The sequence below is a fragment of the Helianthus annuus genome, chromosome 15 (assembly GCF_002127325.2).
Source record: "Helianthus annuus cultivar XRQ/B chromosome 15, HanXRQr2.0-SUNRISE, whole genome shotgun sequence".
Taxonomy (NCBI): domain Eukaryota; kingdom Viridiplantae; phylum Streptophyta; class Magnoliopsida; order Asterales; family Asteraceae; genus Helianthus; species Helianthus annuus.
Genome location: NC_035447.2, coordinates 6756024 through 6828112, shown reverse-complemented (window position 1 = coordinate 6828112; position 72089 = coordinate 6756024). Strand labels below are relative to the sequence as shown.

The following is a 72089-nucleotide window of genomic DNA, read 5'->3' as shown; positions in this document are numbered from 1 at the left end:
CTTACATTGAAGTATCCTTAAAGGATCCCGGTGATATCAGTGATCCTTACTCTGGTAATATGCTTATCCTAGAAACTATTGCATTTTCTTACTTTTTACCTAAGGATAAGGATCATGTATCCTTCATCCTCTACTCACGAAACATTTGAGTTATGATAAGTTCAGGTATCTTCAGCATATTGTCAAAGATCTTCAAAAGCACCGCAGATCCTTGGGTCCAACCCCAGTTATCCTTGGGATTATCCCCAGTTTCCGCCAGCAGCGCACGATGATCCTGATATAGTTCACGTCTTTGGGACCAGTACCCACTTCCGGGGCTGACAACCTCATCGTACTGGCTATATTTAGGATCCTACGTATAATGGTAGACGTACCATACATCCGTTCCTAAGGTTTCTAACGTTTTCACGTTAGCTAAGGTTTTGACATTTTCATGTCACTAAGTTTGGATAGTCGCCAGAAAGGGCCATACTCCAGTTTACATACGATCCTTTGGGCTTGTCCCCAGTTATCCTTTGGGCTTGTCCCCAGTTATCCTTTGGGCTTGTCCCCAGTGATCCTCCGGGATCATCCTCAGTTATCCTTTGGGCATGCCCCCAGCTACTAATTTATCTCCTACATTGGCTTAGTCCCAAGATATGTTCCATTTTTCAGGTTCTCGAAGTTAAACAAATAAGGATCCTTAATCCTTATCATCCATTAAAGTTTTACTTGTGGTTATCCCGATTAAAGGTTAGGATCCTAACCTGGATCCTCAGGTATGATCCTTAACTATTTTTAATTTCATTATTCATTTGAAAAACCTTTAGACCTTGACAACTAAACCTATGATCCTTAAAATAAACTACCTTGAAAATTTTCGATTATAGGATATTTGATCCAGGATCATATCCTATATTTCTCGAACATGGTTTGCTTAATTATTGCTATTGGAAACTAAAAAGATAAACAAAGGATAACAACACAGGATAAGCCAGAAAGATTAAGGTTATATTATTAGCAAAAGGATCTTTAACCCTTGCAAAAAGTTGTCAAAATTGCCAACCCACGTTTCTACCAGCAAAACGTGGCCCGTCCACATGGGTTGGCAAAGGGTGTCCATTGTCTATGCGGTCTTAGCAGGTACAGGAAAGTAAAAGCGGCAGGATCACAAAGGCTTCATCCCCCAAACAGAGGATCCCTCCACCTTTTGTAATCCTACCTATTGTTCAAAGGATTCAGGATCCTTAACCCTAAGAAACTATTGTTCAGAGATTACAGACCATAATTGTTTCAAACCATCAACAACCCCAACAAACCACTACCAAACCTAAAAAATTGGGCTCCGGCCTAGTCAACAATATCCATCATCGCCCAATCATGCAGCCTACACCTTCGCTGCTCCGACACCACCAGCATCTCCACCCTGATCCTTTTCAGCATCACCGCCTTCCAGCATGGGGATATCCTCAGCCTCATCCTCGTCCTCCAGGTCCGCCAGCCTTGCCTTCTAACCTTCAACGTCCCACGAGCTTTTGTCAAAGGCAGGATCCTGAGCCTCCTCAGCCATCTGAAGTTGTATCTTGTACATAGCAATTGCCGCGGAGACCTTGGCATCTTAGGTGATCTCCTGCTTCTCGTTATCCATATCGGTCAACCTCTGAGCAGCCTCATCCTTCGTGGCCCGGAGTTCCTTCTCAAGATCTGCTATCTTGAGATCCTTAAGCACGCCCATTTGTTGAAGGTCGGCAATCTGGCTCTCTTGATCCTCAACATGGCCAAGATAGGTCTCGATCTCGGCAAGTTTCTGCAAAGAGGGAAATAAGGTAAGTTCAGAACCGGATGATCCTCAAAGAAACAGGATACACAAACAGGATATTCGAAACGGATGACCAACAGGGGCAGTGATCCTTACCTCATTCACGTAGTCAAGGAATTGCTGACGGAGGAGGGGAAATCCTTGGAGATCTTCAGAGGTTTTCCTCTTTTTTCCCTTGCCCCGGATAGATGCCTTGGGGGCTGAAACTGAAGGACTGGCAGCAGGAGCCTTCTTCCTCGAAGACTTGACGTTGGTGAGATCATCTATCCCAAATTTAGAAGCAGATTTGACAGACCTGGCAGACTTTCCAGCACCTACACAATCAAAAAACAAGATAAGTTGCTTTATTAATCAAACAATCCTACATATAATTTATTTTCTATGAGGATACTTACTTGACATAGTGGCAGATGCAGAGGATACTTCTTGAGAATCTTGGACGGTGACTTGGAAACTTCTAACTTCAGGATTAAGCTTTTTAAAAGCTAGGACTCTCTCTTTTGCAGCAGGGCTTAATTTCAGATGAGCAATGGATATAGCTGCACAAGAAATAAAAAGAGATATTAGTGATCCTCATTATATGAGACAGGGCTGATAGTGATCCTTAGAGGATCCTCTATCCTACCATGAGTGGCCCATTCCTTGGGCAGATCCCTCCCATCCGGGATGGAATCCCTTCTCACAAAGAAGAAACGACGCTTCCAATTTGCGTCATTTTTGGTAACTTTCATAACAGGGTGATCCTCCCCGTCCTTCCGTTTCAACAAATATCGATGAGAACCAAACGTGGTAAGATCATAGAGCGCGGCCAGCTCTGCCATCCCTAAATCAATCCCCTCCTGCTCGATGATCCTCTCGAAGGTATACAAGACCCTCCAGATCATCGGCATAGCTTGGATATAAGATATGCCGGTCAGAGAAAAGAAAGATTGGGTGAAGGCCGGAAAAGGATACGAATATCCTATGGTAAATGGAGTTGCAGGAAAGATCACCCAGGTGTCTGAAACAAAGTCACTCAAAGCAGTGGATGTGAAGGATTTGAAAACAGCATCCGCCGGAAAACAATGACGAATCCTATCTACATGAGCATCGGTAAAGCAACATCTCTCCGTAGGAGAATCCTTAATGATCCCTTGGCTTTTCAGGGGACTGCTCTTCTCGTGATCCTTATGGGGAGAGTTTCGTAGCAACATTCTCACAGCAGAAAAACAGAGCAAGAGAAGGGAGAATGAAAAGAGAAGAAAAGAGAATACCTGATCGATCTTCGGCAGTGATTATAAAGGGAAGATATCTCGAATTTAAATGCAGAGTGATCCCAACCCTATCTCCTATTTATAATCATGATTTGCAGGGATTGTCACATCTATGACGTAATGATCGCAACGGCTAGTTCGATATTAACGGCTAGTTATTCGGAGTTACCCGTTGGAGATAAGATCAAAATACAACTCATTAATTTACAATAAACTCCTTATATTTTGGGGGCAATTGTTAGGGCTGGATTTTTATTATAGGTGATCCTTACACGTGATCCTAACCAGTGATCCTTGTTTCTTTGGCAGACAGTGATCCTCAGCAGGACTTCAGGATCAGGATCATGGACCATCAAAGGATCCTCATGCTAACGGTCACCTTCACTTAATGCAATGTTATTTTGCAGGAATATCTAGCAGGATACGCTCCTAGTATCATGATCAAGGGACGCGTCTTCACAATTATGGCAGGAGCATAATCAGAGATAGACGTTGCACAGGATATGGAAACATGGCTTGATTTATGGGCGGCAATTTAGGCTAGATTGTCTTTTATTTCTAAAGGGGTAATGAGCTGATAATTAGTCCTTTTACCTAAAATAGGTCACCTACACTTGTATAAATACCACTCTCCATCATTTGGAAGAGGGGACACGACATACAACGCAACTCTCACACACTTAGACACCAAAAGCAATAGTGATCCTTGTACTCAGCTCATTATCATCCAAAGTTGTAACCATTTTGTTCTTATATTGAAGTTTGGTGATCGGTAGTTGCCATCACCCGAGGTTTTTTGTGCTGGAGATCATATATTGATCAAGGGCTTTTTCCTCGTACAAATCATTGTGTCTTTGCATCTTTATCACAGAAGTGATCCTTTACTTTCATAATTAACCAAGCATCATACCCCGTTTACATAAAGTTTGGTTACATTATCCTTGTGTGATTTTTGACCAAAACAGAAACCACACTGGGGGCAGGGCATTATTCTCAAGGATCCTTAGAACAGGATACTACTGGCCAACCATGAAAAGGGATGCTGTAGAATATGCTAGGAAATGTGATCCTTGTCAAAGACACAGCAATATCCTTCATCAACCACCTGAACTGCTACACCCTATACCATCCTCTTGGCCATTCATGAGATGGGGAATGGATATAGTGGGCAAGCTTCCTAAAGCACCTGGTGGAAAAGTATTTATGCTTGCTATGACTGACTATTTTTCTAAGTGGATAGAAGCTGAAGCCTTCGCCCAAGTCAGAGAAAAGGAAGTCATATCCTTCATCAAAAGAAATATTATAACTAGATTTGGCATTCCCTCTGAAATTGTATGTGATAATGGCTCCCAATTCATTGGAAGCAGAACCACTAACTTTTGTGACAGTTGGGGAATCAAGATGATAACATCAACACCAGTTCATCCACAAGCCAATGGTCAAGCAGAATCATCCAACAAGATCATCATCAACAATCTGAAGAAGAAGCTAGGATCCAAGAAGGGGAAATGGGCAGAAGAGTTACCTTATGTGCTATGGGCTGATAGAACAACTCCCAAGAATGCCACTGGTCAAACACCTTTCTCTTTAGTATTTGGGGCAGAGGCAGTGATCCCAACAGAAATGGTGATCCCAACTGCTAGAACATGTACTCGTGATCCTGAAGAAAATGCTACAATTCTAGCTCAGGATTTGGATACTATTGAGGAAATCAGTGATCTAGCTAGGATAAGGATGGCAAGCTACCAACAAAGAATGGCTGGTGCCTACAACAAAAATGTCAGATTAAGGAAATTTCAAGTCGGAGATATGGTGCTGAGAAAAGCATTTCAAAATACTATCAATCCTGCTGACGGAAAGTTAGCACCAAAATGGGAAGGTCCCTACTTGATTGAAGCTGAAGCAGGAAAGGGGGCATACAGGTTGCTAACCATGGAAGGAAACTTGTTGCCAAGAGCCTGGAATGCTGTTCACTTAAAGAAATATTTCATGTGAACATGATCCTCCGTGCACGTGATCCTTACATTGAAGTATCCTTAAAGGATCCCGGTGATATCAGTGATCCTTACTCTGGTAATATGCTTATCCTAGAAACTATTGCATTTTCTTACTTTTTACCTAAGGATAAGGATCATGTATCCTTCATCCTCTACTCACGAAACATTTGAGTTATGATAAGTTCAGGTATCTTCAGCATATCGTCAAAGATCTTCAAAAGCACCGCAGATCCTTGGGTCCAACCCCAGTTATCCTTGGGATTATCCCCAGTTTCCGCCAGCAGCGCACGACGATCCTGATATAGTTCACGTCTTTGGGACCAGTACCCACTTCCGGGGCTGACAACCTCATCGTACTGGCTATATTTAGGATCCTACGTATAATGGTAGACGTACCATACATCCGTTCCTAAGGTTTCTAACGTTTTCACGTTAGCTAAGGTTTTGACATTTTCATGTCACTAAGTTTGGATAGTCGCCAGAAAGGGCCATACTCCAGTTTACATACGATCCTTTGGGCTTGTCCCCAGTTATCCTTTGGGCTTGTCCCCAGTTATCCTTTGGGCTTGTCCCCAGTGATCCTCCGGGATCATCCTCAGTTATCCTTTGGGCATGCCCCCAGCTACTAATTTATCTCCTACATTGGCTTAGTCCCAAGATATGTTCCATTTTTCAGGTTCTCGAAGTTAAACAAATAAGGATCCTTAATCCTTATCATCCATTAAAGTTTTACTTGTGGTTATCCCGATTAAAGGTTAGGATCCTAACCTGGATCCTCAGGTATGATCCTTAACTATTTTTAATTTCATTATTCATTTGAAAAACCTTTAGACCTTGACAACTGAACCTATGATCCTTAAAATAAACTACCTTGAAAATTTTCGATTATAGGATATTTGATCCAGGATCATATATTATGGTTTGCTTAATTATTGCTATTGGAAACTAAAAAGATAAACAAAGGATAACAACACAGGATAAGCCAGAAAGATTAAGGTTATATTATTAGCAAAAGGATCTTTAACCCTTGCAAAAAGTTGTCAAAATTGCCAACCCACGTTTCTACCAGCAAAACGTGGCCCGTCCACATGGGTTGGCAAAGGGTGTCCATTGTCTATGCGGTCTTAGCAGGTACAGGAAAGTAAAAGCGGCAGGATCACAAAGGCTTCATCCCCCAAACAGAGGATCCCTCCACCTTTTGTAATCCTACCTATTGTTCAAAGGATTCAGGATCCTTAACCCTAAGAAACTATTGTTCAGAGATTACAGACCATAATTGTTTCAAACCATCAACAACCCCAACAAACCACTACCAAACCTAAAAAATTGGGCTCCGGCCTAGTCAACAATATCCATCATCGCCCAATCATGCAGCCTACACCTTCGCTGCTCCGACACCACCAGCATCTCCACCCTGATCCTTTTCAGCATCACCGCCTTCCAGCATGGGGATATCCTCAGCCTCATCCTCGTCCTCCAGGTCCGCCAGCCTTGCCTTCCAACCTTCAACGTCCCACGAGCTTTTGTCAAAGGCAGGATCCTGAGCCTCCTCAGCCATCTGAAGTTGTATCTTGTACATAGCAATTGCCGCGGAGACCTTGGCATCTTGGGTGATCTCCTGCTTCTCGTTATCCATATCGGTCAACCTCTGAGCAGCCTCATCCTTCGTGGCCCGGAGTTCCTTCTCAAGATCTGCTATCTTGAGATCCTTAAGCACGCCCATTTGTTGAAGGTCGGCAATCTGGCCCTCTTGATCCTCAACATGGCCAAGATAGGTCTCGATCTCGGCAAGTTTCTGCAAAGAGGGAAATAAGGTAAGTTCAGAACCGGATGATCCTCAAAGAAACAGGATACACAAACAGGATATTCGAAATGGATGACCAACAGGGCAAGTGATCCTTACCTCATTCACGTAGTCAAGGAATTGCTGACGGAGGAGGGGAAATCCTTGGAGATCTTCAGAGGTTTTCCTCTTTTTTCCCTTGCCCCGGATAGATGCCTTGGGGGCTGAAACTGAAGGACTGGCAGCAGGAGCCTTCTTCCTCGAAGACTTGACGTTGGTGAGATCATCTATCCCAAATTTAGAAGCAGATTTGACAGACCTGGCAGACTTTCCAGCACCTACACAATCAAAAAACAAGATAAGTTGCTTTATTAATCAAACAATCCTACATATAATTTATTTTCTATGAGGATACTTACTTGACATAGTGGCAGATGCAGAGGATACTTCTTGAGAATCTTGGACGGTGACTTGGAAACTTCTAACTTCAGGATTAAGCTTTTTAAAAGCTAGGACTCTCTCTTTTGCAGCAGGGCTTAATTTCAGATGAGCAATGGATATAGCTGCACAAGAAATAAAAAGAGATATTAGTGATCCTCATTATATGAGACAGGGCTGATAGTGATCCTTAGAGGATCCTCTATCCTACCATGAGTGGCCCATTCCTTGGGTAGATCCCTCCCATCCGGGATGGAATCCCTCCTAACAAAGAAAAAGCGACGCTTCCAGTTTGTATCATTCTTAGTGACCTTGAGGACAGGATGATCCTCCCCGGCTTTCCGTTTCAACAAATACCGGTGAGAACCAAATGTGGTGAGATCATACAAATCGGCCAACTCCGCCATTCCCAGATCAATCCCTTCCTGCTCAATGATCCTCTCGAAGGTATACAGAACCCTCCAGATCATCGGCATAGCTTGGATGTAAGAAATGCCGGTTAAGGAAAAGAAAGACTGGGTAAAGTCTGGAAAAGGATATGAAAACCCTATCGTGAACGGAGTAGCAGGGAAAGCCACCCAAACATCTGAAACAAAGTCGCTCAAAGCTGTAGGAACAAAGGATTTGAAAACAGTATTCGCTGGAAAGCAATGACGAATTCTGTCTACGTGAGCGTTAGTAAAGCAACATCGCTCCGTAGGGGAATCCTTGATAATCCCCTGGCCTTTTAGGGGACTATCCTTCTTGGAATCCTTGTGTGGGGAATTCCGGAGCAACATATTTGTGACGGAACAGAAACAGAGACGGAGCAGAAAAAACAGAGCAAAGAGTAGGAAGAAAGGAAAGAGAGAAGAAGAGGATACCTGATCAGTCTTCGGTAGCGATTATAAAGGGAAGATATCTCGAATTTAAATGCAGAGTGATCCTAACCCTATCTCCTATTTATAATCATGATTTGCAGGGATTGTCACATCTATGACGTAATGATCGCAACGGCTAGTTCAATATTAACGGCTAGTTATTCGGAGTTGCCCGTTGGAGATAAGATCAAAACAAAATATAACTCGTCAATTTACAATAAACTCCTTATATTTTGGGGGCAATTGTTAGGGCTGGATTTTTATTATAGGTGATCCTTACACGTGATCCTAACCAGTGATCCTTGTTTCTTTGGCAGGCAGTGATCCTCAGCAGGACTTCAGGATCAGGATCATGGGACATTATAGGATCCTCATACTAACGATCATCTTCGCTTAATGCAATGTTATTTTTGCAGGAATATCTAGCAGGATACGCTCTAAGCATCATGATCAAGGGACGCGTCTTCACAATTATGGCAAGAGCTTAATCGGAGATAGACGTTGCACAGGATATGGAAACATGGCTTGATTTATGGGCGGCAATTTAGGCTAGATTGTCTTTTATTTCCAAAGGGGTAATGAGCTGATAATTAGTCCTTTTACCTAAAATAGGTCACCTACACTTGTATAAATACCACTCTCCATCATTTGGAAGGGGACACGACATACAACGCAACTCTCACACACTTAGACACCCGAAACAATAGTGATCCTTGTACTCAGCTCATTATCATCCAAAGTTGTAACTATTTTGTTCTTATATTGAAGTTTGGTGATCGGTAGTTGCCATCACCCGAGGTTTTTTATGCCGGAGATCATATATTGATCAAGGGCTTTTTCCTCGTATAAATCATTGTGTCTTTGCATCTTTATCACAGAAGTGATCCTTTACTTTCATAATTAACCAAGCATCATACCCCGTTTACATAAAGTTTGGTTATATTATCCTTGTGTGATTTTTGACCAAAACAGTTGCAGATGCCTTAAGTCGTAAGTACCATGAGAAACAGAAACGAGTCCGTGCTCTGAGGTTAAATCTACAAGTAGATTTAATAGCACAAATAAAAGAAGTTCAGAAAACAGCAATCAAAGATGATGCTGAAGGAATGAAAGGTTACCTAAAAGAACTAGAACAAGGAAATGATGGAATTTGGAAATTCCATAAGAAACGAATTTGGGTACCTAAGCAAGGAGAGTTAAGAAATAAGATTTTAGAAGAAGCTCATAAATCTAGGTATACCATGCACCCAGGAAACAATAAAATGTACCAAGATTTAAGGAATAATTTCTGGTGGATAGGAATGAAAAAGGATATAGCCGAATACGTATCCAAGTGCTTAACTTGTTCACAAGTTAAAGCTGAACATCAGAAACCTTCAGGACTACTACAACAGTTAGAAATGCCTGTATGGAAATGGGAACTCATAACAATGGATTTTGTTACCAAGTTACCCAGAACCAGAAAAGGTAATGATGCTATTTGGCTAATTGTCGATCGATTAACCAAGTCAGCTCATTTCCTACCAATGAAAGAAACCTTTAGCATGGAAAGGTTAGCACAACTGTATGTGGACGAAGTAGTATCCCTACATGGAGTCCCGCTCTCCATTGTATCGGATAGAGATAGTCGTTTTACATCTCATTTCTGGACAAGTTTTCAGAGAGCAATGGGAACTCGACTAAATCTAAGTACTGCTTATCATCCACAAACAGACGGACAAAGTGAAAGGACAATACAAACTCTAGAAGACATGCTCCGAGCATATGTAATTGACTTTGGTGGTAATTGGGATAGCCATTTGCCATTAATTGAATTCTCCTATAACAATAGTTATCATTCAAGCATCGAAGCTGCACCATTCGAAGCACTGTATGGACGCAAGTGCAGAACCCCAGTATGTTGGACAGAAATAGGAGAAAGTCAATTATCAGGTCCTGAAATTGTACAAGAAACTACTGACAAGATAACTCAGATCAAGGAAAGACTGAAAACAGCTCGAGATCGTCAGAAGAACTATGCGGACAATCGTCGCAAGCCTTTAGAATTCCAAGTAGGAGATAAAGTACTTTTAAAAGTTTCTCCTTGGAAAGGAGTAGTACGATTCGGTAAGAAAGGAAAGCTGAGTCCCAGATACGTAGGACCATTTCCAATAAGCCAATGAATAGGACCAGTTGCTTATCGTTTACAACTACCAGAAGAATTAGCTGGAGTACATGATGTATTTCATGTATCCAATCTCAAGAAATGTCTATCAGATGAGTCCCTGGTAGTACCTCTTCAAGAAGTAGAGGTGAACGAAAAGTTGAAGTTTATAGAGAAACCACTACAGATCGAAGATAGAAAAGTCAAGTTTCTCAAGCACAAAAGACTGGTGTTGGTCAAAGTCAAATGGAATTCAAGAAGAGGACCAGAATACACTTGGGAACTGGAATCAGAAATGAAGCGCAAATATCCTCATTTATTCCAATAAATCTCGAGGACGAGATTTTTCTTAAGGTGGGGAGGATGTAACAACTGTCACTAAAATCCATAATTAGGATGGTAATTAGGTAATAAGGAAACCCTAATTGAGAAACCCAAGTGATCCCGCATAAACCCTAAAATTTTCGTAACAATCGGAAGTAGGATCAGGGCCCCTAAAACTCAGGGGGGGTTAAACCCTAGTGACGTTTATCCTCTAAACTTGCTGGAGAAGTAAAATTTCGTTTGATTAACAACTCATCCAAGCTACTGGGACACGAACCTACCCTACCCTAAATTGTTACCCGTCGCGCCACGCGACAGGACCAGGTTTCCCTTTCGCGACACGCGAGGGAACACATTTTTCAGATATAAATAGGGGGCAGTGGCACTTGAATTTTGGTGTTACTTCGACGTCCAAACTCACCTTATGCACTGAGTTATAGTCGAAACAGATTCACAACACACACGATTATCGAAACGCTGCCACAATTAGGGTAATAACTCGATCGCTATTACGATTCAACGTCCGATCGATTATAACTATCCAACGATAGTCCAGGTGCTGCTCAATTGAGCTTGTACTTTGATTATTCGTCGTGATTTCGACTTGAATATTAGAGTGCTGTTCGAATTCGGACTATGCTCTGTTATTCGTTGTCAATCCGATTGAATTATCGAGTATTGCACTGATTAATCGTTGTGAAGGTTTAATCTCGTGAATTGACGTAATTGCTGTATTAGTTACTAACCTGCCTGTGTGTGCATTGTGTTAAATTAGGTTTAATCAAGGCTAATCAGTAGGCTTATCTATTTGCTCGTTAATCTGAAAAGTGAGTCATTCTTCTTTTTAAACTGTTTTCTCACAGTTTGTGAGTAAGTATTACAATACCTCAAATTATTTTCAAGGTTATAATTACAGGGATTAAGTCTTTGTAATCACCAAATTACAGCTGGTATGTGGGGTATTGTGCACATTACTATTTTTTATCACTCTAGGTGAGTGAGTATCACTCTATGTGAGTGAACCGTCACTATTGGGGCGACGGGACCCAATAGTGGTATGACCACAGTCACAGATCCGGTCGAGTGACAAATACCCATTCTTGATAATTGGTTGAGAGAAACATTGTAATCGCTCTTAATACTGTAAATTAATAACTAACGGGTCGTTTTAGAAAACAGAATGATTCACTCGGTATTTTCCCCGCTGACAAAACCTTTTTCAAACATGTTTCAGGTGATCTGTGTGATCCAGGAAAAGTGCAGTAAAGCACTACAAGCTCAGAGAAGTGGCTCAGTGTGAATAAATAAATAAAACATGTTTTGGCAAATAATGATTTCTGTGTGAAATCAACTGATTGTAATTATGGGAATTTATCCCTAAAACTTTGTATAATATATTAAACGAGCAATTTTTACGGTGAAAAGATCCTGTAATAAAAGACTTCCGCTGCCGCATAAATTAAATACCACAGGTGTCACCGGGAACTGCCTCACGGCCCCCGACTCCGTCCAGGGTGGGTCGGGGAGCCGTGACACCCCTAACCTCTACGATGGGCATGTACTAGATCTTCACGGTTTGAACTCCCATTGCACTACAAATTCAACCCTTCATTGCTATGAATTTTACGAAACTGTCAAACTCTTCCTTAATATGCACTCGTTGCATATTAATCACAAACAAGACAACAACCACCTGTTGCATTGCCTTCGAGTTTCTAAACGAATACCTCAACCCCTTTTTGTTTCGTTTCTTCTGTGCTACACTCCAGTGGCGGAACTAGCCCATTAAATCAGGGGTATCCCAATTTTTTTTTATCGTGCAATCATACAATATAAAAAAACGACAATAAATAAATAAAACAAAACAAATACCTAACTAATTGGGCCACAATTCCAATCATATTATTAACAGTGCCAGAACCAGAAATTTTTAACCGGAGGATCAATAAATATATATATATATATATATATATATATATATATATATATATATATATATATATATATATATATATATATATATGTGTGTGTGTGTGTGTGTGTGTGTGTGTGTATGTATGTGTGTGTGTGTATAGTTAACTATTTATGTAAGTCTACTAAATAAAATAAAAGAATAAATAAAATAAAAACTAGTTATATTTTTTAAACTAAATTTATTAAACTCACAACTAAAAATAAATAATAAGTAAAAACGTTAGTAAATAAAAGAGCTATTTAAACTATTATTAAATTATATATAGCTAATTATTTATGTAGGACTACTAAATTAAATAAAATTATATATAATTAATTATTTATGTAAGCCTACTAAATTAAATTAAATAAAATAAAAGCTGGTTGTAATTTGTAAGCTAAATTAATAAATTAATTAAACTAACAACGAAAAATAAATAATAAGTAATAACCTTAGTAAATGAAACACTATTTAAATTTAAACTATTATTAAATTTGACAAGAAATGTCAGTACGTCATTGACTATAGTAGCTTCTCTCTCTTATTGGACATGGCTAATTACAAAAGTACCCCTCACTTACTAATATACTTACCATCTTACCAATTATCTTCCTCACCTCACATCACTTGCTTACCCTGCAACTCCGGCAAAGATAGAATGAAATTCTGATGAACCCAATTTGGGTTGTTTAGGGGTATTCTTGTATTGTTTTTGGGTTGGTTAGGGGTATCCTTGTATTATTTTTAGGGTATCTTGATATTAAATCGAAAAAAATAAAGAAAAATATACTACGAATACGCACTTGAGCCGTAGCCCGTGCTACGGCTACTAAAGCTTTGGGTCCGCCCCTGCTACACTCGTTGGTTTTTCTGCCCAGATGTCGATATGATTTCCCTCCTTAGCTGGAGTATTTGACAAATGACCGACTTCGGCGGGATAAAACTCTTGTTAGGTGTTTCAAGTGCAACGAGCTCGAGTATTTTTTTGAACGAAAGTCCAAAGTGGGAGAAAAATGAAGACAATGACAATTTGAATCAAGAAAAACATGGTGACCCAACTTTTTTTTGAAGATCGGTGTGAACTTCAACGATTAAGGGGTTGATTGGAAAAAAAACATATAGATCGTGTGGCATGTATATATATAAGACCATGTGTTATGGCTAATAGTAGAAATAAAATTGAAAAGCACGCTACATAGCCGCTCATAGGCGGAAGTGTGATCACACTCCCTATCATCTGAAGGGTGTTATGGTTAGTGAAACATGAAAGGTAAGTTGTTTGTTTTAACCTTTCATTGCATTTTGTTAAATACTTTTAAACAATTGTTTAACATATGAGATGTCAATCCAAATACGTGTCAAAACCGCTTGCGATACCAAAATTATTATTTTAACACAACTTTATTTTCATTAAAATTTATATCGAAATATTAAGAAAAAAGTCGCCCAGATGATTTGATTTCATTGGCTCATTATCTATACTATATAATAAAAGAAACCAATATGGGGACACATGTCATTCATTGGAGCCATCTATTTTTTTAGTTTTCTCACCTTTATCTCCTACCTAATTATAGATATTTAATATTTAATATTAATTAAAAGATAATTATAAAATTAAATTTAATATAAATTTAAACAATTCGTATAAGAGATAATATAATCTCTTGAAATATTTATTAGATTTCAAAATTATTTATCTTGAAATTAACAAAATACGTACACTAAATATAAATTAATATAAATGTAACTTTTTTCATTATTTATATATAAGAGTAAGTTATAATTTTGGCCCCTGTGATTATATCACTTTTACCCTTTTAGCCTAAAAAGAAATTTTTTAACATTTGAGCTCCTAACTTTTTTTTTTCTAACACTTTTGGCTCCCAACGTCTTTTTTTCTAACCCTTTTGTCCCCTAAAAGTAAATGGATGGGGTTAGTGTTTGGGGTCAAAAGAGTTAGAAAAAAAAACGTTGCGGCTCAGATGTTAAAAGATTCTCTTTTAGGCTAAAAGAGTAAAAGTAATATAATCATAGGGGCCAAAATTGTAATTTACTCAATATATAAAATTAGATTTACTCAACCCGTACAATACATGAAGTTCTTAAAAATATAACATTTTTATTATTTAATATATAAAATTACATTTATTCAACCCATGTAATAAACGAGATTTTTGAAGATATATTGTTTTATTATTCGGTATATAAAATTACATTTTTTCAACCCGTGTAATAAACGAGGTTTTTAAAGATATTTTTTTTTATTATTTGATATATAAAATTATATTTATTTAACCCGTGTATTACACGGGGTTCTAACCTAGTTTAAAAATAAAAAGAACCATGCTTCATAACCCTTCTCGTCCGTTGCACCGCTATCTCACCTTCACGATCACCCCATGCGATACCATCATGCACGATCCTGTTGCCTACTTAGCAGTTCTGGCCCTCACGACGATGTACCGCGACTGATGGTCAAAGTAGATCACATGTCATATGCCTTCCAAATAGGGGCGCAAACTAGCCTAGCTATTCGCGAGGTACTTGAGCTCGTCTTGGAAAATCTCGAATGAGTCAAGCTTAAATGAGCTCGAGCCCAAGCCCAAGACTGCCCAAGCCTATAAACAAGCGCGTCTAGTTATCGAGCTTGAGCCGGCTCGCGAGCCTAAACTGGCTCACTATTTATATAATGTTTAATGTTTAATTAATATATTAAATATCTAAATAATACTTATTATTTATAAATTATGAAAAATAACTAAATTATATGTAAAATAATAATTATAATTAATTAATTAATTAACTAGGATTGCGACCCGCCGCAATGCGGCGGGGATTCTTTAGTTATAACTAAGTCAATATAGGACCCGCACGTTATGTTAAACCTGTCAAACAGGGAAAAAATAGACGATGTAAAAACGTTCACCCACACACGCACGTTGCGTCGTGTTAACTCGCCAAATTTAGAACGAAACGTAAAAACCTTAAACCAAAGACGCACGTTGCGATTTGTTAAGCCACAAAAGTTAGAACCAAGCATAAAGAGAAAAATTTGCGGAAAATAAAAACTATAAAGGACCAAAGTTGAAAGTAAACAAAGTTATGAGGATAGATTGCAAAAGAGAAGAAGTTTTGGGTTAAAAGTAAAAAAACAAATAGTTTTGTGTTAAAAGTAATTTATGAAATACTTTTAGGTGAAAAGTAAAAAAAAAACATTTTTTTTGGAAAACCCCCAAAGCCAACGTTACGACAACCATATGCATAATCATTTTTTCTTTGAAAACCCCCCAAAACACACCACGCGTTGCGTCGGGGCGTAAAACGGTGTCAAATAGTACTAATGTCACACAAGCGTCATCGACCACCAACACTGACTCGACTTAGGATATGCGTGTTGCGACGAACCTGTCAAACATGGAAAAATAGAGGTAAAAACGTTGAACCACACATGCACGTTGCGTCGTATTAACTCAAAAAATTTAGAACGATACGTAAAACGAAAATTTGCGAAAGATGAAAAGTATAAGTGACAAAAGTTGTGAAGTTAAATTGCAAATAATGAAAAGTTTTGGGTTAAAGTTAAAAAAACAAATTATATAAGGTAAAAATTGTAAGTAAAAACTCTTAGGTTAAAAATAGAAAATTAACTTTTTTTTTTTTGAAAATCACCCAAAGCATAATTTACAAGTGACAATGCACAAATAAGTTGCAAACTTATATATGGGATAATAAGTAACAAGTTGAGCCCGACCCGAGCTCGAGCTTGAAAAACTACCTACGAGCCTAAGCTCAAGCTTTAAAACAAAGCTCAAATCGAGCCGAGCTCGAGCTCAAGCTTTCACAAGTTAAACGAGCTCGACTCGTTTGCAGTTTTGCACCCCTACTTCCAAGTATTGAGGAGTCGACATTCATGTGGGGAAATAATATAGCGGCCATATGATATCTATTGAAAACGACATATTAGAGACTATGGATTACGAAGACTTGATCGAAAGCTTTGCTTCCAGAAACGCTAGAAGAGCCGCACGATTCGCTTAAGTAGGTAAATTTAGATCATTTTGGTACAATACTTTTATTTTGATGATTGTTTTAACAATTAGTGCCATATTATAGTTTTTTTTATATATGATTATTATGTTTAAATTATATGGGCCCGATTTATTTTTAGTGGCTCCAGGCCCAAAACGTTTCGAGATTTCTCGGAGACGGCACTGGCCATATCTCAATTTAAGTATGGATATGTCAAAGGTAATTTGTGGTTAACAAATTCATCCAAGTGAGAATCTCATACATCTATTTAGCAAAGCACTTACTATCTCAATATTCAAGAAGCTAGTATGTGGTATTAGGTTGCGTCTACTTAAGGAGCTCTAAGAAATGTGACCGTTAACGAAAGAAAATCTACGTTATATTTTTCTCTTTTTTCTCTTGACTATGGTTTTATACTAATGGGAATCTTCACAAGAACTCAAAACACTTCCAACCGTGTTTATAAAATTACATATGCTATTTTTTCTCCTCTACTGAGTTTTCAATGGCATTATGTTTTACCTTGTAAGGTTTTAAACAATATATATCAAGTTAGGTCTTATAGGTAATTAGTTATATACACGGTTGCAAAAAATTTTAACTCGCTCTCTAGTCGGTCGACCAGGGAATTAAGAGTAGTCAGTCTAGGCGGAGAGTACTCGGGGCTCAAGTACTCAGACATGTTAAAATTTAAAGAAATTAGTTTTCGGAAATTAAATATATATATATATGTCAATAACGTAAATTTACTAATATTTATAACAAAATACGTGAAAATAATATTCATTCTTTAATATTATAGGCATAAAAATTATGTTTTATTTTTTTTTTAAGTTAAACTCGGCCCGAGTTGACCTACTAGATCCGATTATGGCAGAGGTTGACCGTATTTGATAGATTCCGAGTAATTAGGCGGAGTTGAAAAAAGTCGGCTCGACAACCTACCATGTAGCGACTACTCCAGAAGTACTCGGCCTTGAAAACCTTTATTCTACAAACATGGTTATGTATAAATAATACACATGTTTATTAATATAAAAAATATAAATACATTAGAGTTGGTAATTGAATATATAAAAAAAAGCCAAATGGTGTTTAAAGAAACAATTTTCCGCCGAACACCGCCGCACCTGACACCTGGCAACGCTGATTCATTTTCGTATTGTCACCGGCACGTCGCCGTAAGCTGGCAGCTTGACGGATTTTTATTTGTTGTAAATTTGACCCGTTTTTTAGATTTGGTGGACCCGGGCCGGACCCTTTTTGTTGGTCTTTCCCTTATATTATATTAAGGATGATGAAGAAAGAAATATGGTTCATACTTTATAATGTTTTTGAGAGGCACAATATTATTTAAATTGTTCACGTAAATTATAAAAGAATAATAACAACAATAATAAATAATAATAATAATAATAATAATAATAATAATAATAATAATTATCAAGGTCGTTCACTCGTTCATGTGTATTTGAAGAACAGAGTGATTTTCATGTGAAAAGTGTAGTAAGGATCTAACATGTGTCATGTGTAGTTTAAATTACAAGTAGTTTTTAGACGCATGTTATGACGGTTTAGAAAAATCATTATATTCATTAGTATAGTTCGTAGATGTGTCAAATATTGACAACTTAAATGCAACTAGTATGTTAAATGCATGATAGTACGTCACGTCGGATGTATCGTTGTAATTAGTTTAAACTTTGTTTTAACTATTTTAAGAGTTATCACAACCTAAACCCACCGTTTATAATCAATAGTGTGTCAACATTCGTTTTTAAATATGACAATATTTTGATTACATTAATAAAAAAACGATTTTTTGTTATGATTATTAATTTTTAATAAAGTACTATAGTTAAAAGATTTTATGATTTAAAAGAATTGATAGAATTGAGTTTAAACAAAAAGATAAGTAACAATGAAGACCTATTTCGTTTGCCTTTTTTTAACAACAAATTTTGATCGCTAACGGACCACTCAAGTATCATTGTTTTATCAACGGAATCACCCGATCATATCCATCTCCACTAGGAAATAACGCATATTCATCAATTCAGGAGGAAACCCAATAAATCTAATGGCCTATAAAATGTCACTAGACTATAATGTTATGGGTTCGTTTGCCATTTAAATTTCATACTATCTATCAACTACGATGTTATCCTCTAATCTTAACTATTGAAATGTTAAGATCGATCGCTAGCTTCACACCAAAATGATCTTCTTTTCTAGATGTGATCTCTAATAATAACGTAGTATGTGTGAAATTGATCCTCTTTGTCAACATTTGTTGCAATAACAAATAACCATTGGCGGCGGTCAAAACTCAAATGTGTGAGTGTGACTACATGTTAGTTTTGGGGAAAATAAAATAACGAAATCAAAGAACAATGGCATTAATATTTTTATACATGTCAATTAAAAACTTAAGCCCATAAGGCCATAGTGGAGAGTTCAAATGAGAAGAAATTTTTTGTAAGAAGAAAAAAGAAGAAGTTTCAACCAATAAGAATGTTTCATTTTACTTCATTTAATATTTGTATTTAATTTTAATATAATGGTATATTGGTAAACTTACTAAATCATTAATGTGTATTCTTCTCATTTAATAACTAGTTAAATTAAATTTGTAACTTCTTTTCAAAATATATACTTTTTCAAATTAAAAAAACAACTTAATTTAAAGTGTAGAATAAATTACTAGTTGTGTAGGATAAATCACGAGTTGTGTAGGATATATTTCGAGGTGTGTAGGATAAATTTCGACTGTGTAGGATAAAATTCTATAATGTGTAGGGTATATGTAGGAAAATTTTGATATGTGTAGGTTTTGTAGATTATATGTAGGATAATTAATAAATAGTTGACTAATTAATTAAAGAGAGAAAAATTAATGATATGAGTTATAAATGAAATAGCATTTTACCAATATGCCCTTTCTTCTTTTTCTTCTCACATTAAATTTCTTCTCAAATGAACCTTCCCCTAAGGCCATAACCATACATCGATAACTAGAGGCGGGTAGTTTAATTGGTTTACCAAATTTTAACTTGTAGTTTATGGTTTTATAACAACTAACGGGATTCTGTCACGCTTTGCGGCGGGCTTTCAATCGGTATATCAGATCGATTTATTACGAATACCAGTACGATACCAGCACTTAGTATACCAATTGACATGTGTTTTATATCGCATGAAAACCATAAAAAGAATACAGGGTGTTGTTTTGTTAGTATCTGTTCAGTTGGTCACGGTACCAACACCGGATATAGCTTACGACACCGAAAAGATACTCTAATACGAATACAACTATGTTTTTAACGAATTCTATATTGTCACTTTGAGAATAGTCGAATACCATAAAAAGGAATACCTTGCTGCGAGAAAGAAAAGAAGAAGATTATGGGGAGAGGAAGTTGCAAGAACAGTTGTGTTGTTCGGTGTGTCTTCTGCAGCAGGTCTTCTTCCTATTTATACTGCAGGGCTGAGATCAAACAGAAAAACAAATTAAATGAGAGAACTAATATGCATTAAACGTCTTCAATGCACTTTAATTCGCCATTTAATTCTCAGCCAAAACCGTTGACTCGTCAGTTTCAAATGCTGAAATATAACTGCTCTGTCATTAATGTCTGCAAGCTTCTGCGCGCGCGCGTAAAACAGACTGGTGCGTGCGCGCCATCTTGGCTCAATTTCATGCGCACGCAGGTCTGCAAGCTCATGCGCGCGTGCGGCATTTTGGCTCACTTTCATGCGATTGTTGGTCTGCATGCTTATGCGCGTGTGCGCCACGTCATGCGGCACTACGCGCAGACCGACCTGTGGCATGCGCCATGTACCCGTGCGCCTGCATGCCACGTCACTAGCCACCTGGTCCTTGCAGCCCCTATGCTCCACCACGCGCATACTGTCAAAAATACAAAGGCGGCTCTCGGTCTTGCGAGCGTGCGAATTGCGCCATATTGCGCCCATCACCCCCTCCTATGTGGGACAAGGTGCCACTTTCCCAATTTTTCAGCATTCAATGTTTCAAACACCAAACTTTGAGCATCGATATCTCATTCATCTTAGCTCCGTTTTGGACGTGGTTTAACTCGTTGTGAAGCTCTTCCAACATAGAACACAAACCCACAAATAAATATATAAAACCCACTCAGTTTCTTATATTTATTTCTAGTCCAAATTTAGGAAAAATGCATTTTCCTATATTTGTGAAAAGTGTTATTAATTTTCACAAATTTATAACATTTTATTTCACTTAATTATAAATTAAAGCTTTTTAATATTTTCATTTGCTAAACCGCGTGTACATGCGAGGTCTAACCTAGTATTATTATAAACAATATTAAACTTGCATTTTGGATATGTATTGAAGCAGATCAACAACGCACTTGATCAGTCAATAGTCATTAGCGAAAACACTAATTAAGTCCCTCTTTGCAAAACATCTTTATTTATTATTATTATTTTTTTTTTGGTTCCTTTAAAATTATCAACTAGCTTTCAGCCCACCTTCACAGTTTACATGTAGCCCATCCTTTCAGCCCACCTTCACAACCACAAATAGCCCATCCTATTTATCCCTTTACAAGTCCACATGATCTCTATGACCATCTGAAGTTGACTGTTATGAGTTAATCAAATAATTCAAACTAGTTTTATACCCTGTCTGTGTTGCAGGATGTTAGGCTAAATATTGCTCAACCAGTTGAAACGTAACGCTACCATAGTTTGCTAGAAAAAAAAAAAAAACTAAAACGATAACAGTATGTAATTTTAAGCTGGGGACAAAACTGTAATTTGTCAGGACTGTAATTTTGAACTAGGGAAAAATCGTAATTTTGACTTAGGGTAAAATCGTAATTTGTCAAACGCTATAGCAATGACAAGACTGTATTTTAAGCTAAGGGCAAAATCGTAATTCTGAACCAGAGGTAAAATCATAATTTGTTCGGGTCAACGAAGGAGTGCCAGATAACTGTCTGACGCTATTCCCCTCATGCTCTTTAAATATATATAAAATGAAATGAAATTACCAACTACCAAAAAGACGAAGAGTTTATGAATGGGTTTTGGTTGATATGTAAAAAGGATGAGAGGGATGTAACTTTTCGTTGTACATAAAGTGTATTTTGTGTACATAAAACATCTTGTGTATATGAAACTCTCGACTTACATCTTGGCTTTTGAGACCTAAACGCCCTCTCGTTTCATAAACCAGGCTGGAGATCAAGATAAATATGTCACCATCATTAATAGATACACGCAATCGCTGCTAACGTTGTTGCTAACCGGTTTTCAAAGAAAAACTTCGAAACACTATAAAGAATTTTAAATGATTAAAGATATAATTCTTCATTTCAAAATAGATTACATCAATTTAAGAGTTTACAAAATATATATTTCTATTTTTCTATTTAATCATTAAACAATACTAAGCATTGAAAATAGATTACATCAAAACAGATATAATTCTTCATTTCAAAATAGATTACATCAATTGATGTATGATCGCTAATGTATAAGGACAGCGTAGTAACAACCGAATCTATGATTTTTTTTGAACGACTAATTTTTTCCCCTTAAATACTTACATCTTTCAAGGATTGAACATTGCTCTTCTCACAAGAGATAATTCCTCTTGACCACTAGGCTATAGCCTAAGTAACCGAATCTATGATTTTAAGCATTTGTTTTTATTGTTGACTGTTGTGAACACATTTAACATTTATGGCATGAAGTAGGTTATATAACACTAACGTCTAACGTTATAAGTGATTTATAAACGTTACACTATAGATTACATGTAATGTGGATGTAGTGTAATAGACTAATTAGCAGTACTAATTAACCTTTAAATCATTATTGTAACAACCATGTTTTGTAAATCCTTCATAAAATATTTACTTGTTTGTTTAACAATGTTCACAAAACGGTCCCAAAAAGTTCATTTAAATAGCAACATATTGGAAATCTTTTAATAGTTTAAATATATACCTGATGAAGTTTTATAACTTCAGACAGAATCCAAAGTAGAGAGACATGACTATGTAAATCACAGTTACTAACTTGTAATGTTTTGTGTATTTCATAATCAAAACATTATTAACTCAACAATTAAACACTTAATATTTATGCATACACACATTAAACAATACAATTATAAGGATCAATAATAGTTCTTTGTATTAAAAATGGTTAAAATCATTGTTTTTAATAAATGATATCAACTCAAATTTCCAAGAAAACATACTTTCAGCAAAGAACACTATTTACCTATGTAACACTCTCCACAAACACCAAGATATCACCCTCAGACGGTTTAACCAACAATAAAGAAAGGGAAATTACCAAAATACTCAAATTTCTTTGACTTTTCCAAAACAAAAACAAGCCCGCTAAGCCGGCAAATTTGCGGGTAAATTTGGAGGAGAAGCCGGAAAACTTGGAGGCTTAGCCAGCTTGCTTTTTTATTTTGAAAATTTGACTGGCCAAATGATTATTTTGGTAATTTTCCCATGAACGAAAGAAATTACTTTCTAAACACGCGTTGGTGATGTGTCAAAAATCAACCAACAGATCTCCATAATGTGCCTACGAAACTTTAAAAAATAGAATGAAATTAATATACTTACAAATACCAGCAAACGGATATTTGCATATAAGATTTCAGATAAGATTTGTTCACGACTTTTCAGTATTTGTAAGGTAAAGGCAAATTTGCGTCCCATGGTCCGTCTATGACCCGACACAAAATTTGAGTTAAGAAAAGAGTTATTTCAAGTTTTTTCAGTATTTGTCATAACAGAATTCTCAGGGTTCCTATCTCCAACCCAATAAATGAAACAACAACAGTCACTACAAGAAAGTCGACCAATAGCGGCGACAATTGTCGCCGCTAATAGTTATAAATGTCGCCGCTAAAGGTAATAGCGGCGACATGTCGCCGCTATTGGGTCGCCACTAAAGGGCTATATGTCGCCGCTAAATAATGTCGCCGCTAATAATGTCGCCGCTATTAACTCTTTTTCTTGTAGTGAGTTAATATGGTTTTAGTCCTAATTAATCTTAGTACTCACATAAACAAACCGTTAGTTGGGGAAACCTAATCAAACCATTAAGACTGAAAAGACATGAAAATTATGGATATATATTTATCTTCAAGGTTTCTTGCATCCAATAGTTTCTGATTAGGGTTTTCATTGAAAGTCTATATATATATATATAAGCTTTAAGTAGCTACTTTTCACTAAATATAGTTCACCATAGTTACAAATTGAACAGAAAAAAAATAATGCAAGTACAAGATATGATCAACAAAAGAAGCATAAAAGGATGATATCTCATATAAACCCTAAATTAGATAGAAAACAACAAAGATTTATACCTCAAAAGCCAAAACAATCATAACTGTCATACCTTATAATTTGAGAAATTTCTGAGTTTTCTTTGCCAAAGTCTTCTAAGAAAAACAAACTTGTAAATGGTATTTTGCAACCATTAGTTTGAAGTTTACATGATGCTTTTGCCAACAAAGATTCAGTATGATGAACTCCAAGAGTAAATTCATGGATCATGGCCAAGCCGAAGCTCCAAATCGAGTTCATCTTCTTCACTTCCACTTCGAATTCTTCTTCTTGATCCTTTATCATCTTCTCCTGACCACCCAAATTGTAAGCCTAAAGTCATCATCTTTTCCTCCCTTGATGGACCCGTGATGACTCCATGAACATCTTGATGATCGTTTTCACGATCTATTGATTGCGCGATACTTGATGTGGATGAAAGATTTGTTGGGTGATGAAAGTTTCCCTCTTGATAATTAGGAATAAAAGTTTGAGGGAAGCTTGTGAAAACCGGATGGTAGAACCTAGGGTATGCATAGAAACTATTATCTTCTTGTTTATTTGAGTTGTTACTACTCAACAAATTAGGCTTACTCTTGGCTCTATCTTTCCTGTGGATGTTCATGTGTCCACCCAACGCTTGCGCCGTGGTGAACCCACGCTTGCAAAATACGCATTCGTATGATCTAACTCCTGGCCCGACATCTTGGTCTTGTGGATCAACTTCTTCTATTGAATTTGTTGGTAGATCTTCTTGATCACCCATAGTAATTTTGGACTCCATTAATATAAAAAGATTCTAATATACTTGTATTTTCTGATTAAGAAAGGAGTAGAAGATGCTTTATAGAACTGGATAACTGATTTGAAGGGGGAGGGTTATGTCTTTGAAGATTTTGGAGTGAAAAAAAATGAGACCAAGACTTGGTCATGTAATCAATTAACAACATTATTTAGTTAGCCGGCTTCTGTAAAAGACTTTTTGTTTTTTATAACATTTAGTAACATCTAGTCTGCTATTTTGGATTATATGTGCATGATACGTCTTTCACACACATGTACCAAATCCAGCTAATTATGAGTGTTAATAATCAACTTATAAACATGATGAGCTCATAGATACACATATCATTGTAACCATCATCATCATACTCAGTAAATCTCACCAATAGCAAAGCAAAGGTAGGGTCTGAGGAGAGTAAGATGTAGACAGCCTTACCTCTACCCCGTAGAAATAGAGAGGCTGCTTCCAGTGAGACCCTCGGCTCGATAGTAGTTTTGCATCAAGCCTTGGACATAAGGCACATAACACTCAGCAATCAGGACAAAGACCGATTAGTGCATGTACCCTTTTGTCTTTCAGCTATCAACGCCACCACATGATGCATGATTAACCATCCTCAGCTTTTAACATTATTTTCACGAATTAGTAAAATAACGTAAAAATTAGTGCACTTTCACTTTTGCCCCTCGATGGCCCACACATATATACATTATATGCGCATATCACAAGCAGGCGTAATATCATTGTAACCAGAAGAACATAAAGTTGGATATGTATGTATTCATTCATTTAACTTTAACTAAACAAACACGAAGACATACACAAGTGTTGGTGTTCGTTTGTTAAAATATTAAATTTGTTATCTTTGATTTACGTCAGTTTGTTAATATATTAAACAAACAAACAAAACGTAAACTAATGGGAATAATTTAAAATAATAGAGAAAAATATCCGGATAGTCTCTGTGCCTATTTTTCACCTTTAATCTCTAACTTTCTAAAATTACAGCTATAGTCCTCAACTTTTGCAATTTCATTTCCGGATAGTCCCTGGCGCGGATGGGGGTTAGTTTTCTAAGTTAAGTGGACACGAAATGACCAAAATACCCCTGAATGAACAATCATATACAAGTATTAATGAACCAGCGTTTACAAACTAAACTCACAAACTCAAAACAATTTGAGATTGATTAAGAAAAAGTAAATGGTCACCTGAATATCAAACTTTATATTGGTTATTTTATTGTGGTTTAGCGGAGAGAAAGGGCAAGCAGAAAATGATAGCGAATTTAAGTTTGTAACTAGTGTTTGTCTTTAACATGCCTGCGACGGCAAATAAAATATATTCATGTCTCCCATTCTGCCTTTGAGGACATATACATCCTTATCTATGTGTAACTTATTACAAACAACAAACATATTTTATAATATTAAAAATATTATTTATAATAATAGTAGTAGTTAAATACAGACATAAAAAGTTTTTAGAGAAAAACATAAATAAAAAATAACTAGTGAACTCCCCATGCTACCTGGCAGGGATTTAGTCATTATTGGTGCAGTAATTTACAACACATAAAACACGCTTGTTTTGAATACAACTTAGTTCATACTGGAATGTCGAGAAAAAATATGAACAAAGCGGCAGATTCAGCTTGGTCTATAAAGTTAATAAATGCAAAACTATTAAAGAAAAATCAAATTACTAAAAAAATTCGATGAGAGAGTTAACACCTTACACATACACCTACAATTACAATCTAAATAAAATATAACAAAAGGCTTTAATTTTACAACAAAATTATTTATATGCATTATACACTCACCTTCCCACGTAATCTCGTGTATTATGTATTATATGGATTTGAAGATAGAAAATGAAAGGCCTTTAGATAAATATGGAATTGATCGTTTTTTTTTTTTTTTTTTTTTTTTTTTTTTGGGGGGGGGGGGGATGTGCTTTCTATTTATATAAACTTGAATGATTTTTTTAAAAATAAATATGTTATTATTGAGATTGGTTGCGTTTGAAAGACAGAACGATTGTAAATTTTGAATTGTTTTTTATATTTGATATTATTTTTTGTATCACATATAATAAATATAAATTTTGATGTAAATACATATAACCCTAATTTATACATACAAAATTAAAGAAAATATAACACTACTAGAAAATAGGGCTTTTGCCACCACTTTTTCGGTAACAAAATGGTCACAATTACCATGTTGCCACCGTTTAGCAACCGAAAGTGCGGTGGCAAAAACACCCGTGTAAATTGGATTTTGGTCAAAATAATTTGCGACCGCTCCTTGTTTGCCACATGACCAGGACTTTTTGCTACCAAATTGCTACGGTTGTTTTGCCATGGTTTTGGTACGATTTAGCCACCAATATTGCCAATATTTAGCCACCAATTTGCTACCATTTAGTTGTAGTATTGAACATTTGCTACCGATTAGCCAGCTCTTGCATTGAATATTTGCTACCATTTAGCAACCACATTCATACACTCACCTTCCCACGAAATCTCATGTATAAAGATTAAAGAAAGCAGTCCGTTTGTATTTTGTGGGTTAGGTATCTATGTTTTGAAGAGACGTTACATCCGTGAAAATAAAGTGAACATGCCATATTTTTAAAGACTATTTTGTTGTATTTTTTTTCAGAATATATATTGATATAAGGTGTTACAAATAGGTAAATTTATGTTTTACTCAAAATGATAAGTATGGCTATAGCTTTTCCTATTATTTTAAAAATAAAGTATGAAAAAAACAATGGATTAGAGCCGATATGTGTACAAAAAGACGTAACCTGCTTCCTTTGTTTTTAGCATTTGTATTTTACATGATTTTTCTTGACTTTTTAAGTAAAAAAAGTATGAAAATCGTTTAAAAAGAGTATGGAGACAAATTAAAGCGCATGAATTTAATATTAACGTTGTGGATTTCTCAGAATCATGAATTTAAAAGTTACTACTCACTAGTTCGTCCTCTTGAAAATATTTTTGTAATATATTGATGGAAGCATATTTTCTTTCGGAACCAATACTATATATGTTAAGAACTGCATGAATTGTATAAAGTAATTGTATCACAAAGAACACACGTATTTCAAAAGAGATTCATGGTCTCTCTATAATCTACATAAACAATCGAATTAACTAAACAATTTTTTTTAAAAATATGTTGTTTAATCAAACCGTTGTTTTATCAGTTTTTCGCTCTACTTACAAGAGTAGGGTTGTCTTAATGTATGTATACACGTTCATAATACTAAAGATAAGATTTCAAATAAAATTCCTACTAAGAATTTTAAGGTGTCATCAGTGGAAAGCCATTTCTAACGGAGTCTTGACAGTAGTCTGTCCAAGAAATCAAGGAAAAGATTCTCGCCAACTGTTAAAGAAAATATTCCCACCAACTTTTCAGGCGTTTTCTATGTGTTATAATGCTTCTAATGGATATTCTGTCAATAACTCGTTCGGAATATGTACTATGAATATTATTCAAACCTTTTAGTTTTCAAACATATTTGTTAGTCCCAGTCATTGTATAGATTTGTTGATGAAAACAATGGGAGATAAATAGAAGTATGTTTACAAGTAACATGAGTTTTAAGGTCTCTAGATGTATTTTAGAGACCAAACTCATGCCTTGTACCTTGACCCAGAGAGCTCTAGCACAACTAAAAAGACAAGCTTTGTATGAAGACTCTTCCAGATGTGAGATTTAGAGGACAACACAATTGCGACATTTGTTCGGAGAATGCAAGCCTCTAAACATATATCTATCAAAACGTCCACCCAAAGTTACATCTAGAGATCAACTCATCTTTAGACGTTTGCACCTTTTGGTTCCATCTACTCTTGAGACCAAGTCTTCACAATGTAAGCAAAACATTGTGAAGAATGCAAGTCTGGAAACAAGAGGTCGGTGTTTATGAGATTCGACACTCCACTACCATTTAAAATTGTTTTCATTGCTTATCATTGAGTGTTGTCGAATTTTTTTGTCATTTTTAAATTAGTATATTAGGTTTTAACTGTTGTGAGTTTTTTGTTCTTTGAACTATGTTGATTTTGGGAGAAAGGTGAATTAAGGTTGTGTAAGATTTGCTAAGTAACTAGCATTATGTTAAAGTTATGGTTTGAAGTGACAAAAATATTAATTGGAAGATGTAAGTGAGGTATTTTGATTTGATTGAGTATATTGCATTTCGTATTAATGCGTTTGGTGTATTGAAGTCGTGATAGAAACCGAAAGCTATGTTTGCTTACTGTGCTAGTCTTGATATTTGTGTTTGAATTATATTATATTTTGTGAAAAACACTGGTATTAAACTGTAATCGACAAGAACCCAAACCAAAGGTTTTATTACCCACTGATACGACGATTACAAGTGAAAATAAAGAACAGATTGAAACAGAAATACAGAAGATACAAGCTCTCAACTCTCAACTACCGATGATTATCAACACGATAATCACCAATCTTCACAAGATCTCACAACAAAACCACTGATACGAGATAAATCAGCGATCAAAAACTAATCGAAACCCTAAGTGACTTTAGAGAGAGAAACGATACGACGATTACAAGTGAAAATAAAGAACAGATTGAAACAGAAATACAGAAGATACAAGCTCTCAACTCTCAACTACCGATGATTATCAACACGATAATCACCAATCTTCACAAGATCTCACAACAAAACCACTGATACGAGACAAATCAGCGATCAAAAACTAATCGAAACCCTAAGTGACTTTAGAGAGAGAAACGAGAGAAACTTCTGGAGAACAATAACTCACTGACTGAACTAACTTGACTCTTATATCTGGTTCTCTTCTAGTACCATGCGATAAGCCCAATAATCAGCCGAAGCCCAAAGTGTAGCAGCCCATTAGATACCAGTTGTCCAGTAGCAGGTCCAGTGGTCCAGTCAACATGTAACAACAAACAAAAAAAGATAAATATTAAACTGAACAAAGAATATAACGATATAAAGAATATAACGATATATTTTAACACCCCCCCTCAGTTTAATACCCAAACACATCATGCATATGTATTTTAGAACACAAATCAACATGTTGACCGATTAACAACCCTTTAGTCATTAAATCTGCCAGCTGATCTTTTGAATCAATACCAACTGGTTTTAAAATTCCTTTAGAGATTAAATCTCTTAAGAAAAACAAGTCTATTTCAAAATGTTTAGTCCTGTCGTGAAAGACAGGATTTGCTGCAATAGATAGAGCAGCAGTATTATCGCAAAACAACTTTACCGGAACTTTCACAACAATACCCAACTCCTGCAACACATTTTTTAGCCAAATTACTTCACAAGTTGCTGCACACATCGATCGATATTCAGCTTCCGCTGAAGATCTGGACACAGTAGCTTGTTTTTTACTTTTCCATGACACTGAGGAGTTTCCTAAAAAAACACAGAACCCAGTTACCGACTTTCTAGTATGTAGACACTTTCCCCAATCTGAGTCTGCATAAGCAGTAAGAGATAAATCTGACCCTTTACTGAATAACACTCCTTTACCAGGAGCATTTTTTTAAATATCTTAGTAGTCGGAAAGCAATTTTAAGATGACCATTAGTCGGATTATGCATAAACTGACTCAAATAATGCACTGTGTATGATATATCCGGTCTAGTGTGAGCAAGATAGATTAACTTGCCAACTAGCTGTTGATATCCAGTAATGTTATCAACTATACCAGCATTTTCTTTACACAAAGATGTAACTACATGGTTCTGTTCTATAGGGTTACTAACAGGTTTGCACCCGCTCATACCATACTCTGTTAGCAACTCCAAACAGTATTTCCGTTGGGACAAACACACACCTGTTTCGGACCTGATGACTTCTATCCCAAGAAAATACTTTAACTCTCCTAGATCTTTTATTAGAAATTTAGATCTAAGATGTTCTTTTACAGATTCAATTTCTAAAACTGAATTACCAGTAATTACTATGTCATCAACATAGACAAGTAAATATAAAGTAACATCTTTGTTAATTTTATAAAACATAGAATGGTCACATTTACTTTGACTAAAACCTAAGTCACACAACACATTAACCAACTTTGCATTCCACATTCGTGGCGCCTGTTTTAATCCATACAATGATTTTTTCAATTTACAAACACGTTTCTCTTCTTTAGAGAAATACCCATCAGGCAAAGACATATACACATCTTCATTCAAGTTACCGTACAAGAAGGCATTATTAACATCTAACTGAAACAATTTCCACTCATTTTGAACAGCAATAGATATAACGCATCTAACAGTTACAAGTTTCACAACAGGAGAAAAGGTTTCATCAAAGTCAATGCCTTGCTTTTGACTATAACCCTTAGCAACAAGCCTGGCCTTAAACCTTTCTATCTCCCCAGTGGATTTATATTTAATTTTATAAATCCACTTACAACCTACAACACTTCTACCAGCAGGCAAATCAACTAGATCCCAGGTATCATTCCTATGAAGAGCTTCCATCTCTTCATTCATGGCCGATACCCAATTAGGATCATTGTAAGCCTCATTAAAAGATTTAGGTTCACAAGTTTTATCAAGTACAGCCACAAAACATTTATACTGCGGTGACAAGTTGGAGTAATTAACCACCTTCTCTAAACCATACCTCACTTTCCCCTCAACAATATAGTCGCTAAGGTTTCTAGGTAAGGTAGAACTCCTAGTTGACCTCCTAGGTATGGGTGGGACCTCTACTTGATCAGTTTGTATGCCCTCAGAAGTATGATCCTCAGCACCGTCAGTCATCACATGCTCAGCCTGATCAATATTGGTATTACTCATACTAGGCTGCTCAACTTGAGCCCCGCCCATAGTATCCGTATCTCCTAACACTGACCTCTGAGACCCATGTGTCCCCGACCCTTTATTGTTTTGATCATTTGTTTCATCATTGGGTGCAGCCGAATGAAGTATGTATGTGTTCTCATACATGTCAAAAAAATTTAAGTTGGTTATTTCAGGAAAAATATTTTCATCAAACTGTTTTAAAAGATATTTATCTTTAAAGGGAAATACATTTTCAAAAAATTTAACATCTCTAGAAAAATGTGTCGTCTTACTATCCAAGCTATAAACTCTGTAACCTTTTTTTTCATTTGAATAACCAACAAGAATACAGTTTTCAGCTCTACTACTAAACTTATCATTTTCATTTAATATAGTACAAAAACACAGACATCCAAACATTCTTAAATGACCAAGAAAAGGTTCAAACCCATATACCATCTCATAGGGAGTCTTACCACCTAGCACCGAAGACGGAGTCCTATTAATCAAATATGCCGTCGTTAATACACATTCAGACCAAAACCTAACAGGTAAACAACTCTGAAATAACAATGCCCTAGCAACGTTCAATAAATGCCTATGCTTCCTTTCAACTATCCCATTCTGTTGAGGTGAGTATGCACAAGATGTCTAATGAATAATACCTTTTTGTCTACAAAACATATTCATTTGGTTATTAATAAACTCAGTCCCATTATCAGATCTGAAACATTTGATATCCTTTTTAAATTGTGTTTTAACAACATTTACAAAATCAACAATATTTTCAAATACTTCATGTTTAGACTTCATTAAACATACCCACACTGCCCTTGAGTAATCATCAACTATTGTTAAGAAATATTTATATCCTTCTCTGCTAGAAACCTTATAAGGACCCCATACATCCAAATGTACAAGATCCCCTAAGTTTCTAGACTTGTGATTACTCAAAGGGAATGGCTCTCTATGCTGTTTGGCTCTTTGACAAACTTCACAAGGGATATTAGAATCGGAAGCTCCTAAAGTCAGTTTATCCTTAAATATTTTAATAGCTTGATCAGATGGATGACCTAGACTAGCATGCCAAAGACTATTAGAGCTACTAGAACTGTAACACACCTTATCAGAAATGTAAGAACTGCCACAAAAGTACAACCCATCCAATTGACTACCAGTCACCAGGACTCTCCTGGTTAACAAATCCTGGATATAACACTTGTGTTCATCAAAAACAATCAACAACTTGTTATCTCTAGCTAATTTGTGAACAGAGATGAGATTTATGTTGTATTCAGGAACTACAAACACATCCTTAAGAATCACTTTATTACCCAGTTTTACTGACCCAATCTTTGTTACTAAAGCATCTGTACCATTAGGATGTTTAACAGTAATCTTAAACTCAGAAACATCTATAAAATCAGTTAAACATTTCTCATCTTTAATCATGTGTTGATTTGCTCCTGAATCAACAATCCAACCAACCCTCTGTTCACAACTAGACTCACTACCAAAACAAAACACAGGTTTAGAAAAGAGACTAGCACAAAACAGACCACTACCTGAAACATTACAGCTTTGTGGAGGCCCACTAGGTTTATCCCCTAATAGACTAAGAAGCCTTGCAATTTGTTCACTAGTCAAAGTATTAACAGAGTTATCAGAAGACTCAACAGTACTATTATTACTTGCAACTGCTTTCTTTCCTTGACTGCTTCTTGGAGAGGTTTCATCCAAGACGGATAGCCAATAATCTCAAAACATTTATCCACCGTGTGACCTATCTTATTACAATTAGAACACTTTAAGTTTTGATTTGAAACTCTATTATTTTTCCTAAACTCAACAGGTTGAGTTGTTTTTGAAACAAAAGACATAGTCTGTCCTTTTTTGCTACTGTTACTGGAGTTTCTATGGGATTCTTCCCTAGAAACAACAGCAAAAGCCTCCTTAACAGTAGGTAAAGTTTCTTTTATCAACAAGTTAGTCCTAACACTTTGGTACACCCCATCTAAATCCATTAGAAATTGCATTAGTTTAATCATGTGATTAAAATTATTGAAATCCTTAGCAGCATCACAAGTGCAAGCAGGCAGTTGCAAGATTTGATCTAATTGTCTCCACATTACATTTAATTTGTGATAATAATCTGAGACACTCAAACCATTCTGAGTAAAACTATTAATTTTCTGATATAGATAAAAAACGACAGACCCATCTATCTTGTTATAAGTTTCTTTTAGGTCTGTCCAAACATCACTAGCAAGTTTAGAAAACACTTGACCCATGTACAATTCTTCACTTATAGAATTTAAAATCCAAGTAAGAACAATGGAATTACACCTATCCCATTGTTTAGATAAAACATCATTATTTTCTGATTTAATGCACGTTTTATCAATAAATCCCCATTTATTCTTTACTTGTAAAGCAAGTTGCATAGCATTAGACCAAACCGTGTAATTCTCAGAACCTTTCAGTTTTATAGACACAATAGTCAAATTACTAGAGTCGGATGGATGCAAGTACAAAGGATCACTTGCATCGAGTTTACTCACAAGGGTCTCGGGTGGTGGATCACTAGGACCAGTACCACCACTTGAGATAACCGGACCATCAACCATTGAAGCACAAAATCAAGAAGCAATCAAGATCCAAGAACCAACAAATAACAACAATACAAAGAACAACAACAAACAGAACCTAACAGGCGAAACCTTGACAGGGACCAGATCAGAGGTTTATCACTCAAGGTGCCTCTGCAAGCCTTATCAAGGGAGCCGACTAACCTAGACTTAATCTAAACCAGCAACAACAAGTAACACAAGAAAGGGAAACAAATAACAATCAATCACTAAATCAAATAACAATCAAGTAGCAAACATGAAAAACAAGATAACAACAAACAGCAAATAATCACATAAAATGCAACAGGATGTACCCTTCCTGTGTCCCAATCAATAAACCGGTCCACACTACCCCGGCAACAATAATGCCTAAATGCGAGAACAGAAAGATTAAAAAGAGGAAAATCAAGGAACGATCTCACCAGGGGGTGCGAACTCCTGCAAATCAGTCTTGCAGCCTTCACTTAGGGCTACAAGAACCGATTAGAAGACCAACAGCTACACACACAGATCCGGTCAGTTTGCTTTGCAACCTTCTAGGGTTACAAAGACCAACACGAATCACTTCAACAGCACCAAGAACTCCACAAACCCTAGACTAGGGTTTCGAACCTTCAAGATCCCTAAATTTCTTCACAAAGCACGCACTCCAAGAACCGATTCGGTGACCACCACAGACAAAACACCACTGAATCGGCGTCAACAAGAAGCGATCCAAGTCAGATCCGAACCGATTCAACTCTAGAACAACACAGCGGAACAAAAAAACGGCCCAAGAGCTTATGAAAGCTCTGATACCATGTGAAAAACACTGGTATTAAACTGTAATCGACAAGAACCCAAACCAAAGGTTTTATTACCCACTGATACGACGATTACAAATGAAAATAAAGAACAGATTGAAACAGAAATACAGAAGATACAAGCTCTCAACTCTCAACTACCGATGATTATCAACACGATAATCACCAATCTTCACAAGATCTCACAACAAAACCACTGATACGAGACAAATCAGCGATCAAAAACTAATCGAAACCCTAAGTGACTTTAGAGAGAGAAACGAGAGAAACTTCTGGAGAACAATAACTCACTGACTGAACTAACTTGACTCTTATATTTGGTTCTCTTCTAGTACCATGCGATAAGCCCAATAATCAGCCGAAGCCCAAAGTGTAGCAGCCCATTAGATACCAGTTGTCTAGTAGCAGGTCCAGTGGTCCAGTCAACATGTAACAACAAACAAAAAAAGATAAATATTAAACTGAACAAAGAATATAACGATATAAAGAATATAACGATATATTTTAACATATTTTAATATAATAAGTTTTATAATCAAATGTAATAAAATGTGATTGAGGAGATGGTGTTTAGATGTGTCAGTGTCTTCGTTTCTTGAAGTTTTTTTTTTTATCGAGGGCACATACACCTTACGAAATTTACGACCCCTTAGTAGTTGAGTGGTATGATATTGCCTCCTATAATAGTCTATAATAGTTGTGGGGTTCAATTCATTGCAATTGCAATATTATGTGGTATTTAGATGTACGGATTAGGATCAAATACAAAGGATCCTAATTGTAAGAAGTGTAAGAAGGATTTATAGAGCGACAAGTGTCCAATAACCTAAAAAAACCCACTACACAAAAAAACCCACTACAAAAAAAAAAAAAAAACCTTAAACATCCACCACCACCAAAAACCTAAACCCCCACCCTAAAAAAAAAAAAAAAAAAAACATTTTTTTTTTTTTTTTGCCGAGGGGGTGGGGGTTTAGGTTTTTGGGTGGGGGTGGGGGGTGGGTGTGGGTGTTTAGTTTTTTTTAGATTTTATTTTAGGTTTTTGGGGGGTGGAGGGGGGGGGGTTAGGTTTTTGGGGGGTGGGGGTGGGAGGGGGGGGGTTTAGGTTTTTTGGGGGTTTTTTTGTGAGGTATAGTTTTTTTTTTTTTTTTTTTTTTTTTTTTTTTTTTTTGCCGTGGGGGGGGGTTTAGGTTTTTTGGTTTGGGGGGGGGGGGGGGGGGGTTAGGTTTTTGGGTGGTGGTGGGGGGAGGGGTGGGGTGGGTGTTTAGGTTTTTGGTGGTGATGTAGTGGGTTTAGTTTTAGGTTATTAGACACTTGTCACTCTATAAATCCTTCTTACACTTCTTACAATTAGAAGACTTTGTAGAATAACTTGACCCTTAGATGTACAAATTGTTGTTAAAAAAACTATAAATAAGCTTTTATCCTTATACGAATAGTCATAGCCCTACTTGAGCCCAATGGTTATTAGTCTACATATTGTAATTGAAATTCTCATCACTAGCATTTGCAAGATTGGGCTCAAGTCATTAGCCTCATTGACTAATATCTAAGAGCATTCACAACAGAATAATTAAAAAAGTAACGAACTCCAAAGTGGCTTCTAACAAATGAGATAATCATGGGCACTACATTGCATCTTTCATTTTAATTCTCATGTAAATGATCCAAACCATTTTGGTTGATAAAATATTTTTTTATTGTGTAAACATAGGGGTGCAAAAACAGTTTTTTAAGACCCAATCTAATTCGGTTTAGGTAAAGAAAAGTCAAAATCGGTTTTTGCCCAAACAAGTTTATAAGAGGAAAATGATTAGTACAGTTTGAAACAAACTTTGATTCAGTTTTTCCCGGTTACAAACTAGTTTCATCGTAGGATTCTCAAACCAATTACATCTACATTTCAGTTTGGCTCAGTTTCTAGCCAGTTTCTGTACCGACTCACCTCTATATAAACATTTAATCTATTGAAAATATTTCAAAAGTTCTTCTAGAAAAAAAGTTGAATCAAAATAACTAAGTATTTATTTATTTATTTATTTATTTATTTATTTTTTATGAATTACACAATTTCTAGTTTCCAAACTATAAATTAGCAATATTTTGTTGTTTTATGTAGCTGTAATATATGTATCGGGAGTTTTTCAAAAAAAAATTTGCATTATTCACTTTTAATCCAAAGGGTTTGTTATTGTTGCAATTTAACCCCTTTGACTTTTTTAGTTTTAACCCAAAGCTTTTCAATCTTTCAATTTAACCCCAACACTTTTTTATTTTCAACTTTGCTCCCCCTATATTTTTCATCTTTCGCTAGTTTTTCGTTCTACGTTTCGTTCAAAATTTTGCGAGTCAACACGCAGCAACGTGCGTGTGGGGTTCAACGTTTTTTCGTCTGGTTTTTTCCCGTTGAGTTCAATCAGATATGTCGAAACGTATGTTTTCATATGATTAATGCATCACATAACTTTTGGACTAATTCATTTGATGTTTACAACGTATCACGCCACAACGCGCACAGATCTTATTGCTAGTTTTATACATTTTTCTAAGACCATAGGTAATGGTTAATGCCCATTAAGGGGCATTTTTCACCACATCATCATCATAATGCCCTTTTAAAAAAGGTGTAATGGTTAATGCCTATTTCATTTATTACTTTCCATTATTTTTCTTCTCTTTGGGCATTATTATAGAAATGTCCCTCACTCTTCATGCCCCTATAATGCCCATGAGTAATGGTGTAAGGGTCAAAATCTTTCATGCCCTATAAAGCCCCATTAGATATGGTCTACAGAGTGTTTTAAGGTATTGACTAACCTTCCATTTCTACACCACTCATCCAAACACCCCCAAATTTCTTGCATCCAAAGCTACACCTTTATCCACAAAAATCCAATTACTTTCCCAAATTTCATTTTTTTCTAAAGACTTCCTAATGAATTCATCCCCATCACCTTCATCATCATCTTCATCTTCTTCATCAGAATCTCCTCAACAAACCCTAATTCCAGGCCTCCCATACGATCTCGCAGCCCTAATCCTCTCATTCCTCCCATACCCATATCACGGAACCCTCAAATCCATCTGCAAATCATGGAACCACTTCTTCTCATCAAGATTCTACCACTCAATCCGCCATAAACACATCCCATTTCCCAAAACATCCCATTTACTATGCATCTTCCCACAAGACCCATCCGTCTGTTCTCCCTACATATTCGACCCGATACACAAAGCCTGGTCTACCCTCCCACTCATGCCCTGCAACCCCCACGTCTACGGGTTATGCAATTTCGTCTCTGTGGCCCTCAAGACTCATGTTTACGTACTCGGTGGATCGCTATTCGATACGCGATCCTTTCCATTAGATCGCCCGTCGGGCTCTTCGTATAGTTTTCGGTATTCTTTTGTTACGAAGAGCTGGGAGACGCTGCCCCCGATGCTTTCGCCTCGGGGGAGCTTCGCCTGTGCCGCGGGTAGGGACCGGATTGTTGTGGCGGGTGGAGGGTCTAGGCATACCATGTTTGGTGCTGCGGGCAGTCGGTTGAGTTCGGTTGAGATGTTTGATGTTGGGAGGAATGAGTGGGTTGGGTTGGAGGGGTTGCCGCGGTTTCGGGCCGGGTGTGTTGGGTTTATGGTGGGGGGTGAGGAGGAGTTTTGGGTTATGGGGGGGTATGGGGAGTCAAGGACTATATTGGGCGTGTTTCCGGTCGATGAGTATTATCGAGATGCTGCGGTGATGCGGTTGGAGAATGGCGGTGGGGGTGTGGGTGCGGGGAAGTGGCGGTCGGTTGGGGATATGTGGGAGGAAGGGGAGAGGCGGCAGCTTGGGCGGATTGCGGTTGTTGAAGATGGTGGTGCAGGGTGTCCTGGTGTTTTTATGCTTGATAAAAATGATATATTCAGGTAACTTTAAGTTGTATATGAAATTATGAATTTTTTTATTCATTTGAAAAATTATATTGCCATTATGCTACTATATATATATATATATATATATAGAGGGAGCCGCTAGAATGAAAACCACCTTGAGTTGTAAGAATCGCGAGAACTACACCCCACGGGTGGGCGTTCACCACGATTTTTTTTTTTACAACTAGATGTGTAAATTATAAACACAGCCGTAAAAAAAAAGTTTTAAACGCCGCGGCCCGGGGTAGTTTTTTACACCACAAGTTTGGTGAAAAAAAAAGAAAAAAGAAAAAAAATTAAAAACACCAAACTTGTGGTGTAAAAAACTACCCCCTCGGCCGCGGCGTTTAAATTTTTTTTTTTTACGGCTGTGTTTATAATTTACACATCTAGTTGTAAAAAAAAAAATCGTGGTGAACGCCCACCCGTGGGGTGTAGTTCTCGCGGTTCTTACAACTCGAGGTGGTTTTCATTCTAGCAGCCCCCTATATATATATATATGGTTATTTGAGGTATGTTAGCAGGCTATGCGGTTATCGGTCCCATGTAAAATATTGGTGTCAAACATCGGTCAGAATATATCGGCACCGACTACCGATATTATCGGCGATACTGACCGATTTTCCCGATATGTATTAACATGATTAATACATAATTACAGGTATGATATGAATTCAAATCGCTGGTGGAAGGAAACCACATTACCAAAACGAGCCATAGACGAGTCAGCGGTCGGGTTCGTTGCGTTAAACGGTGAGCTACATGTCATGGCGACTCACAATGGAGCTGGTTCGGTGGAGAATCGAAGATTGAGACGCCATAAGCGGTTAACATCTCTGTTTATACAAGTTTACCATCCGGGGAAGAGGATTTGGAGGACCTTAACCGCCCAACCGCCATTCCAGCAACCGTTGGACTTCAAAACTGCGGTTATGTGCACTATTCGACTCTAAACTGGATTGATGTGAATTTGGTTAGTCTGTTTCTGAAATAGTTGCGAGTATAGTAGCAACATGTGGTTATATTATTGTTTCGTTGTATAGCATGCTATTGAATCAGCTGTCGCCTGTCTATTTGCCATAAAGTGTATGTTTGTCGTCGTTATCGCATGTATATAACGAAAGTAACTGAATTTATAGTTGTTTTAACGTTTTCGTATCTTGTTTTATGCTTCTGTTCTCTCTAGTAGATAACTTGAACTCTGTTATTAGAATGTTGTTTACTGGCAATTTTGACCCGTTTACATGTGAATAGTTGGTTGGTTGGTTGGTCGGCCCGGGCTATTTTTTTTTCTAACGGGTCAACAGAGAATTTTGACCCATTTCCCAAATCATTATAGTCACAAATATAGCTTATACATATGCAGATAATATATATATATATATATATATATATATATATATATATATATATTGTAATCTTTGACACAATTAAAAGTTTTGGACTAAAGTGTTTCAGGTTGATTCAACCTGACCCGTTTAGACTCGTACCAAAAAGTATCTGTTTCGACTTTTGACATGGACCTACTTTTACCGTTTCCCAATCTGTCCATTTGTCACATGTACGGCTAGGGGTGTAAACGAGCCGAGCCGAGCCTGACTAGGCTCGAGCTCGGCTCGTTATGTTTTTATGAAGCTCGAGCTCGGCTCGGTTCGAGCCTACTTCTCTGAACTCAAGCTCGGCTCGCGAGTAAAACCGAAAGCTCGAGCTCGGCTCGAACTATTTGGAGAACAACCTCAAATGAGTTAAAAGCTCGGCTCGAGCTCGTTTCAACAACAATTAAGCGAGCCAAAGCTCGGCTCGAGCTCGTTTCAACAACGATTAAGCGAGCCAAAGCTTGGCTCACCAATGTTATCATCATTATTATATTATATATATAAAAAAACTAAAATTCTATTTAGGCTCGTTTGGGCTCGCGAGCCTAAACGAGCTTTGTATTTCAGGCTCGAGCTCGGGCTCGATAACTAAACGAGCTCTATTTCAGGCTCGAGATCGGGCTCGGGCTCGTTAAGGCTCGACTCGTTCGAGCTTTTAACCGAGCCGATCACGAGTAGCTCTCGAGCCTCTGGGCTTGTTTACACCCCTATCTACGGTGTGATAGTGACGACAAAAAAACATGAGCTATTACGCTTTCTAAAAGTCGATAGATTTCAAAACTAACTGGGCTGACTACAAACTATATTGCTGTTCTGTTGAGTTTTCCTTTCTTTTGTGGGTTGCCTGCAATATCTTAAGCTGAATTTGTGGCTATGTTTTCTTCAGTCATTGACCGGCTAGCAAGTTCCTTAATGACCTCTGAACCATGGGCTGGGCTGTTTGTCTGAAGTCAGGAAAAAGTCCACACCTTCACTTTTGGTCGAGCCAAGTGCCAACGCCAAGCTGGCTTTGTATGGCTTGGTGGTGGTGCACCGTAAAGGATGTCTGCTGACCAAACCTTGTAGCCATCATGCGAGACCGCGGACCATGTGTTGGGGTATAAGTGGCGGACCCATTGTATAACCATGGGTGTCAACCGCCTTCCATGAATAAAAAATTAGTGTTATTTATACGCTAACCATGAGAAGGTCGAAATTTCTGCTTGTAACATGGCGGCTCGCTGTCGTGATGTGACACGTGTCCATTGGCGAAAATTAGCCTGAATGTCACACCCTAGTTCAAATTCCACCGGAACTTGTTTGAGGGATTTGACGGACACTGTATTGTTAAATAATTAAAAAGAGTAATTGAAGAGGTATGGTCCCAATTCCCTGCCTACATGGCAGGGACCACACCACTTTTTGTGCACACAAGGCATCCACATCATCTGGATCTTCTAGAAGCTTCCAGAAGACAACCGGATAAGGCCCGGCTGGCATCAAAGATGCCTCGCCCAACATCAAGGACAATACGTGGCACCATACACAGGAAGCCACATGGGCCTGCGACAATCCAGGGAGCAGGGCCGACATGACCAGTACGAGGTGCCCAACACCGTCGAATGCAGGGACGCCACGTGTACCACTATGCCGCCCCTGACAGAGCAGACCAAGAGGATATTCCCCTTGGTCGGACAGCTGGCGCGCACCCACAGCTGGCACAGCTGCTTCCTCCTTCTTCACCCTCCGGCTATAAATAGAACCCTTCATCATTCAGGTTAAGGATCTTAGCTCTCTTCACTCACTCTGTACACACACTATTTTATTCATCTCGGAACAGTACTTATTCTCACGCCGGAGCCTGGTTAAGAGGGAAAACCTCCCTTTCCCCTCTTAACGAGACTAACGGTGTTTACTGTTTTGCAGATCCCGAGCCTTTGATACGAGCAAGAGAAGAGGTTGAACCCCACAAGTGAAACGACCCCCTTGGTTATCCTTTGTGTTAACCATTGTTTCAACATTGGCGCCATCCGCTTTTTTGCAAGACCACTCTCACCTCTTTTTCTCTTTTAGAAAACACTCGTAAAAATGGCAGACCAGAATCATTCACACCCAGCTGACGGAGAAATCTCTTCTTTTGAACTCGTTTCGGACACGGCACACGTCCAACGCAGTCAAAGGAACGAGACCATCCAAGAAGGCCAGCTGAACAACGAGTTTCCGTCCATTTTCGGAAGTGCGTCCAGGGCTGCTAGCCAGACCACAACTGGACCCATTTTCCAAACACCAACAAGAATTATCACTCAGACCACAAACGGGGCTGCTCTCCAACCTCCAACGGGGATGTTACATCAAACCCCACCGCCGATGCAGACTGTAAGCCACGGGCCAGGCCCTTCGGCACCATCGGAACAAGCACAACTCAACTATTCTGCACTTTTAGGGCTACCCGAGGGAAAAACTCTGGCTTCCTGGTATGCCGAACAGATGGCGTCTATAAACCTTGTCTATACACAGCTCAGCGCACAACAAGCCTTGCTCCAAGCACAGGCCAACCAATCAGCGTTCGTAACTCCACAACCAAGGTCTCTGAGTACACACACGGCTCAGCAGACAAACGCGTGGAACTTACGACCAGAAAGAGAACCAGTGCAACAGGTCAGAAAACCCAGCATACAAGACACGCGCGATACCTATGCTGAAACAGAGAGCAACTTCGTCCAAACTTCCAATCAGCAACGAAGGCCGATCCAAACCCGCTTGGGCGCACGAAACATGAATACAGAATGGGAAGAGGAGGAAGACGACCCAACGTACAAGGCAGAGTCCACAGTGTTTAGCAGACTTCCTCCAGAGCACGAGGCTTACAAACCAACCAAGCGCGCGGGGTACAACCCCAAAGCAGAACATGACTTCACTTTGAGCTATCGTCCTGAGGACATGGCTGAAAATTCAAAATTTATTCCAGAAATCGCGTGCGCGGCCATCGACAAAACAAAGTTACCACACAACGTAGGTAAATACAATGGGTTGACGGACCCAGATGATCACCTCCAAGTGTTCAAAGGCGCGGGAGCAACAGGTGGTTGGAACCTACCAACATGGTGTCACTTGTTCGCTCAAACTTTCGTTGGTGCGGCACGCATCTGGTTCGACAATTTACCAGCTGGAAAAATCAAATCATGGGTCGACTTCCGAGAAAAATTCTTAGCACACTTTTCTCAACAGCGAAGACACGCCAGAGACCCAGGTGATTGTCTGAACATATACCGAAAAGACTACGAAAGCGTAGAGGATTTCATTACAAGGTACAACAAAGAATGTTTGGAAATTGGAGACATACCGGAAAAGATGATGCGCGCACACTTCATGCGAGCAGTCAAATGCGACGATCTGGTCAAAAGAATCAAAGGGCGCGACGGAGGACCCAAAGACTGGGAAACCTTCATTGAAGCAGCCAAGACCATTGCGCAGACCGATAGGCAATTGACCGGTGACGATCACCGTCAACGCACACACAACCACCACGATCGAAACAACAGAAGGGGCAGAAATCAACCCTGGAGGGCCTCTGGGAACAGAGAAAGAAGCCCCCCACGGGACGACGCACGCCATACGATCAATCAAATAGCACATCGAAAAGAAGTAAAGCGCGAAAACAGAGAAAAGCAGTGGACTCCACTAACCAAAACACCTTCTGAAATTTTATCCACAGAGAACCATCAATTCAAACCACCTTTGCAGATGCGCAACAAAAGGGGTCAGGACCCAAATCTCTTCTGTGAATTCCACAAAGACACGGGCCACTTGACCGATGATTGCTTCAGCTTAAAACAAGAAATCGAAAGAGCTCTAAGAGACGGAAAGCTCGGTCACTTGGTCAAAGGAGGAAAGCGCGATTACCGCCAGATACAACGAAGAGATGAAGGTCCAGACAACAAGAAGCTCAGAAAGCTAGAAACCCATATGGTGCAAGGAGGACCACGGCGACCAAGAAAAAACTACAACAAACGCGCGCAGGATGATTCATGGCGCGAGAAGCAGGTAGTATTCCCAGTTGTCAGGGGAGGTCCAAGAGAAAAGCGGCCAATAGTCATTTCCGGGGTGATCGGCCACTACCAAACAGATTACATCTTTATTGACCCCGGAAGCACCGCAGACATCATATATGAACAGTGCTTCAATCAATTCGACCAAGAGGATAAGGCGCGCCTGGAACCAGTTGACTACCCACTAACTGGATTCTGCAATGAGGCCGTCTTTCCCCTAGGACAAATATCTTTCCCAGTATTACTTTCTGATGGGAGAAATTCAAGAACTGAAGAAGTCACATTTATGGTGCTACCGGCACATTCAAGACATGACATCCTTTTAGGACGAGAATCCCAAGGAGATTTCAGCATGATCTGTTCCGCACCACATTCTGCCATAGGCTTTCCAACCGAAACAGGCGTTGCGTTGATATACGCAAGCAAGGAAGTGCTAGCAACAGACGAAATCAGGCCGGCAAAAGCAAGCAAGCCCGCACCGCGCAGAGAGGCAGAAAAATGGGTATTGAACAGTGCATACCCAGAACAAACGGTCACTCTGGGACCCGCAATGTCTGACCTAACGCGTGCGGCGCTAAAGAAATTACTGCATGACAACATAGATGTGTTCGCCTGGACACCAGCCGATATGGTGGGCGTTCCACGGCATATAGCGGAACACCGGTTAAACGTCGCAGAGGACGCGAAGCCAGTAGTGCATGCCAAACGACACCTGGGGGACATCAAACATGATGCAATGAAGGAACAAGTGTTAGAACTGCTAAACGCAGGAATAATTAGAGAAGTCCGGTACCAAACGTGGGTGGCAAGCCCAGTTATGGTGAAGAAACCGAATGGTAGTTGGCGAATGTGCGTCGACTACAAGGACCTGAACAAAGCATGCCCCCGTGACTGCTATGCGTTGCCCGACATAGACGAGAAAATAGATTCTTTGGCAACGTTCCGGTGGAAATGTTTTCTGGATTGCTACAAGGGATATCACCAGGTCCAGATGGCTGTTCAAGACGAGGATAAAACCGCATTCCGCACGCCAACGGGGCTATACTGCTACACCAAGATGCCGTTCGGCTTAAAGAATGCCGGTGCTACGTATCAACGGTTGATGAACGAAACATTCAGCGACGCCATCGGTAAATACATCGAGGTATACATGGACGATCTGGTAATCATGAGCAGGGAGGAGAGCGCAATGCTGGTAAATATTCAGAAAACCTTCAACACGCTGCGCAGCGTGAGCATCAAACTGAATCCAGCAAAGTGCTCATTTGGAATGGAGGAAGGAAAGTTTCTGGGCTTCATAGTCACCAAAGATGGTTTTAAGGTGAACCCAGAAAAGGTCCAGGCCATAGAGAGGATGCCTTCACCAGCAAGCATCAAAGATATGCAAAAGCTCGCAGGACGATTGGCAGCCCTCAATCGATTCCTAGCAAACCACGCGGCAAAATCCTTCCCATTCATCAAGACCTTACGAAACTGCATGAAGAAAACCCAATTCCAATGGACTCCGGAAGCAGAAAGTGCGTTCCGCGAGATGAAAGACTGTCTCATCAAGCTGCCAACTCTAACCGCACCAAACAAAGGAGAACCTTTGGTTTTGTACCTCTCAGCTTCCGACAGGGCCGTCGGTGCCGTATTGCTGGTTGATCGACAAGGTGTCCAAACACCTGTGTATTATGTGTCCAGAACCCTAACCGACCCAGAAACAAGATACGCAATCATGGAAAAGCTCGTCCTTGCACTGATTCACGCATCAAGAAGGCTACGCCGATATTTCGCCAATCACGTCATCCACGTGTTAACAAATTACAATATTGGGAATATCCTAGCAAGGCCGGAAATATCAGGAAGGTTGGCCAAATGGGCGATAGAGCTAGGGGGACTCAACGTAGTCTTCAGACCACGACCGTCGATAAAAGGCCAAGTTTTGGCAGACTTCATGACGGAAGTCCCCGATGACAAAGACAGAGAATGTAAGGCGATGGAGAAAGCAGAGAAAAAACAAATCGAAGAACCATGGATGCTGTATACTGACGGCGCGTCCAACGAAGATGGGGCAGGTGCGGGGCTGCGGCTAGTGAGCCCAGACAAAAACGAGTTCACCTACGCCATACGTCTAGACTTCAAGAGCACAAATAACGAGGCAGAGTATGAAGCCTTTTTGGCCGGCTTGCGCTTAGCAATCAAAATGGGAGTCCGACATATTGAGGCACATGTGGACTCCATGCTAGTGGCAGGCCAAATCAACGGTCAATACGAAGCCAAGGGCGACATCATGGCACTCTATCTCAACCAGGCAAAGACGTTGCTGCAAACTTTCTATTCTTACAAGGTGCACCACATAAACCGCAGCGAAAACAAGCCAGCAGACGCCTTAAGCAAGCTTGCGTCAACAAGTTTTCAGCACCTAGCCAAAGACGTACGAATAGAAGTTTTAAGCAACCCGTCTGTACCACTCCGAGAAGTCAGCGTCATCCAAACAGGAACCACGTCATGGATGACACCCATCATCATGTACTTACAGTCCGGGATACTCCCAGAAAATAAAGCCGAGGCGCGGAAAATCCAGTATAAATCAGAACATTATCAAATGGCGGATGGGATATTGTACCGAAAGTCATATCTCGGCCCTCTGCTGAGATGTGTTGACGCCGACGACGCAAATTATCTAATCCGGGAAGTACATGAGGGCATCTGCGGCATCCACGCCGGGCCACGCATGGTAGTGGCTAAAGTAATGAACGCCGGGTACTACTGGCCCGGAATGCACCTCGATGCCGTGAAAGAACTAAGGAAATGCAGCGGCTGCCAACGGCATGCACCAAAAACCATGCGTCCAAAAAATGAGTTGGTGCCTGTAACAACCGCATGGCCCTTTCAGCAATGGGGCATAGACATGGTGGGCCCCTTTCCAGAAGCTCCGGGGGCAGTCAAGTTTATCATCGTCGCGGTGGATTACTTCACCAAGTGGGTAGAAGCAAAAGCACTTGCGTCAACCACGTCGGCAGTCGTTAAACGATTTATCTGGGAACAAATCATATGCCGTTTCGGCCTGCCACTCCGAATCATCACCGACAATGGTACAAACTTTGCAGCAGATGATCTCGAACGATGGTTCAAGGAACTAAACATCGAACATACCTTCTCGTCGGTCGCACATCCGCAAGGGAATGGTCAAGTTGAAGCGGTCAACAAGAGCATCGTCGATGGCATCAAAGCAAGGCTCGGTGAAAAAAGACGAGGGTGGGTCGACGAGCTACCAAGCATATTGTGGGCCCATAGAACAATGCCCAAAACAAGCAATGGAGAAACACCCTTTAGCTTGGTCTATGGGTCCGAAGCTGTGATCCCAGCAGAAATCGGGCTCCCATCTCCAAGAATGCTCTCCATGAATCTGATCAATAACGAAGAAGAACGGAGGATCGACCTGGACCTCCTAGAAGAACGAAGAGAGATGGCTGCAATCAATGAAGCCAAGTACAAATCAAAGCTTGAAAAGTATTACAACTCCCGAGTCCGGATCTGCACCTTCAACCCAGGCGATTATGTCTTAAGGGACAATGAAGCATCCAACGCAGAAAAACCAGGGAAACTGGCTCCCAAATGGGAAGGCCCATACATCATTGATGCGGTCCTCGGCAAGGGAGCATACAAGCTACGTACCATGAACGACAAAGAGGTTCCACGAACCTGGAATGCCCAACAGTTACGAAAATGCTACATATAAACATGTAATCGTATAGGGCGAATCACCGACACATTTACTTAATACAAGAAGGGTTTGGCTACCTTTATTTCATGCAAATTTTTTGTCACAACTGCATTTATTACTTCGGGCGTACACGAAAACATCAATGGCTCGACCATAGGAAACGTTGTAGACCTCCAAGGCTCGTCACAACCAAGTGAACGGCCGGGTCAGAAACACAACCAAAGCCTACAAAACGCCAAAAAACATAACTTCGTGCCCACATAAACACGAAAACATCGATAGCAAGGCAACTAAACATTGTAATGCTCCCAAGGCTGCAATCCCAGCCGAGCTCACACAATAACCTGCAACTCGATCACTTCGTATATCACATGCAAGCGCGCGTACTTAAACGACAGAATAAAAACGTTGTCATAACACAACATCACCTGTCAGCGCCATCATTCATTCGTGACACCTAATCAAAGTAATTAAAACATGCACATATTATGACGATTTCAAAATTTGCATAAACACAATCAAAATAACAAACAATCGTCAAAGTACACAAAAGCGCAAAGTAAGAAATTGTCTTGAAACATCATTACAAGCCCATACAAGGCTGTACGCGGCACACAGGCCGGAAATCCCAAACTAAGTGCGGCTGGAACCAGCACCACCCGCACCACTAGCATCACCTTCTCCCAATGCCTTCTTTAACAAAGCTACCCCATCCGCTTTGAGGGCCAACTTACCAGCAGCCTTAACTACGGCAAAATCAAGCATTGCAAACTCTCGCCGTTTCTTCGCATACGCATTATCGCAATCAGCCTTATACAGCTCAAACTTGTAATCCTTCTCATTGTTTGCAGCAGCACACCTGCCTTCAGCATACCCATTCTTGCGGCCACTATTGTAACCTGCCCCACCCAACTCAAACATGTATTGGGCAAGCTCAGGAGAATTCAAGATACGATCAGCAAGCTGCATGAAAAACAAGGTCGAATAAGATAGCAGAAAAAACTACACAAAAGTAGAAATAAAGGAAGACAGAAATAGAACAGGCAAAGAACATTACCAATGGAACACCGCGAGATAGCAGCCACCTACTATCAGCTGAAGCTTCCTCAGCAAGGAGCTCAGACGCACGGCACTCAGCCGTCTTCTCATCAAGAAGACGCTGAGCAGCCTCACATTCCGAAGCCTTCTCTTGCACAAGAAGCTCCAGCTTATCTATCCGCGCAATATACTCCTTCTCCTTCTTTTCCGCAGCAAGACGCGCTTGATGGGCCTCTTCCGCAAGAGCCGTCTTCTCACCGGACAGCCGCACAATAGCATCACGCTGCGACTGCATCTCCGCGTTCGTACGAGCACATGCCGACTCCCAATCCTTTTGTTTTTGCTCGTTTAACTGTTTCTGCTCTTCAAATTTCCGCTCAGCCTCAGTAACCCGCCATTGCAGACCCTTCTGCTCCGTGTTAAATTTTTCCTTCTCTTCAGCAAATGCCTTCTTGGCCTCCTCAAACGCCATAGTTTCTTCTCCCATAGAACGCCATTCACGAAGAATCTCCTGAGAGGTGGCAAAGAAGTTAACCCCAGCCGTAACATGATCATCTATAAGGGCAAAGCGGCTACGGTTTTTCTGAAACATCCTCTCGGCAGGAGGAAGGGATAATGAGAAGAACTCCTGACAGTTCTGTAAATCATTCATGCGGGAGCCCTGAGTAAGGCCCCAACGGGGGACGTGCGGCAAATCATCGCAAGCTGGGTTACCCCAGGAATCAGCAGGATTTTGTTCAAAATGCGGACTCCGCACAAAGCCAGAAGTGGCTCCACCGTCAACAGGAGGACGTTTTGTGTAAATGGTTTGTTGTGGAGTAGTCTCACTAGACTCCATCTCCACTTCAATACCTTTACCCTTATCAACTCCACCAGCATCACCACCAACATCACCACCAGCAGCGTCACCTCCCTCAAATATACCTTCAAACCCCGCACCGCCCTTCACAGTTACATCAGCATCATCTCGAGGAGGGGTCAAGCCAACAGTCCTCGAAGGAGGAGAGGTAGGTGGAGTAATCTGAGAAATATCCACTGACCGCGGCTTCTTGCTAGTCTTAGATTCTGCCACAAAATTACAATTAGCAAAAAAAGACAAAATGAAAGATGACAGAAACATACGCAGAAACTAAGTTACCAGGGCGGGAAGCAGAAGCCTCAAATATCTTCTCCAACAAATTCCCTCGACCCCCACTAAATACACCCAAATCAACCTCAGATTCAGAAGGGGCTGGGGGGGCATCCTTTTGAAGCTTGGCCTTCTTGGCCGCAAGAAGGGCAGCAGCTTGTTCATCAAGATGACGCTTATGATCATCAAGAGCCTTCTTCTTCATATGCTCAGTTAAAGTGGCTTTATCATCAGGATCGGACCCTTGACGCACCTCCCCAGGGCCTAGGCCAGACAATGTATCAGACACTACCACATAATCTAGATAAGGAAGAGTAGAAGGTTGCTTACGAGAAGATCCAGCAGCTCCACCCTCTTTCTTCCCTTCCCTTCTTACAGATTTCTCCGTCCTTGCCCTCTTCCTCGTCTCCAACTGGGCAGACGGATCAACAGATGCCTCCGCATCGTCATCATCCTCAGCAAACCCATGAACCGGCTCAGCAACACCACCAGGCGTGGTACCTGCACGCGCGGAATGAGATATTAGACCTTCAACATCCCGGTCAGAACTTCCACTAGAAAGGATAACGATTTCCTCTCGACCAGAGTCGACCAAGTCGTCCTCATCATCCTCACCAAGAACTTCATTGGCGTATCCACTCAAACTCGCATCGGTAGGATGAAGAAAACGGTCATGTATTTGCTCCAACCACGTTGGATTCCCATCAGCTTGGATAGCTTCAACCATGGCACCCGCTGATTTCGGGTCCAAGGCATTCAGCAAACTATAACCAACTGCAAAGTGGAAACAAAAATAAGAACACATAATAAAAATAAAGGGAAATAATCAAGGGATGAGACATGAAAGAACAATACATTTGCCCTTATGGCTATATGCAGGCTGACCCAACGGGTGTTTAGGAACCCACAACAAACTCATCCCTGCACCAACCAAGGCCATCTCATCCAGTTGAGAAATAGCCGTCGGCTTCGCAGTTATCTTCTTAAACCAGTCTTGATCACCATAGTTGGGAAGAACATCCACCCTGGGAACCCCTTGTTCCACATGCCTATACGACATACCCGTCGGAATCACACCGCGACGGATGTAGAAAAACTTTTGCTTCCAGTCATGAATGCCCTTTATTGGCACCGAACACACCTGAGCAACCCCCATCCTAGCCTGGAAAGAGTAGAACCCACTGGAATACGAAACACTATAAAAAGTGTTGAACATGGGAAACGTCGGTTCAACTCGATAAGAACGGCAAACAAACTCGAAGTGAGTAATCCGGGGAAGCCCAATAGCATTTATTTGAGAAATATGAAGACCATAACCTCTCAGAACGTCAGCAACAAACTTCGTAATGGGCAACCTAAAATTGCCTTCTCGGAAAAAAGCAGCGTATAAAGTGATAAAACCAGGGGGGGCATCCAGTGCAGTACATCCAGACGGAGGATATCGAGCCCCCCACTCAGGTCGAAAGTTATGTCCTCTAACGAGGTTCTGGAATTCATCTTCTTTCCAGTTAATCTGGGCCTGGTCAGGACCAGGAGGCGCTCTACTCTTATGTTTCCTCTTCTTTTGAGTAGGATTCTTATCAGCCATGACAAAAATCAAGAAGAAAACAACTTGAAAAACGGTGAAAGATAGAGCAAAGGAGAAGAAGGTGGAGAGAAATTGCACTGAGAATTTGAAAGTGAAAGAAGAAAGTGAATAACCGCTCTGCTATTTATACTCATCGCATTAAATGCGAGGGATAGTGGAACGTCAGGAGGCAGGAAAAGTAACCAATAGATGGCCGACACGTCAGAGGAAAGAGAAGACGTCGGCTCATTTTTCGGGAAGCATGGGCGACAGGGTCTGCTGATGTGACAGAAAGTCGCTGCAAAAGCAACTGTTCACCTCCGAAAAGACAGGGACGTCAGACGGTCACACCAAACGTTTCCCCATAACCACCAAACTTCCAACAGAAGAAAGCAAAAGAGGGCCAAAACCCATGCGGCATGCGTCCATTTGGCTCACTTTTTTCAAAGGGCCAAAACCCATGCGGCATGCGTCCATTTGGCTCACTTTTTTCAAAGGGCCAAAACCCATGCGGCATGCGTCCATTTGGCTCACTTTTTTCAAAGGGCCAAAACCCATGCGGCATGCGTCCATTTGGCTCACTTTTTTCAAAGGGCCAAAACCCATGCGGCATGCGTCCATTTGGCTCACTTTTTTCAAAGGGCCAAAACCCATGCGGCATGCGCCCATTTGGCTCACTTTTTTCAAAGGGCCAAAACCCATGCGGCATGCGTCCATTTGGCTCACTTTTTTCAAAGGGCCAAAACCCATGCGGCATGCGTCCATTTGGCTCACTTTTTTCAAAGGGCCAAAACCCATGCGGCATGCGTCCATTTGGCTCACTTTTTTCAAAGGGCCAAAACCCATGCGGCATGCGTCCATTTGGCTCACTTTTTTCAAAGGGCCAAAACCCATGCGGCATGCGCCCATTTGGCTCACTTTTTTCAAAGGGCCAAAACCCATGCGGCATGCGTCCATTTGGCTCACTTTTTTCAAAGGGCCAAAACCCATGCGGCATGCGTCCATTTGGCTCACTTTTTTCAAAGGGCCAAAACCCATGCGGCATGCGTCCATTTGGCTCACTTTTTCAAAGGGCCAAAACCCATGCGGCATGCGTCCATTTGGCTCACTTTTTTCAAAAGGCCAAGACCCACGCGGCATGCGTCCACTCGGCTCAATTTATATCCACCAACTCCAACGCGATGCATAAAAACCACAACTCTCATAAGTCCAGAATCCCTCCTAGACGATCAACTCAACTAGAAGGCACACTGGACTGGGGGGACTTGAAGAGGTATGGTCCCAATTCCCTGCCTACATGGCAGGGACCACACCACTTTTTGTGCACACAAGGCATCCACATCATCTGGATCTTCTAGAAGCTTCCAGAAGACAACCGGATAAGGCCCGGCTGGCATCAAAGATGCCTCGCCCAACATCAAGGACAATACGTGGCACCATACACAGGAAGCCACATGGGCCTGCGACAATCCAGGGAGCAGGGCCGACATGACCAGTACGAGGTGCCCAACACCGTCGAATGCAGGGACGCCACGTGTACCACTATGCCGCCCCTGACAGAGCAGACCAAGAGGATATTCCCCTTGGTCGGACAGCTGGCGCGCACCCACAGCTGGCACAGCTGCTTCCTCCTTCTTCACCCTCCGGCTATAAATAGAACCCTTCATCATTCAGGTTAAGGATCTTAGCTCTCTTCACTCACTCTGTACACACACTATTTTATTCATCTCGGAACAGTACTTATTCTCACGCCGGAGCCTGGTTAAGAGGGAAAACCTCCCTTTCCCCTCTTAACGAGACTAACGGTGTTTACTGTTTTGCAGATCCCGAGCCTTTGATACGAGCAAGAGAAGAGGTTGAACCCCACAAGTGAAACGACCCCCTTGGTTATCCTTTGTGTTAACCATTGTTTCAACAGTAATAAATTAATATGCTTATTAATTTGAGGGACACTGTATTACAAGGTTTTTAATGAATTAGAACTTTCTTATACTTGAAAATTTATATTTATATATGATAAAATTTAAACTGAATGCACAGTAGTTTATAGTTTATTATTAAATTAAAATTAGAATTAGAATCAAATTAAATTAAATTAAATTAAAATTAAATTAAATTAAAATCATTTAAAATTAGAATGGAATGAATAGTAACATAATTAAGAGATGAGCAAATGGTATCGGGTATAGGTACCGGTCTCAAATTTACCAAACCGGTGTATTTTCGGTACCGGTTCTGCACAGGTATTCACCGGTTTTTACCCTCAAATACCAGTGTCGTACCAGTACCGACCGGTACCGAACCGTACCACACTAGGTATATTCGGTACCGGTACCCACTTTCGGGGATTTCGGTAACAGTATTTTCGGTACCGGTTGGTACCGAGCTCATCAAATCCTGCAGCAACGCATCAATGCAAGTAATTGCACCGTTTAGATTACTTTTCATACACACAGTAAGTAAACTGTATTTCGTTTGAATGAGGTTTTATATACACAACAACTTATTTTGCTTTATTTTTTGTCTTTTTCTGTAATGAATGAATTGTAGCATGTAAAATTAACTTGGATATTTAGAATATTGATGAGCAAATCGTATCAAATCCTGTAAACGAACCGGTATCGTATCGGTACCAAATTTACTATACCAAATCATTTTCGGTACCAATTTGGTACCCACCTTTTGGCGTTTTCAGAATAGTTACTTTCGGTTCGACGCCGGTCTAGCACCATACCTGTATTTATTGATTTTTACCTTCAAATACCATACCGTATTTTACCGAGCATTTTCGGTGCCGGTACCTAATTTCGATGATTTTCTGAATCGGTACTTTCGCTGCCGTTACCGGTACCGAGCTCATCCATATTTTAACGTATTAGCACCGTAATAACTGAACTGAAAACAACCGAATTTCCAACGTGTAGAACATGTGGGTCCTATTATTATATATTAGGTTATTTAAAATCGTTTTAAACGGAGTGACTATCCTTACCACATAATTTTATTTATGTTTTGATATTCGGTATCTGTTTGCCGTTGCTGACATGCCTTTTGTAGTCATTGGGTCCCGTCGCAACACGCGGGCAGAAAATAACTAGTTAAATATAAGAAATGAACTTGTACAAAGTGCTGGGCTACTAAAGAAGTGATGGGCTGCTGTTTTATCAGATGGGCCGGAGGTGTTCAGCTGCTGGGCTTTTGTCAAAGATTTGACAAAATTGAGGTGTAACAAGTCACCTATTTTCTTATGAGAAAAAAAAAAAAAAGCTCTCAGGAAGATACAGAAGCTTCATGGCGCCTACAAATAATGTGCAATATGCAACACCAAAATCAGCTTGTATTCAACCTGCAGTATACATCATGCCCCTTTGATGATAATTCATACATACATACATACTATATACCATCAGCCACCAAATTCATGCAAAAACTGGCCCCCAATAATTTCTCTATTTTGTGCATCCAAACCACCTATAACAAATCTCTGGCTGCTTCCGACCGCGCTCAAGGGAAACGCGGTTGCATTGTTGTTTTGATGGAGACCGAGCGTCAATGAAACCCCGCGATTCACACTTGAATGGTAACTATCATAAAGGTTCATGTGCTCCTTGTCTCCTCCTTCCATTATATGATGATCGCTATATTTATTGTCGTTTTTAGCGCGCTTTGGAGGGCAGGAAGAAACTGAGTTTCCGAGGGGAGAAGTGTCTTGTTCTTGAAAATCAGTTTTCGGCAGTTGCCTGGTTTCAAGCGTGTGTACTTCCTCTACCATTGGCTTCCAAAGTCTCACGCGTGCATTGATGAACCAGTTAGAAACCTGACTGATAAATGATGTCAGATAATACGTGTTTGGTCTAGTTATATGTGACATTGAACGATAAAGATTAGGAAGATATTAACACACATGTAACTCGACTTTGACCCGTTTAAGCACGTGTACATTGTGGCAGTTATGCGGTTACATAACCGCCTTATGTACCACAGTTATTGTAGTACATACAAGTGGACCAAGTGGTTATGCGGCACTTAAAATTGGTTATGTATCGAACGACCATGTTTATATTAACGTTGTTCGACAGACAGAGGCGATGCTTTGAAGGGGCCGGGAGGGGCGCCTGACCCCCCGAACTTTTCGGCAAGTAGTGTTATATATGTAGTTTTCGTATAGAAATTTTTTGGTATATACGTTTTCGCCCCCCCCCCCCCCCCCCCCCCCCGGTAAAAAATTTCAAGCGTCGCCACTGTCGACAGATAACAAACACGATTTTATAGTGAAATAACAAGTAGATAGGAAAGAAGCACACCTGATTTCGGGACAAACCGGTTTGTGTAGCCAACATTTGCTTATCTGTGTCGGTGGGATAACTATGCAAGTACATTCAAGAAAAAAAAAGACTACATTATCAATTAATAATGTAAATGTTAGAATTAAGTTGCACAAATGATTGTTTTCCATCGCTATCACCAGTTAAACGAGCGTTTCTCTTAGTAATTTAACAAAGGAAAACACTCGTTAATCTGGGACGGAAAATATAAAAAGAGCTTTTGCAATTGAACAACCACATGATGTTCTTGGCATGCACAATAGTGGCAAAGTTGTATACGCTTGGTTTAAAAAAGCGTGAGGCGGTCCGAGGCATTTACGTCCCAAAGCCGAGGCGAGAGCTTCACATACAAACAACTAAAAAAGCTTTACGTACAACCAAAAGATGCACGTGTCTCATTAGTTTTACATATTAACCGTTGTATAAGTAAACCATTCAAAATCTCTTCATCCCTTCGGTTGTTTTTACATATCACCCTCCCACAGACCCTAATATTGACCAAGTGACTGTATTTTGACTCAAGTGTATATGACGTGACGCCTCAAGGCCCTAAGTTATCAGGCGCGCCTTTTTAAACCAAGCGTATACTACAACCAATAGAATCTTGGTTAGCAAAAGAATGACTCACGGGTGCAGAAAATGATCAAATAACCATGCTCTCAGAACAGTCACAGCTTGCTTCGGTAGACCCCTTTGGGGACGCCAAACAAGCTGATGGTCCATGTTGTTGACTGCGCTTTGACCATAAGACCCTTTGTAGTCTTCTTTGGTCACATGTATCTGGTCCGTTATAGCATTGTTAAGGTTACAGAAATGCTTGGACATTACTTTTAAGTCCAACATTGCGAATGGAGCTGCACCAGCAACTGTGTCAAATGATGCTATAACCGCTTGTATCTGCCGGTAGTAATGTTTGTACCTCTTGTAGACCTATATATTCAAGATAAAAGTAAATACTCCATCTTAAGACCTATATATTCATAATCTCCTTTTGAAACCATTCATCCTTATATATATGGATATCGTGTGTTACTAGTATCGGTGGAAACATACACATTCTAAATATTATCTTCACGCTTTTTATTGCTCGTTATAATGTTATTTGTGATCTTTGTTATATGGTTCAAGAGAACAAATAAAGAATCACAAACACATGTGGAAACATACACATTCTAAATGGTGGTAACTTCTGATCCATGAAGAGTTACCGACTCGTCGCACCTTTCAACGATATAGATTTTTTGTTTCGCCGGATCATTGGGCCAAAATTCCATCATTTGAAGCTCTGATAACAAATACCCTAACTAAGGTTTTTTTTTTTTTTTTTTTTTTTTTTTGTGTGTTTTTTTTGCGGTTTATATAAGGGACCTATTGTATCTCTAAAAGGCAATCTTAAATACATCAATTTATATAAATCACGTGTCTAGCGTGTTACCATTCTACCTCACAAGCATAATAGAAAGTGACCACAAAGCGACTTCTATCTTCTAAGTCGTGTCTCAGTATTGAATGGATTCGACACGCGGTGGCATATGTTTTAATTAAGCATGCATATACTTTTTAGAGCAATGTCCCTTCAACTTGATTAGTAAACAAAAACTCTTGGCATGGAACAAGGGGTGTTGGTGAGTTTAGACAGAGCTTAGGATAGAAGAGGTCAGGGGTTCAATCTTCATGGTGTGCAACGTTAGCCATTCAAAAGAAAGATAAATAAATAACAAAAGAATTAGAAAGAAAAGAAAAGATCCAAAATTCTTTTATTTTTCTTAGTTTACTTTATTCCCTTTCAACTAACTGTTTTGGTGTAGAAATGATTATTTGTGGATAATTATTTTCATCGCTTATAAAGTACAAGAAGACATTGGATACTCATTAAAGGCCCTTTAGGTTCTCTCCTGGTTTTACATATATATGCTCTCTTCCATATTCTCTGTCATTACATTCTTTTAGAATAATAAATACATTTTAATGCCAAAAAAGCAACAAAAAAATTCCTAACAATAACAATAAGAAAACTGAAAATAAAAACCTTGTAATGTTATAAGCTTCAAAAGTAGTGAATTTATTTACAAAATTATTCCTTTTAGTGCCTATTATTCTATCATCCATTCACAACTCATATGCTAATTTAAGGTATCACTCATATATTCAAGTAACTCAAGTTGGCATCTATCAAAAACTATCCCTTGATAAAGTAAGCTTAAAATCAAAGCAGAAAAAACAATGAAGAGAAAGTAAATAATCAAACAGATAAAATAAGGATATCAACCAACTTCATTTGATTTTAAGGTGGCTGATTCTAAACACACCCCCCTCCTGATTATACCCCCCTTTAGAGGAAAACTATCGGTCTCATGCGGGCCTTACCTGTAAGTATGTGAGAGGAAGGGGGTGTAAAAAGTAATTAGGGGTGTAGGAAGTAGCACCCTTTAAGGTCCTCTAGCTATTGAAACTACCTTATAGTTAGTTTTTTATTTATCTTCAAAATAGTTGGTTTTATTGATATATTAGATACTAACTTAGAAACATATTAGATACTAACTTAGAAACCCAACCCATGTATTACACGGGCTCGGGCTGAATATATAAAATATTTAATAATTGGTAACAAAATTTAAAAATTATAAAACAAGATTTTTTTAAATTAAAATTAGCGAAATAAGAGAAGCCGAAAAATAATTTTGGGCTCAGGAATTATGACGCAACAAGTTACTTATTTATTAGATACAGATAAATAATTGTCGGTTTAGTTTACCTCGTTTAACAATGAAATCAACCTTGACCGTTTGGTCTCAACCCGAACAACATCAGTATCAGTACCACTATTCGTATAATTAACGAGACTCGGATCCATGACCAAACCACATGAACCACCATCGAACCTCTCTCCAAACCCTACATCGCAAACCTCGTCCAACAACTCTTGCGCCGGTTTCAAAAACCTCGATCCTCTCAAAACGGAGTCAACACTCCGGTCAAACTCTTCGCCGCCGTACGCCACCGGAATAGTTTCAGTTCCAGTTCCGGCGATCGAGGAGAGAGACAACGCCAGCAGCTCAGGCTTCCGTATGACGAAATCTCCGGTGACGTCATGCTGAGCGTAATCAAAGTCACCGGTGTTGTTGATGCTAGGGTTGGCGCATGATAGCATGTAAGAGGAAGTTACGTGGTTGTTGATGGCGCATGGTAGTAAACACGAGCTTGTGGCGTGGTTGTTTGTGGTGGTGTGACTGGCGCATGATAGCAAACACGACGGAGTGTCGAGGTTGTTTGTGGTGGTGTGACTGGCGCATGATAGCATATAAGAGGAAGGTACGTGGTTGTTGATGGCGCATGATAGCAAACACGAGCTTGTGACGTGGTTGTTTGTGGTGGTGTGACTGGCGCATGGTAGCAAACACGACGGAGTGTTGTGGTTTGTGGTGGTGTGAGTGGCGCATGATAGCAGATAAGGTTTATCATAAACTAGGGTTTGGAGATCTCCTCCGACTCTGAGTTTGTCTCGTCTGCTTTGCTGAGGGATGTGGAATGGTTCGAAAGCGTCCGCCATAACAAGGTCTAGAGAGAGAAAGCTAGAGAGAGAGAGAGAAAGTGAGGATGATGATGTGATAGTCTGGTGAAACGAATATAACAGAGATATGGGTTGGTGGCGTAGGTTAGCAAGGTAAAACTGAAACAGCTGATGTATGATGACACTGGTGGTTGCAGAACCTACTGGCCTAAGAAACACTGTTTATGTTAAGTTATAATCTTTCTATCACATAAATTTTGTTTTTTTAAATGGTCAGCAGAAATTTGTTTTTAAATACATAGTAATATATGTATACAAAGTGATTGGTGATTTGTGTTTTTAAATATATAGTAATAGTAATATATGTATACAAAGTGATTGGAGATTTGTAAACCATGATAAAAAGGTTTTTATCATTGGGTTGTTTGGGATCGTGTGACTTTGAAGAAAAATAAAGGGGGTCTCGGGAAAAATAAAGGGGGTCTCGGGTTGAGTAAGTTGAAGCATATTAATATTGCTCTTTTGTCCAAATGCGGGTGGCGATTTAAGATAGAGAAAAATCAGCTTTGAAGGAAGGTGGTGGATGCTATTCACAAGAGTAGAAGCAATAGGAACTTTCTGCCGGCGAAAGAAGTTTGAATGGAGTGTGGAATAATATTACCAAAACGGTAGCTCGAACTATGGTGGACGGTATCCCTTTACGTAAATTTTTAGAAGTATTGTTGGAAATGATCTTAATGAACCATTAAAAGATATATATCCTAACATTTTAAATATTGAGGCTAAAAAATTGTAGTGTGGATAACAGGATTTGCATGAACAAAGACGGCACATACCGAATGAACTGGAATTGGAGAAACAGTCCTGGATCCTTCTTGGAGATATCAGAATTAAATTGGATTATTAGGGATCTGGATTCGGTTAAGCTGGAGGATCGAAGTGACAAGTGGTCATGGATCGGGAGGGAAGAATGTTCAGATGGAACAGTAAGAATAACGCTTACAAGAGGAACGGATCATAGCAATAATTATGTGATGAAGTGGTGTAAATGGACCCCTTTGAAATGTAATGTGCACGCATGGAGAGCCGAGATGGATAAAATGTCACACCCCCAAAATCCACCTGCGGAGTATCACCGCTTGGGAGCGTGACTGACCAGGATCAAGCCACCAATCATATTGAACATGCATTTAATATTAAATAAAGTAAATGAAAACCATCCATTCAATACAAAAGGTGTTCAAACATTAAATCGTTTCAAAAGTGTTGCGGAAGCATAGTAAATAAACCAGTATCAATAGTTTTAAGTATCACAATAGTAAAGCGGAAAAGCCACGATCCTTGTCCACAACGACCCGCTTCTCCAGTGCAAGCTCCAAGTATCTAGCGATCTGCAAGGCATGTAACAGAATGATCAACAAACTAGTTGAGCGAGTTCACATAAAGGAAATGCGTAATAGTAAGTTCATTTGTAATAGGTGGCTCTACTGGGCCGTTTGTATATTTTACTGTGGTGGTGTTCCACGTTTTCCTGTGGTGGTGTTCCACGTTTTCCTGTGGTGGTGTTCCACGTTTTCCTGTGGTGGTGTTCCACGTTTTCCTGTGGTGGTGTTCCACGTTTTCCTGTGGTGGTGTTCCACGTTTTCCTGTGGTGGTGTTCCACGTTTTCCTGTGGTGGTGTTCCACGTTTTCCTAACCACTAGACTACTCGTAGCTATAGGTATCCTTCACAACCGAGGATAGTGATGTGGTAGTCTAGTCATAGTGTCAATAGAGTATCTAATCAACCTTTCAATCCCATTCCCAACACCCCGGGAACCCCATGCCTTGGTAAGAGTGTGAACTCACCTTGGTTTGCTCGGTATGCTAAATAAGTACACACGCTCACAGTTAATCAATCACGTCCTATTGTATACACGTATAGCAAATCAGTTCATGGTCGGAATATTACGCATGCAATTAATTGTTCACACAGCAGTCAGTTTGCATATCAGCACAACACGTAGTATTACACAAACATGTTCATCACCAAGCATGGCATGTCAATTAATTCAACATATGTTCAATTGTTCAAGACATTATGCAAAACCCTAACATCTTTCGATTCATACTTCATAATTCATCCTTCGACAGTCCATTATCTTTCGGACCGAAGGTTATCCTTCGGACCATGTTATCTCTCGGTCCAACTATCTGTCGGTCCAATTATCTTTCGGTCCAACTATCTGTCGATCAGACTATGGTTCGGTCAATCATAACAATGGTTCGACCAAAGCTATCCTTCGGTCAACATGACATCCTAACAGTCTCAACACAAATCATCGATCAAACAGGCTGAATTCAAGTTGTTTCTCAAGAACCCTAATGAACACAATCCTATTTACATACAATCAGTTTAACCTTGAAACACATCAAGTTTACACTAATCAATATCAATGTGTGAATCCATGGAGTAACAATCCAATCAACATAACTATCATTCAACACGTATATACCAACCGATTACAATTTTGATCAATCCGATTAACCTATATCCGATGTCTATACCAACCACATATTGCGAGACAATTGGTAAATAATGAATCACACACAACCGATTAAATCAGGTTATCATCATACAACGATCCGACCGGTTAAGCACATTCATATATGGTAAATCAAACACATAATCACCAAACCGATATGGATACTAACCGGGGTAGAAGACAAAGAATTGATCAGCAAGGTCTCCGTAAGGGTTGTGATTGCCGTCACAAATTAAGAGTGTTCTAGGGTTTTACTGAAAAACTGCCGACTATGCATGTTTTCGTATTTAAACATACTATGGAAGTGGGCCAAGCCCATGAAGGAACTGGGCCGAAACATATCGAAGGATATGTTTCGTGATCCTTCGGGCCAAACCATGTCGAAGGATGTGCTTCGTGTTCGAACCATGTTGTCGAAGGATATGTTTCGAGGTCTTCGGATCCTTCGAACTAAGTTAATAATATTATAATAATAACAATTCTAATATTTATTTTCTATCACCACAAATAGTAACATGTAGGCAAAACGACAATATATTTCATTAACACACAACTCGTATAATTCAAGTCCACAATCCAACAACTAAACAGTCAAAGTCAAAGTCAACGCGCATTAAATGCGAAAGTGAAAGTCAAAAACTCGAGTTGTCACATTATCCCCAACTTAAAAGAAATTTCGTCCCGAAATTTGGTACGCACTTACTGAGGAAGCTAGGTATCGTTCACTGGTTTTCCTGGGGTGTCACATCATCCCCCCGTTGATTTGGAATTTCGTCCCGAAATTCAGTAGTAGTAGCTTCAGCCTCAGAAGTGGATGCATTGGTTTCGAATAACTGGGGATACTTTTCTTGCATCTGATCTTCGCGTTCCCAGGTATACTCTGGACCACGCTGGGAGTTCCAACGAACTCGAACAAGAGGGATTCTCTTGTGTTTGAGGACCTTAACATCCCGGTCCGTGATTTCAACTGGTTCCTCGACGAACTGCAACCGCTCGTCGATAGTGAGTTCCTTAAAAGGAATGATGAGGTTTTCATCTGATAGGCACTTCTTTAAGTTCGATATGTGAAAGACATTGTGAACTGCTCCGAGTTCAGCTGGTAGGTTCAACTTGTAGGCTACCTTGCCAATCTTTTCTGTAATTTCGAATGGTCCGACGTACCGCGGATTTAGTTTGCCTCGTTTGCCAAAACGTACCACACCCTTCCAGGGTGAAACTTTCAATAAAACCCGGTCCCCGACCTCAAATTCCAATGGTTTTCTACGCTTGTCCGCGTAGGCTTTCTGACGGTCGCGTGCTGCCGCCATGCGTTGTCGTATCTGTGCTATCTTTTCTGTGGCGTCCACTACAATCTCTGGACCCGTAATTTGACTATCCCCCACCTCTGCCCAACAGAGAGGTGACCGGCATTTACGTCCGTACAATGCCTCAAATGGAGCGGCTTGGATGCTGGTATGGTAACTGTTATTGTACGAGAACTCCACCAAAGGGAGATGCTTTTCCCAGCCGTTGCCGAAATCAATGACACATGCCCGAAGCATGTCTTCAAGGGTTTGGATAGTTCGCTCAGACTGCCCATCCGTCTGAGGATGATATGCTGTGCTCATGTCTAATCGTGAGCCGAAAGATTTGTGCATCGCTTGCCAAAGCTCTGACGTGAATCGTGCATTGCGATCCGAAATAATAGAGGTGGGCACTCCGTGCCTCGAAACAACTTCTTTCATGTAGATGTCTGCTAGGGTAGAAAACTTATCCGTTTCTTTGATAGCCAAGAAGTGAGCAGACTTTGTGAGCCGATCAACGATCACCCAAATAGTGTCATTCCCACGCTGGGATCTAGGTAAGCCCGTAACGAAATCCATGGAAATTTCTTCCCATTTCCATTGCGGTATCTTAGGCTGCTGAAGCAGGCCTGATGGTTTCTGGTACTCGATTTTAACCCTTGCACAAGTTAAACACTTGCCGACGTAAGTTGCGATAAGAGCTTTCATGTTTGGCCACCAATAAGTTGTTCTGATATCGTGGTACATCTTATCCGACCCTGGATGTACCGAGTAGCGAGACTTGTGCGCTTCATCCATCACAAGTTCGCGTAAGCCGCCATAAAGTGGGATCCAAATACGCCCCGTTACATAGTAGGCGCCGTCTTCCTTTTGTTCCATTTGTTGCCTTGAACCGCGCAAGGCTTCAGCCTTGACGTTTTCGGGCTTTAGTGCTTCTATCTGAGCAGCTCGTATCTGTGCAGGAAGACTGGACTGAATAGTAAGCTGTAGCGCTCGCACGCGCTTAGGTATAGTGTCTTTCCGACTGAGGGCATCAGCCACAACATTGGCCTTGCCTGGATGATACTTGATGGCGCATTCATAGTCGTTTAGAAGTTCAACCCATCTGCGTTGACGCATATTCAAATCCTTTTTGCTTAAGGATATGCTCGAGACTCCGGTGATCGGTGTAAATCGTGCACCTGGTACCGTACAGGTAGTGTCGCCATATCTTAAGCGCGAAAACGACAGCTCCCAGCTCTAAATCGTGCGACGTGTAGTTGCGCTTGTGAACCTTGAGTTGACGAGAGGCGTAAGCGATAACCTTGTCGCGCTGCATTAACACACATCCCAGTCCCCGAATGGATGCATCACAATAAACCACGAAGTCGTCTGTGCCCTCTGGCAATGAGAGGATAGGTGCACTGCAAAGTCTATCCTTTAGGTGCTGAAAAGCAGTCTCCTGGGGCTCTCCCCAGCGATAGGTAACACCCTTCTGTGTCAGTAGCGTAAGTGGTTGCGTGATCTTTGAAAAGTCTCTAATAAACCGTCTGTAGTAACCTGCCAGACCCAAGAATTGACGTATTTCTGTCGGTGTACGCGGTGCAGGCCAGTTTCGGATCGAATCTACCTTGGATGGATCGACATGTATCCCATCCTTGTTCACTACGTGGCCTAAGAAGTGGACTTCACGAAGCCAGAAGTCGCATTTAGAAAGCTTGGCGTACAACTGTTCCTTCCGAAGGAGTTCCAAAATAAGACGAAGATGCTGCTCGTGCTCCTCCTGACTCTTGGAGTAGATCAGAATGTCGTTGATGGAGTCAAGAACATTTTGTCTAGGTAGGGTTTGCACACTCTGTTCGTAATGTCCATAAATACGGCGGGTGTGTTCAATAATATCAAACCATTCATCACATCAAACATAAAATATAGTAGTTAAAATAATTCATAAAACCCAAGACATTTGATGTTCAAACCAAACTCTGTTCGAATAGCGGAAACATAATAATGAAAACCCAAAAAGAAGTCATAAGTTCAATTAGCGTTCATTGCGTCTCCTCCTCCTAACATGAAAACTCGACCTCTTGCCTCGTTGCCATTGTTATTGTTGTTTCCCCCGTTGTTGTCGTTGTTCCCGTTGCCCTGGTTATTGTTGTGGTTCTGATTCTGGTTCAACTGAGGACAATCGCGTTTGTAGTGTCCTTCTGCCCCACACTGGAAACATCCCCGGTTTCCACGCTGTGGTTGCTGCTGCTGGTTCTGTGGAGCTGGCGGTGGGAGTTGCTGGTTCTGATTTGCAGGCCGTGGACTCCTACAGTCTTTGGCCTCATGACCCATCTTGAGGCATCTTTGACAACGAACCTTATTACACTGGCCACTGTGATGTTTGTTGCAGGTGTTACACTTCGGAAGGTTTCCTCGATACCCTCCCTGTCTGTGGCTGCTAGAGGAGTGCTGACTGGGATTCTGATAACTGTCTGTCCTTCGCTGCTGGGCTTGTGACTGTACTGATGCTGACCCCTTGCTAGAATCCCCATCCCATTTTCTCTTACTTTCACTGGGAGTAGCAAGTGTAGTAGAAGCAGTAGCGGTAGCAGTAGCACTGACACGCTTAGGCAGTTTATTCTGTTCCACTGCCTGATCGGTGATGCGATGAGCGAGACGCTGGATTTCCTGGATGTTGTTGAGGTTAGCCGAGGTAACGTGGCTCTGTATTTCTGGGGCCAATCCCTTGAGATACAACTCGATTCTTTTGTAAGGAGGATCCACCATAGTTGGGCACAGAACGGCCAGCTCATTCGACCGTTTAGTAAACGCTTCAATTTCCGATCCGACCATCTTCAGATTGTAGAGCTCATCCTCCAACTTATGAATATCTTCACGCGTGCAGTACTCACGCTTGATGAGTTCCTTAAAGTCGTTCCATGGGGTGGCGTTAGCAGCTGCCAACCCTAAGATCTGCACTTGTGCGTTCCACCAAGTGAGCGCAATCCCTTCAAGTGTGCCAGTGGCGAACTTCACCCTGCGAGCCTCAGGGCATTCACACATTTCGAAAACCGACTCGAGCTTTTCAAACCAGTGGAGGAGTCCAACTGCTCCCTCCGTGCCACTGAACGAACTAGGACGACATTCCATGAAATTCTTGAAGGTGCACCCAGGCTGTTGCTGAGCGGGTTGACCTATTGTGTACGAATAGGGCAAAGTTAAGTACGAGAATTAATGTAGGATCTAAAGATCCTAGTGTCTATACTGCAGGGTATACTACCTGCTTGGGCGGCTGCAACTGCCGCAGCAACGAGAGCCTCTAGCTGGGCTTGAGTCATGGTAATTCGTGCGGCCATTGATCTTCACATCAAAGGCAATATAAGTGAGAAAGGTTCGCGAATAGTGCGATGACAGAAGAGTGTAAGCACATAAGTATTCTCATGCAATGACAAGTTGTGAGCAAGGTAATGTAAGCATACTACGAGCAAAGTTCTATGCAAATTCTAACATATAGGCAATAAACATAAACCTTATTACCTAGGAAGTTGAGTCTTGCACGTGGAGCGAAGCGTCGTTGTGGATCGTTGAGAGCCCTGTTCTGGTTATAGTCTGGTTTTAATAAAAAACGTTTTTTCCATATTAAAACCAAGTTCTCTATAACCAATGGCTCTGATACCAATCTGTCACACCCCCAAAATCCACCTGCGGAGTATCACCGCTTGGGAGCGTGACTGACCAGGATCAAGCCACCAATCATATTGAACATGCATTTAATATTAAATAAAGTAAATGAAAACCATCCATTCAATACAAAAGGTGTTCAAACATTAAATCGTTTCAAAAGTGTTGCGGAAGCATAGTAAATAAACCAGTATCAATAGTTTTAAGTATCACAATAGTAAAGCGGAAAAGCCACGATCCTTGTCCACAACGACCCGCTTCTCCAGTGCAAGCTCCAAGTATCTAGCGATCTGCAAGGCATGTAACAGAATGATCAACAAACTAGTTGAGCGAGTTCACATAAAGGAAATGCGTAATAGTAAGTTCATTTGTAATAGGTGGCTCTACTGGGCCGTTTGTATATTTTACTGTGGTGGTGTTCCACGTTTTCCTGTGGTGGTGTTCCACGTTTTCCTGTGGTGGTGTTCCACGTTTTCCTGTGGTGGTGTTCCACGTTTTCCTGTGGTGGTGTTCCACGTTTTCCTGTGGTGGTGTTCCACGTTTTCCTGTGGTGGTGTTCCACGTTTTCCTAACCACTAGACTACTCGTAGCTATAGGTATCCTTCACAACCGAGGATAGTGATGTGGTAGTCTAGTCATAGTGTCAATAGAGTATCTAATCAACCTTTCAATCCCATTCCCAACACCCCGGGAACCCCATGCCTTGGTAAGAGTGTGAACTCACCTTGGTTTGCTCGGTATGCTAAATAAGTACACACGCTCACAGTTAATCAATCACGTCCTATTGTATACACGTATAGCAAATCAGTTCATGGTCGGAATATTACGCATGCAATTAATTGTTCACACAGCAGTCAGTTTGCATATCAGCACAACACGTAGTATTACACAAACATGTTCATCACCAAGCATGGCATGTCAATTAATTCAACATATGTTCAATTGTTCAAGACATTATGCAAAACCCTAACATCTTTCGATTCATACTTCATAATTCATCCTTCGACAGTCCATTATCTTTCGGACCGAAGGTTATCCTTCGGACCATGTTATCTCTCGGTCCAACTATCTGTCGGTCCAATTATCTTTCGGTCCAACTATCTGTCGATCAGACTATGGTTCGGTCAATCATAACAATGGTTCGACCAAAGCTATCCTTCGGTCAACATGACATCCTAACAGTCTCAACACAAATCATCGATCAAACAGGCTGAATTCAAGTTGTTTCTCAAGAACCCTAATGAACACAATCCTATTTACATACAATCAGTTTAACCTTGAAACACATCAAGTTTACACTAATCAATATCAATGTGTGAATCCATGGAGTAACAATCCAATCAACATAACTATCATTCAACACGTATATACCAACCGATTACAATTTTGATCAATCCGATTAACCTATATCCGATGTCTATACCAACCACATATTGCGAGACAATTGGTAAATAATGAATCACACACAACCGATTAAATCAGGTTATCATCATACAACGATCCGACCGGTTAAGCACATTCATATATGGTAAATCAAACACATAATCACCAAACCGATATGGATACTAACCGGGGTAGAAGACAAAGAATTGATCAGCAAGGTCTCCGTAAGGGTTGTGATTGCCGTCACAAATTAAGAGTGTTCTAGGGTTTTACTGAAAAACTGCCGACTATGCATGTTTTCGTATTTAAACATACTATGGAAGTGGGCCAAGCCCATGAAGGAACTGGGCCGAAACATATCGAAGGATATGTTTCGTGATCCTTCGGGCCAAACCATGTCGAAGGATGTGCTTCGTGTTCGAACCATGTTGTCGAAGGATATGTTTCGAGGTCTTCGGATCCTTCGAACTAAGTTAATAATATTATAATAATAACAATTCTAATATTTATTTTCTATCACCACAAATAGTAACATGTAGGCAAAACGACAATATATTTCATTAACACACAACTCGTATAATTCAAGTCCACAATCCAACAACTAAACAGTCAAAGTCAAAGTCAACGCGCATTAAATGCGAAAGTGAAAGTCAAAAACTCGAGTTGTCACATAAAATTCCCACTGGAATGGCACTATGAATAGGAATATCGAGATTGAAGATATTGCTTTTCCTTTATGCGGATCTAAAGAAGAACTAAGCAATCACCTCTTCACTTCTTTGTATGGTGGCGAGTAGAGTTTGGCATTACATCTCGAGATGGTGCAAAATCACGTCTTTTATAGTTCACACGGTCAGGGAGCTCCTGGACCTCTATGATCATGTCGGTTTGCAAGGCGAGATTTTCCACGGGATTGTTTTGATTAGTTGTTGGAGCATATGGCGGGCGAGAAACGGTGTTAAATTCTCTAATAGTCAAGTTCGGATGGAAGACATCATTAATGAAATTAAATCGATTGGGTTTTTGTGGTGTAACAGTAGGTTGAAAGCTAGGTTTTATCTTGGACTAGGTGGTGTAACTTTGTAATTATGTAGCGTTCTCATTTGGCCGCCCCGATTCGTGGGTTGTGTTTTCTAATGAAAATGAAGTTTACTTTTCAAAAAAAAAACGCACACTTAAAAGGGTACTCGAGGCATAGCTCGGGTAGTGAAATTGGTTTCATCAGGTTTTTGGTAACTCGGGCGATAACTTTTCGGCTTCAATATTTGGGTTGTAATATCGGTTTTTACTACCCGATAATTCGGCATTTCGGCTTCAACATTAAGTTCAAAACGGGTAAACGTTAGTTGGGTACTTCTCCGACGGCATCTAAAATGACGGGTATTTCTTAAGAAAATGAACAAGACTAAAGTGTAATTATCTAATTGGTTCGTTCAAGTAAGGTTTATATATATTAAAGTTATTATCTTCGGAAATAATATGGTATTTAAGATCGAGAAAATCACAAAACTAGTTATCCTTTCGTGTGTGTTATTTGAGAAAGATTCAACCGAGACGGAAGAAGCGTGAGGAAGTCGCAAGGTAACTACACTTCTCGTATCAATGTCCCACCATGCAAGGTAAGGTTTCATCGTGTCGTCAGAATTAGAACAATGCCTACCTGATATATCTTCTAATACTAACAAATGATTTTATCTTCTAGTACTAACAATTGGTCAAAACATGCGGTTAGATATGTCCGGACACACTCCTCATTATTTTCTGCGGTATCCAGGTGAAGAGCGAATACGGGTGGCGCCAGTTCGACTTGGATGAGAGGCGAGGTTTTACCGATTATTCCACTGTCGTGCCTTCGGGCGGGTGGAGATCGGGTTTCCGCGCATCTGGGGAGAGCCAAGGGGATGGCGGCGGTCAAGAAGTCGGCCTTGGCCACAACGCCCGGTGTCACGGTGGTTGGTACGTCGTTCCTTGCCGTTAATGTAACACCCCGAAAATATAAAACATTATATCATAATTATAAAGCATAAATAAATGGGAGTTTACTAACTAGGAATTCTAACCTAGTTAGTTAACTAGTCTAAAAATAGCTTATAATGTGATTAAAAGCTACCAAACTATATGTTGAACAAAATAGAGGGACCTTAGTTGTTAAATCTGAAACTTAATTAGATGGAACAAATAAAAAAAATAAACCAAACACTCCAAAAATTGAAGTGTTGGTCGATCAAGAAGAAGCAGGGGGCGACATCCCCATTCCAAAAAAACCCTAACCTCACAAAACAATCAAATTGAAGGCTTAAATCTGATCAAAAGCGAAATCTAAACATAGAATAGTGATCCTCATCACAAGAGGGTTACAAGGTATGTAAAAATTCGTGTTAATTCTTCGTTTGAAATTCTCATGATTTTGGAAAATCTGAAACTAGATGTTGCATGTGTGTTAATTGGTTAGATTAGGAATGATATAGTGTCTAGAAGTGAAACCTAAACAACTACATGTGAAATCATGTTCAAATTCAGGAAATTCCATGAACACCTTGAAGGTGGGTTGTGGGTTTTACAAGATGAAGATGAACACTAGGGTTTAGAATGATTATTCTAGTGTAATTGATCATAGAAAGTAATTTCAGAAAAAGTATGATGTTTACATGCTAAATGAGAGCTTTATTGATGTTGAGTTAGCTAAATAGTAAGCTATGAACTTGAATATGAATGGTATGAAAATTCTGCCTATATAGTGTTTGTTGAAATGCCTCAAAGAAGGCTTAAAACCGAATTATTAAGTTAAAAACGCACAATTATGATGTATGACGAAATGTGCGTTATGTATGTGAAACAAAGAGTTCTAAACCTAAAGTGATTGAACTCTATAGGAAAGGAAGCCGGGACATCAAGCGGGCAAACCGGTGTAGACGCACGTTTGAAGGGCTTGCTTTAAAGGTATGTAACTTGACCCGTTACATTAAGTAGATTGGATAATTATTATATGCGTAATTGGATTTTAGAATAAGGGTTGTTTTGAATTTAAGCGGTGATGTCGTTATATTGAATAATGGATCAGATTGGTTGGAACTCTTTGGTAGTCGTCACAATGGAGGATTCCTTAGATGAGCCAAACGGGTCGAATAATCAAGTACAGCATGGTTAATGCTCCGGATTAAGATGAATTGAACCTTTGATAATGGAATATATATAACATATTAGAATTGTGAGATTTAATGTATTGGCATCCTAGAAACTGAAATCCGAGAGTTGGGTTTTAGTGAAATAACCAAACCAAACAAAAGCATGAATTTCCAGGTACTACCGTAACTTACGGTGACACCGTAAGTTACGGTGGAACTAGAAAACTTTTATTTATTTTATTTAGGAAAATTGGTATTTAATAAACCAACCTTTGACCAGTTGGTAAATAATAATCCAACCTACAGAATTGGTATATAATAATCCTACCTATTAATATGTTGGTACTCAATGAACCTCCGTTAGTTTTTTTTTAACTGAAGTTAGTTTTTAAGTTTTATTTATTACACAAACAGTCCCTGTAGTTGTAATTTACTAGTTTTAACTATGAGTTAATAGCCAAAATGGTCCCTGAGGTTAATAGCCACAGCACCGCCACCGCCACCACCACCGCCACCACCACCACCACCACCACCGCCACCACCACCACCGCC

At 39.8% G+C, this 72089-nt stretch overlaps 4 protein-coding genes across 5 annotated transcripts; 2 read left to right on the top strand and 2 right to left on the bottom strand.

Moving 5' to 3' along the window:
- Nucleotides 1-24151: 24151 nt before the first annotated feature.
- Nucleotides 24152-24715, bottom strand: LOC110913222 (transcriptional regulator SUPERMAN). Its single transcript, XM_022158068.1, has one exon. It carries the CDS (start codon nt 24713-24715, stop codon nt 24152-24154), a length of 564 nt encoding a protein of 187 aa, XP_022013760.1.
- A 13105-nt stretch (nt 24716-37820) lies between these two features.
- LOC110910423 (F-box/kelch-repeat protein OR23) lies at nt 37821-40065 on the top strand. Its single transcript, XM_022155068.2, has 2 exons — nt 37821-38887; nt 39555-40065. The coding sequence occupies exons 1-2, from the start codon at nt 37917-37919 to the stop codon at nt 39844-39846; spliced, it is 1263 nt and encodes a 420-aa protein (XP_022010760.1). The 5' UTR covers nt 37821-37916; the 3' UTR covers nt 39847-40065.
- Nucleotides 40066-43023: 2958 nt separating this feature from the next.
- LOC110913223 lies at nt 43024-48063 on the top strand. The gene is made up of 4 exons (XM_022158069.1): nt 43024-43730; nt 44076-45814; nt 45905-47521; nt 48038-48063. The coding sequence occupies exons 1-4, from the start codon at nt 43024-43026 to the stop codon at nt 48061-48063; spliced, it is 4089 nt and encodes a 1362-aa protein (XP_022013761.1).
- A 6987-nt stretch (nt 48064-55050) lies between these two features.
- On the bottom strand, nt 55051-59763 carry LOC110910424 (BEL1-like homeodomain protein 9). Of its 2 annotated transcripts, none has more exons than XM_022155069.2 (4): nt 58821-59763; nt 56694-56995; nt 56045-56105; nt 55051-55557 (listed from the first exon to the last, which is right to left on the bottom strand). In XM_022155069.2, exons 1-4 carry the CDS (start codon nt 59613-59615, stop codon nt 55147-55149), a joined length of 1569 nt encoding a protein of 522 aa, XP_022010761.1. In that variant the 5' UTR covers nt 59616-59763; the 3' UTR covers nt 55051-55146. The 2 variants fall into 2 exon arrangements, with proteins under 2 accessions (XP_022010761.1, XP_035840019.1); XM_035984126.1 differs by having other exon boundaries at nt 55417-55561.
- Between the last annotated feature and the right edge of the window lie 12326 nt (nt 59764-72089).

Coding starts and splice junctions, on each gene's coding strand:
- LOC110913222 (XM_022158068.1), bottom strand. CDS start 24,715: ATGGAGTCCAAAATTACTATGGGTGATCAAGAAGATCTACCAACAAAT.
- LOC110910423 (XM_022155068.2), top strand. CDS start 37,917: ATGAATTCATCCCCATCACCTTCATCATCATCTTCATCTTCTTCATCA. Junction 38,888..39,554: donor GATAAAAATGATATATTCAG/GTAACTTTAAGT, acceptor ACATAATTACAG/GTATGATATGAATTCAAATC.
- LOC110913223 (XM_022158069.1), top strand. CDS start 43,024: ATGAATACAGAATGGGAAGAGGAGGAAGACGACCCAACGTACAAGGCA. Junction 43,731..44,075: donor ACCATTGCGCAGACCGATAG/GCAATTGACCGG, acceptor TGATTGCTTCAG/CTTAAAACAAGAAATCGAAA. Junction 47,522..48,037: donor TGGCATCAAAGCAAGGCTCG/GTGAAAAAAGAC, acceptor GTAATCGTATAG/GGCGAATCACCGACACATTT.
- LOC110910424 (XM_022155069.2), bottom strand. CDS start 59,615: ATGGCGGACGCTTTCGAACCATTCCACATCCCTCAGCAAAGCAGACGA. Junction 56,996..58,820: donor TGATTTCATTGTTAAACGAG/GTAAACTAAACC, acceptor TTGAATATATAG/GTCTACAAGAGGTACAAACA. Junction 55,558..56,044: donor CCGGTTTGTCCCGAAATCAG/GTGTGCTTCTTT, acceptor TTTATCAGTCAG/GTTTCTAACTGGTTCATCAA.